The 61200-nt window shown below is 53.3% G+C and overlaps 6 protein-coding genes across 13 annotated transcripts in view; 5 read left to right on the top strand and 1 right to left on the bottom strand.

Moving 5' to 3' along the window:
- Positions 1-1705: 1705 nt before the first annotated feature.
- USP5 (ubiquitin specific peptidase 5) lies at positions 1706-14160 on the top strand (the record flags this gene model as incomplete). Of its 7 annotated transcripts, none has more annotated exons than XM_084255723.1 (20): positions 1706-1831; positions 4506-4631; positions 4894-4957; positions 5147-5280; positions 5436-5581; positions 5840-6024; positions 6386-6480; positions 7554-7747; positions 8461-8532; positions 9154-9241; positions 9371-9496; positions 9996-10149; positions 10437-10611; positions 11128-11216; positions 11721-11912; positions 12395-12538; positions 12609-12754; positions 12970-13123; positions 13394-13478; positions 14067-14160. In XM_084255723.1, 20 exons carry the CDS (start codon positions 1721-1723, stop codon positions 14158-14160), a joined length of 2574 nt encoding a protein of 857 aa, XP_084111849.1. The 7 variants fall into 7 exon arrangements, with proteins under 7 accessions (XP_084111849.1, XP_084111854.1, XP_084111851.1 ...); XM_084255728.1 differs by having other exon boundaries at positions 1721-1831; positions 5490-5581; positions 11721-11843; XM_084255725.1 differs by having other exon boundaries at positions 1721-1831; positions 5490-5581.
- Positions 14161-15562: 1402 nt separating this feature from the next.
- Positions 15563-18899, top strand: TPI1 (triosephosphate isomerase 1; the record flags this gene model as incomplete). Its single annotated transcript, XM_084255509.1, has 7 exons — positions 15563-15788; positions 16949-17072; positions 17186-17270; positions 17343-17475; positions 17770-17855; positions 18115-18202; positions 18315-18899. The coding sequence occupies 7 exons, from the start codon at positions 15563-15565 to the stop codon at positions 18431-18433; spliced, it is 861 nt and encodes a 286-aa protein (XP_084111635.1). The 3' UTR covers positions 18434-18899.
- A 379-nt stretch (positions 18900-19278) lies between these two features.
- SPSB2 (splA/ryanodine receptor domain and SOCS box containing 2) lies at positions 19279-21250 on the bottom strand (the record flags this gene model as incomplete). Its single annotated transcript, XM_084255381.1, has 2 exons — positions 20356-21250; positions 19279-19406 (listed from the first exon to the last, which is right to left on the bottom strand). Exons 1-2 carry the CDS (start codon positions 21014-21016, stop codon positions 19279-19281), a joined length of 789 nt encoding a protein of 262 aa, XP_084111507.1. The 5' UTR covers positions 21017-21250.
- A 16030-nt stretch (positions 21251-37280) lies between these two features.
- LRRC23 (leucine rich repeat containing 23) lies at positions 37281-42287 on the top strand (the record flags this gene model as incomplete). The annotated part of the gene is made up of 6 exons (XM_084256094.1): positions 37281-37403; positions 37489-37598; positions 38345-38598; positions 39559-39689; positions 40297-40433; positions 41996-42287. The coding sequence occupies 6 exons, from the start codon at positions 37281-37283 to the stop codon at positions 42285-42287; spliced, it is 1047 nt and encodes a 348-aa protein (XP_084112220.1).
- A 2016-nt stretch (positions 42288-44303) lies between these two features.
- Positions 44304-49768, top strand: ENO2 (enolase 2; the record flags this gene model as incomplete). Its single annotated transcript, XM_084255722.1, has 11 exons — positions 44304-44388; positions 44795-44890; positions 45043-45101; positions 45375-45444; positions 45882-46015; positions 46237-46459; positions 47626-47823; positions 48607-48808; positions 49063-49171; positions 49346-49404; positions 49699-49768. 11 exons carry the CDS (start codon positions 44304-44306, stop codon positions 49766-49768), a joined length of 1305 nt encoding a protein of 434 aa, XP_084111848.1.
- An 8975-nt stretch (positions 49769-58743) lies between these two features.
- Positions 58744-61200, top strand: part of ATN1 (atrophin 1) — a gene marked incomplete at its 3' end in the record, with an annotated part of 6779 nt that continues 4322 nt past the window's right edge. The window contains exons 1-4 of one of the 2 annotated variants that reach the window (XM_084254582.1): positions 58744-58932; positions 59076-59213; positions 59346-59459; positions 60492-61200. The exon at positions 60492-61200 is cut by the window's right edge and continues 1300 nt beyond it. In XM_084254582.1, coding sequence (XP_084110708.1) covers positions 58906-58932; positions 59076-59213; positions 59346-59459; positions 60492-61200 — 988 coding nt within the window. In that variant the 5' untranslated portion in view covers positions 58744-58905. Of the gene's footprint in view, positions 58933-59075; positions 59214-59345; positions 59460-60488 lie in introns of both variants that reach the window. The other variant, XM_084254581.1, reaches the window with a different exon arrangement.

The raw sequence follows: 61200 nt of genomic DNA, 5'->3' as shown, positions 1-61200 counted from the left end.
GCTGGTCTTCATAGGTGTACGCGCAATGCCAAGGGTAGGAGAGCGGGGATCAGAATCCAGGGCCTGATTTGGATTCTCCAGTTGCTCCTCTACACGGGGATTTGGCTGTGGAGAGCTCTCCACCTGTCAGGACCAAAGGCTAGAACAATTCTGAGCTCTGACTCTTCCCCCAGGTCTCTCACCTCAGGCTGATGATATTCGGGGCAGCAACCGTCACGGCCCTCAAGACTTTCAGCCTACCCCGCCCGGATTGAGAAGGTAGAAACAAGGCCTCAACTGAACGTGGGGGCTGGGGGCGGGGCGGAAGACGTGAGACCGTCTCAGAATCAAGTTAGGCAGAGGCCAGGAATTCAGCTTCTCGCCCTCTCCCCCCACCCGCTCCCGCCCCCGAGTACCTGGATGGGAGTGCGCAGGATGCCGGCGCTGGGTGAACGCGGGTCAGCTACTCGGGCCAGATGCTTGTTGCGCAGCGGAGGCCCCACTGGAGTGACTGGGACGCTCTTGGCTGAGCCCATCTCAATAAGGAAGAACAGGGCGAGGCAGAGCCCGGCCCCGGCGCGGAGGGGATGCCTGCGAGAAGCGACTCGGGTCTCAGTCCTCACCGCGACCCGGACTGCAGACCCCCCATCATCCCAGTTCCCGGCTCAGCAGCCTCCGGGCCGCTGGGCTGGAGGCCGCTGCGGGGAGAGCGACGGAGGCAGTTGACAGGGGCCTCCTTCGGGCCGCTCGGGCCCTCGAACTTCCTCGGCCAACCAACACTCTAACCACTTACCCGGCCCCAACTCCAAGCTGTGGGGGCACACAGCTCGAGCTGAGCGCCCCAAACGGCGTTTCAAACCTCCCGCCACGCCCCCTGCCTCGACCCCATTGGCCGAGTCGACCAGGCCTCCATAGGCCCGCCAGCCGAGGCCCGCCTCAGGGAGGAAGCCATTGGGCTGGGCGGACGCCCATCATGGCGGCCGTGGGGCCAATGGGCCGCGCTGGGCCTGCCAGGATGACGCCTCCTCATAGGGCGGCTTTTGCTCCGTCTCCGGCTGAGAGCCGCCCGCCTGAGAGACTCCGAAGAGGGTCCGTCTTAGCGTTTTGAGCTCTTCAGTGTCAAAACCAAATGATTTGACTTAAAAACCAGTCGTGAATTATTACGCTGACAAGCGTAGCTCCAGCCGGAGACGGAGGGGAGGCTTTCGCCCAGGCCGGGCCGTCAGTCAGCCTTATTGGTCGACGGAGTTAGCAGTCACTCGACACTAACCCTCTCCAGCTCGGCCTCATTGGATAAACCTTTTCAAATACCAGGAATACAGCTGCCCTTCTACTTTCCGATTGGACGAGTCCTCGGGAAAGTTTCTGAGACTGATTGGTTTAAGCAACCGTCAGTTTCTGCTTTTCAATGGAAGGCACGCGAAGGGCGCGGAGGGGCTCCCGCAGCCCGAGCAGCCGAAACCCCCGGGCCCGCCTCGCCGCTCTACAAGCACTCAGCCCTGGAGTTGTGGGATTGGTTCTCCCGGCCATCGATTGCCTTAGAGGCGCTTTTCATTGGCGTTGGGCGGAGCAGGGCAGAGGGCGGAGCGCTCGTCGGCAGGCTGGGTCCAACTGCCATTCTCGCGCGTCTTCCCTTTAGCGCATGCACCTAACGAGTAGCGCTCATTGGACGGCCAGAGTAGGGGGTGGGGGACTAGGAACGGTGGGAGCCGCTGTGTGTGGAGGAGCAGCTGCCGGTGTCATGGCGGAGCTGAGTGAGGAGGCGCTGCTGTCAGTATTACCGACAATCCGGGTCCCTAAAGCTGGAGACCGGGTCCATAAAGACGAGTGCGCCTTCTCCTTCGACACACCGGTAAGCCCCTTCCCCACGCCCGCAGCGAGCACGACTTGCTTCCATCGCCCTGGTCATTCTGCCGGGGCCTGCAAGGCTTGGGCTACCGCCTCCCTGCGATGCACCATGGGACTTGTAGTCTTCCACATTACTCGCTGCCGTTGCTTTTAATTAGCCGGAGCTGGCATGTGACTACCGCCCCCGGAAGCCATCGCGTCCGCCTCGCCGGCCCTGGGTCTCGTGGAGGATTGTGGGGATTGTAGTCGCTCACTTTCTTCATTGCCGTTCTAAACTAGAGGCGCAACACGACCGTCGGACTACATTCCCCAGGCGGCCCCTGCGAAACCTTGGGGGTTGGCCTTGCCTGTCGCGCGTGGCTCTCCGGGTTTTGTAGTCTTGTGTGGCAGGGATGGAGGCGACCCCCCCCACTGTTCTGGGCCGGGTTTGGGTTTGGAGGGTGGGAACTGCAGTTCCTAGGCGCCTAGTGGTCTGGAAGTGGCCGTCAAGAAGGCTGGTTCTGAGAAAGACCGAGTTGGAGAGCCTCCACCCAAGGCTCATGTGGACAGGGGGCGGGGAGGTGGGTGATAGGGAGGGGAGGAAAGAGGAGAGGAAAGCTCTAATCGTTTCTCCTTTGAGGTGAACTGTGGCCGCAGCCTCCTCTCTTTCTGCCACTTATCACAGTGAGCAGAGGAAACCCTTTTTAAAGTATTTCCAGAGAGATGGTTTCTTTCTTGGAAGATAGTAAGGCCCCTTTTCCATCCAGCTCCCACTCTTGACTAGTTAGACAAAGCCACCACCCACACCGTGCTTCACGTTTTGCAGGCGCCACCCGGTACCACCCTTCCTGCAGTTCTGCCTTCCTGGGTCACCCTCAAGCAGAGACAAGCCTCCAACCAGGCCAGAGCCTGAACTGAGAGGGCAGCAGCCTGCTTTGGGACCCGCCCCCTGCCCCCCCCCCCCACCAGCACTCCTCCCCTCCAGCCGCTACTGGGCCCTGCCCTGGGTGTTTAGCCAGACCAGCTCATGGCCTGGAAAACTGCAAGTCAGAGTGGAAAAGGCTTGGTTCATGCATCACCAGTGCTGAGGATAGCAGCATGATCTAAGGCCCAGTTCATCACTGTGATTTGTGGTTTACTCGGGGTGCTGGGCTTTGACCTGCGCCTCAGACAGTGTGCTATTTCTCTGAAGTCTGGCTTCGGCAGAGTGAAAAGAGGACTGTTCAGAGCAGGGCTCCTGGGCAAAACTAGCAGCTTTTATTTCCAACCCAGCTCCCCCATGCCTCCCAGTTCACTGCATCGCTTGGCGAAGCACCTTCTTTCTCAGGTGGTACCAACAAATATAGAAGTCAGCAGGTCTGTTTTACACTCCTCTCTCCTTAGCAACCACTTGGAATAATCCAAAAGAAATGTTTGTAATCTTACTGCACTCTCCTTCTCTCACCCCAAGGCAAGAGATCTAGTGGCTTTGCTGACCAACTTTTGGCATATCTGATTATCTTCAAATTGGATTCATGGTTGAAAGAGAGCTTATTTGACTTCCCTGTGAGAAATGCTCCACTTGTTCATGAACCTTGTAATCCACATTGTTGTGGGAATTGGTGCAGAGCAATCTATGGGACCAAGAACTGCCTCAGATGGTACCCTATTTTAAACATCACAGTGGAGAAATTTTCAAGACCTCTGGGACCTTTATTTCAGGAAGATGCCTGTTGTCGCTCATAACCATAGCGCTGAAAGGAAGCCTCTGTTATTTCCTTTTCTATCTTCTCCCTCACTGTTCACACTGGTAGATTTGCTCAGTTTGGAGGAAGTCCATCCTCCCTTTTCGGCCATGATTTAGGGTAGACTCTTGTCTTTCCCCATTTTATTTTCCTGGATTATTTGTGTTCCAGCTATTTCAGCTAGATTATTCCAGGAAATGAGTGGCTTTGAACTTGGAGGTTGATGGGTCTGCAGTGGGGATTATAGTTCCTGGTCAGAGGGGAGGCAGCAGGGTAGTGGCTGCAGAATGTGTCTCGTGTCTGTCAGACTGGGTCCAGGTTTAACTGTGAGCGCCACACAAGGCAGTGTTCCCTGAAGCCAGGCTCCAGCAGGAGAGGAGGGAGAAGACTCAGGGTGCACCAGTGTCTACTATCTCCCAGAGGATGCCAAAGGAAGGGTCTGGACTGGCTGGCAAGCGCAGGGGTTGGCTGTGCAGCTCAGGTGCTGGAGTCTCTTCTCCTCTGGTCTGGAAAGTTTTCTGAATCCTGGAGATCAGGTGGGGCTTGGCAGGGTCTCCTGGTTCAGGTCCAGTGTTTGACATGCAGATCTTTCCTTTCCCAGCAAAGGACCCTTTTCCCTTCTGCGTGCACTCTCGGGCACAGAAAGTCTATGGTACTTTGGTTCCCATTTACTTTCTGTATATCTTGGCTCTGGAAAACAGGTAAAGGGAGTTCTCTGTGACTGGTTAGAGGCCCAGCCCAAAGAAGGAACATGAATGGTGACCCATAGGTGTTGCTCAGCATCCTGGCGTCCTTGCTGATTTGGTTGTTATCAAAGTCTTATTTGGAAAGGAAGAGGCTGAGCCTCGTTTCAGGCCCTAAAAGGCTAAATAACTTGCCAGGAACCTCACAGTGACTTTCTTCTGGAAGCCAACAGTTTCTGACCCCAGGGCTTGCTTTCATCCTCTGTTTCCTCCCTTGCCTCTTGTCCTGCAGGAGTCTGAGGGTGGCCTCTACATCTGCATGAACACATTCCTGGGCTTCGGGAAACAGTATGTGGAGAGACATTTCAACAAGACGGGCCAGCGAGTCTACCTGCACCTGCGGCGGACCCGACGCCCGGTAGGGACAGGCGAGGCAAGGCCTGGGGATATGCAGATACACCCCACTGAGTGCCCCTTCAGATTCTCTGTTCCATTCTGGCCTCCTGTAAGCCTTAGTCTCCCCCTTTCACCTGTTTCTATTGGTGCCATTAAAACTCAGCACAGGTATTTTTTAGCTCCATTCTCTTTTGAAATTAACTCACTCTGTGCCCCCCCCATCCTCCCCATCTGTCATCTCCTTGGTGCTCACTGCTGATCCTGCTCTTCCTGCCTCATTGCAGAAAGAGGACACCACTACAGGCACCGGAGACCCGCCCCGGAAGAAGCCCACCCGGCTGGCTATCGGTGAGCACCAGCCCAGCCCTGTTCTCCTTATGAGCTGCACTTCCTGTTCTTGGGAGTGCTAGGAAAGCAGCTAGAGCCTGATCCTGCTCTGTGGCCCCAGCGCTCTGCAGGGAACAGGTGAAGTGTCGTGTCAGAGGAGGGACATTACCTGTGGCAGTTTCCTATTTTCCCTCTTCTCTGTTTCACCAGGTGTTGAAGGTGGTTTTGACCTCAATGAGGAGAAGTTTGAATATGATGAGGATGTGAAGATTGTCATTTTGCCAGATTACCTGGAGATTGCCCGGGATGGGTTGGGAGGACTGCCTGACCTTGTCCGAGATCGGGTATGACTACCTTTCGGCCCAACCACAGACTCCAGGGAAGACAGGGCCAGAGCAGTGACGTCCTGAGCCAGCACTGAGAGAGCTGAAAACGGAGGGGATAGAGGGCAGGTGGGGCCAGAGGTTAGATGCTGTCTCTGACCCTCTGCTTCCCCCAGGTGACCAGTGCGGTGGAGGCCCTACTGTCCGCCGACTCAGCGTCCCGCAAGCAGGAGGTGCAGGCCTGGGATGGGGAAGTACGGCAGGTGTCTAAGCATGCCTTCAACCTCAAGCAGCTGGACAACCCTGCTCGAATCCCTCCCTGGTGAGGCCTCGCCCTTCCACCTTGGGGTAGAAACCCCAGAGCAGGGGCAAAGAGGCCCTAACTGGGATATCTAGTGAGAGAGAGGGTCAGGGTCGGGAGCAAGACAAGGAGGGAGATTTGGGGGAGATGAACAAAGCATGGGGATGTCCAGAAGAAAGAAGAAAGCACTCTTGACTAACTGGGGGCCTCCAGAACCCCATCTCTACCACTCCCATCCCCTGAACCCCTCTTCCACTCATTTCCTTCCCTCTGGGATAGTGGCTGGAAGTGCTCCAAGTGTGACATGAGAGAGAACCTGTGGCTCAACCTGACAGATGGCTCCATCCTCTGTGGCCGACGCTACTTTGATGGCAGTGGGGGCAACAACCACGCCGTGGAGCACTACAGGGAGATGGGCTACCCGCTGGCCGTCAAGCTGGGCACCATCACACCTGATGGGGCTGGTACATCCCTCCCCGCCGCTGACGTGTTTGTGCTGTTACTTGCTTAGTAGGATACAAATAACGCATGAATACATCCTCTTGTTAGCAGTGAGGCTAAAACTTCAATTGATCCCCGCAATTCCAGTCCCCTTCCTAGAAGTTACCATCACTATCTGTTCAGCGAGCACCTTTCCAAATCCATCATACCTTTGTACCTTCTCTACTGGGGTAGAGTGGCAATTCCAGCCCTCAGCCTGTTTCACCATCTTCCCTGACAGCCAATCCCAGGAGGCAGCCCCACCAGGACCCCTGAGGGCAGGGGATGGGTTGGTGGCCAGGCCACTCCTAACCCCCTCTGATGCCACTCCTACCCCTGTCCTAGATGTGTACTCATATGATGAGGATGACATGGTCCTGGACCCCAACCTGGCCGAGCATCTGTCCCATTTTGGCATCGACATGCTGAAGATGCAGAAGGTGAGACCCCTCCAACTTCAGATTCTTTTCCTTCCTGTCCCTGTGAGTGAAAAGACCCCTTGTCCCTCCCCGGTGGCGCAGCGGTTGAGCGCTGGGTTGCGAAGCTGCCCGCGGCCTCTGCGGCGCCGGTTCGATCCCCGGCTGCTCCCCCGGCCACCGGAGGAGGGTCCCACATGGCGCGCAGACCTCTCCTGCCGCCCGCTGCTCCCCTCAGCAGTGTACTTCGGTCCTTCTGCCTGCTCTGCTCCCCGCTCTGGCTCTGGTGAATTCTCTCACCCTCCCGCGCTTCTGACTGTACCCAGTGCATGTATAAAAAAAAAAAAACAAAAAGCAAACAAACAAACAAATAAATAAAACATGCCTCTATAAAAAAAAAAAAAAAAAAACATTAAATAAAAAAAAAAAAAAAAAAAAAAAAAAAAAGAAAAGACCCCTTGTCCTTTTCTGAGGCTCAGGGAGCATTTTGGAGTGAGCTCCCACAACTAACCCAACCCCCAAGATAAGTGGGCTTGCTTTGGGAAGCTTTCTAAAGTCATTTATTCCTTCACTGAGTACTACAGAGTACCTACTGAGGGTCAGCCGCTCTGTGAATGAGACCGGCATGGCCCTTACTTTCACAGACTTCAATTCTAGATGGAAAGGCAGATGCTGACTTAAGAAAGTGAATAACTTTGTGATACGATGGGTGATATCAAAGAGATGAGGTTTTCCACAGGGGTTACAGCTGGGTCCCCGACCCAGTCTAGGGAGTCGGGGAAGCTTCCGTGAGGAAGTGAGGCTTGCATAGAGATGTGAGGGATGAGGCGGGGTCACTTCAGGATGGAGAAAAAAACCTGCAGGTAGAAGGAATGGCATTCATTTCCTTCTTGGTTCAGGTGGAGGCTGGTAACTAAAGGCTTCTGGGGCCATTGCTCATGTCTCCGGAACTTGGACTGGGTGCTCTCCAACACGCCTCCCATGGGAGAGCCCAGGACTCGTCAAATTCTAGGTTCCAGGAGGTGTCGTCCTAGAGAGATCCTTGTACAGAATACAACACCAAGTCTCACCCTTCTGACCTGCCCCTCCCCCTGCAGACAGACAAGACCATGACTGAGTTGGAGATAGACATGAACCAGCGGATTGGCGAATGGGAGCTGATCCAGGAGTCAAGTGTGCCCCTGAAGCCCCTGTTCGGGCCTGGCTACACCGGCATCCGGAACCTGGGTAACAGCTGCTACCTCAACTCCGTGGTCCAGGTGCTGTTCAGCATCCCTGACTTTCAGAGGAAGTGAGTGGTGCCTTCTCCCCCGCGTTGGCCCCTTGGGCCTGCACCCCTCATATCCCAGCTCCTCCAGGCTGCTAGCTCTAGCTCTTCAGCATCCTTAGTGCCTCTGCCTTCTGTCTCAGTCTTAAGAGTAGTTCCTGCTATCCTGTGGCTGGTGTGCTATGAGGGGAGCAAGTTAGAACTGTACCCCATTACCCAGTCACATACAAGCCCCACTGATTGAGCAGGACACCAAATCCCAGGGCTTTCCCTGGTGGCCTGATGACTCGGGTGAGCAGGTGGTCTTTATTTTAGGCTAATGACATCAGATGGACATCTAACTTGGACATGTAGCAGGGGTGGGGGCTTGGGGACTTTCAGCGAGAAGAAAGGTAGGTTCTCAGCATAAGGAGTTTACCGTCTCATTGGGAAGGACGTGATATGTATGTGGAAACTTAGACAAGTTCTGCTCAATAGAGTATGAACTGTATCCTTCCCCAGGCTACATTCCTCTGCCTCTGGGCTCTCAGGAAGAGGGCCAGGACAGAGTATCTGGGGACCCTGCATGCTGCCTGAATTGAGTAAGGGAGGATGGGCTGGTTTCTGGAAGGAAATAGACCCCAGGGTTCCACCACATTTAACTTCCCACTCTGGAGGGAGTGTAAGCACCGAGCTAGGAGAGAATTGCTCCCTTCCCTTTTCCCAGGCCGAAGCCCCTGCAATTACCCTTCCTTTAGGTATGTGGATAAGCTGGAGAAGATCTTCCAGAATGCCCCGACGGACCCTACCCAGGACTTCAGCACCCAAGTGTACGTAGCCAGGTCCTGTGTACAAGGACCATTGAGAGCCTCGCAGCCTATGTGCTTTCTGTTCTGCTACATTGCTGCCTGGAAGGGGCAGCTGTTGCGCCCCTGGCATTTGAAGCTTTCAGATGGTTGCCCTCTGGGCATGCTGTCTGCCTAGAGTTTGGTTCCTTTGGAACCTAAAGTTTTCGTATTTTTTTTATTTATTTATTTATTTATTTATTTGTTTGTTTGTTTGTTTTGTTTATACAAGCACTGGGTATAGTCAGAAGCACGGGAGGGTGAGAGAATTCACCAGAGCCAGAGCGGGGAGCAGAGCAGGCAGAAGGACCAAAGTACACTGCTGAGGGGAGCAGCGGGCGGCAGGAGAGGTCTGCGCGCCATGTGGGACCCTCCTCCGGTGGCCAGGGAGCAGCCGGGGATCGAACCGGCGCCGCAGAGGCCGCGGGCAGCTTCGCAACCCAGCGCTCAACCGCTGCGCCACCAGGGAGGCCCAAGTTTTCGTATTTTAGAGAGTTGTTGAGGAGGGCCATGAGCAGGGGTTGAGTCGGGAAGAACAAGTAGAGAGAGCTGGCAGACAATCATTTGTTGATTAAAGCCCAATGGGTCTCTTGGATGTTAATGCAGGGCCAAACTGGGCCATGGCCTTCTCTCAGGAGAGTATTCCAAGCCAGCCCCAGAGTCAGGCGATGGGGAGCAGGTGCCAGAACAGAAGGTGAGTCTGGGACTCTGTCCCTTGGGGCTCTGGAGTTTTTCTGGGAAACTGAGTCTGGGGGATGGCTCAGGAAGGCTACCTGGTAGCCTCTTGGACCCTAGCTGAGTTTGCTGCCCTGGCTCTGCCTAGGAAGTTCAAGATGGCATTGCCCCTCGGATGTTCAAGGCCCTCATCGGCAAGGGCCACCCCGAGTTCTCTACCAACCGGCAGCAGGATGCCCAGGAGTTCTTCCTTCACCTCATCAACATGGTGGAGGTAAGGCTGGGAAGATGGCAAGGGGTTCCCCTCTCACACTCCTTCCATCCACCTTCTTTTGAGTCCCTCCTTCCTCCTATCCATTTTTTATGATCCTTAAACGAGCCCCGCCCCTGTAAGCTGACGGTCCCCACGTACCATGTACCCAGCCATCCCTGTGTGTAGCACCTGCCTCTGAGGGGAGCAGTAAGGCCCAGTACTGATCCTTCTACTTGACGGCTTGCAGCCTCACGGAGGATGCACCCACAGAACATGACATGAGTAGCCTTACTGCTTGTAAAGAAAAATACACAACTTGCCACCATGTCCCTACAGTGTGGTGATGGGGCCAGAGCTGGGGAGGGGAAGTGATTAATTAGGGATGGCTTCTGCTCACATCCCATGCCTCTTAGTGGTAAGTCTCCTTCTACTCCCTTCTCCCTGACCCCCCAGTGACCCTTTCAGGCCCCCATTCCGTTCCCTGGCTGCCCAGATCGCCCCACCTGCCTCTGTTCCATAGAGGAATTGCCGGAGCTCTGAAAACCCCAATGAAGTGTTCCGCTTCCTGGTGGAGGAAAAGATCAAGTGCCTGGCCACAGAGAAGGTGAAGTACACCCAGCGAGTGGACTACATCATGCAGCTGCCAGTGCCCATGGATGCGGCCCTTAACAAAGGTAGCTGCTCTTGGCAAGGCCTGGTTGTGCACAGCGTCTGAAGTCTATGAGAGATTACCACGCAGCCTGCTCCCCCGCCCCAGAGCTCGGAAGTGGGGCCATCAGGGTAGGCAGGAGTAACCTAGCCCACAGCTTAGAACTGCTCTGGGAGACAGGCCAGATCCTACACGGATGTGCGTTGGGTGGGTTGGAGGCGGGTACAGGAACTGACATAGTCAGACGAAGAGCCAGGAGTGGGAGGCTAAGGCAGTTCCTCTGAAGGATCCACCCACCAATTCTGCCCCCAGAGGAGCTTCTGGAATATGAGGAGAAGAAGCGGCAGGCTGAGGAGGAGAAGCTGCCACTGCCAGAACTGGTTCGGGCCCAGGTGCCCTTCAGCTCCTGCCTGGAGGCCTATGGGGCCCCTGAGCAGGTGGATGACTTCTGGAGCACGGCCCTGCAGGCCAAATCAGTAGCTGTCAAGTAAGTCTTATTGGTAATCCCAAAGATACCTCTGCCACCTCCTCACTCCCTAGTTCCTTTGTGGCTGAATCTTAGGCTTACATCCATTGGGGCTGGTGATCTGGCCCCGAGGGAACCCGGGGCAGTAGTGGGGGTCACTTGGATGATTACTCTCCGTTACCTTGTCCTGCCCCTGCTGCTCCCTCCTCTCTCCCTGCCCAGGATTACTTTTAATGCAGCTTCTCATCACTCCCTTAGTTCCGGCAGAGCACAAGTGTCAGTGAAGGACAGATTGGGGTCTCTAGCAAATGGCCTTACTCAGTGGTCGTCACAGGCCTGAGGTCTGAAGGAGTGCTTTGGTCCCAGGGGTTTCAGCCCTCCTGCCTTCATTGTTGCTCCCTGTCTGCAGATGCTCGGAAGCCTGCCCAGGGCCAGATATAAATGTGGAGCATCTTTTGGGCTCTGAGGTCTTCTGCCCCTGAGGCTGAGCTGCAGGGCGAGGGTTTCTGGGTACCAGGATGTTCTCTCTTCCCCTAGGACCACACGATTTGCCTCATTCCCCGACTACCTGGTCATCCAGATCAAGAAGTTCACCTTCGGCTTAGACTGGGTGCCCAAGAAACTGGGTATGGTGGCTGGGATGAGCGAGGGGGGTGAAACAGAAAATGCCAGAACACAAAGGGCCTTGACACATGGAAACTAGTGTTTCTCAAAGTTGCCTCTGAAGAGGGAAAAGTTACATTAGATGTTTCAAAATGCATCTTGTTGAAAAAGCACTAGGAATATAAAAGCCCTCTTTCATGGTATAGATACGATTTACAACATTCCCCGTTTTATTTTTCTAACTGGTAAGTGCTTCCATTTTGGTGATCTCGAGACTTCTCAGGAGGCTTCAGGAATGTGAGACCTGCTGGTTTAACCCCATTCCCCACAGTTTAAGCTCATTCTGTTGCACACGCTGGAGCCATGGCTCAGTGGTGGTGGGTAGAGGATCTGTCTCCTGGCTTGCAGGCCCACAGTTACTTTTATTACACGGGATCCTGAGAGTCCCAGAGTGGGGCGGGACTGAGACATGGGGCAAGGCCTGGGGAGCTGTTGAGGTGACCCTTTGCCTGCCATTCCAATTTCAGATGTGTCCATTGAGATGCCAGAGGAGCTAGACATCTCCCAGTTGAGGGGTGCAGGGCTGCAGCCTGGAGAGGAGGAGCTGCCCGACATTGCCCCACCCCTGGTCACTCCGGATGAGCCCAAAGGTAGCCTTGGTTTCTATGGCAACGAAGACGAAGACTCCTTCTGCTCCCCTCACTTCTCCTCTCCGACATGTTAGTGACTCTTCTTCCTGCCTGTCTCTTTTCCTTGCTAGTGGGGGTCTTCCCTGCCTGCCTCCCCTGACCCTGTCCTTTGTGTTTCTCCTGTCCTCCCTTTCAAATCTCCTCTGCCCTCTCGATGGGTGGGGATCACCCAGTGCACTGAAGCCAGATTCTCTGCGTAAATGGCAGTAGCACTGGCAGTCGCCTGTCCACCCTGTTCCCTCATTGGTCGGAGTCAGTGTGTCATACTCCAGAAATGGGGCTCATTTTGTGACGGTGGGAAAGGGCGGGGATCCTGGGGGATCTTCACCTTGATTCTTTATCTTCAGGATCCTGGACCCACGTTGTGTTGTGTTGTCGTCTTAGTTCTGGGAGAAGGTGTCAGGCAGCCCAAGAGAAGTGCATGGAGGGGGAGGGGGTTTGGGTGGGGTTGACCGGTTGGCCTGTGGGCTGGAGAAAAAGCCAACCCAGGACCACCCTTCTCCCCCCCACAGCACCCATGTTGGATGAATCTGTCATCATCCAGCTAGTGGAGATGGGCTTCCCCATGGATGCCTGCCGCAAGGCCGTCTACTACACGGGCAACAGTGGCGCTGAGGCTGCCATGAACTGGGTCATGTCACACATGGACGATCCAGGTAGGCCAAGTGGAGAGCGGGGCGGGACCCCCCTCATCTCCCAAACACTTCAACTCCTCCATATCTGCAGATTTTGCCAACCCCCTCATCCTGCCCGGCTCCAGCGGGCCTGGCTCCACGAGTGCAGCGGCTGACCCACCTCCAGAAGACTGCGTGACCACCATCGTCTCCATGGGCTTCTCCCGGGACCAGGCTCTGAAAGCACTGCGAGCCACGGTAGGGGCCGACCCCTCCCAGGATGAGGGTCATTGGGAAGAAAGGGGTGGGAGTAAGGTCCATCCGTTGTGAGCAAGACCAGAGACCACCAGCGTGGTATGGCCTCGCCTGCAACTCCACCCTTTTGTGGCCATGATGAAGGAGCTGAGGCTCTCACAGGTGCTTTTCTTGCCCCTGAACCTGTTAGAAAAAATAGCTCCTTCCCCTTCTCCAAGAACAATAGTCTAGAACGGGCTGTGGACTGGATCTTCAGCCACATTGATGACCTGGATGCAGAAGCTGCTATGGACATCTCGGAGGGCCGCTCAGCTGCTGACTCCATCTCGGAGTCTGTGCCAGTGGGACCCAAAGTCCGGGATGGGCCTGGAAGTAAGTGTTCCCGGGCAACAGGAAGGACCTGGCAGAATCCAGGCAGCTACTGCAGATCCATATTCCAACACAGATTTGCTTCCCTGAGGGCTTGGAGGGTTGGGAGCTTCTAGCCACTAATGTGACTTCTGCAGTGGGATTCTGGGAAAGACTTGGCTCCAATACATGCCACCCGGAACTCCTGTCCTGAGTTTGAGCCATTTGTACCCTTGGACTGTCGCCTGGGTTTTCTCATTGTCTTCTCTGCCCTCTGTCTCCCTCCCTCCCTAGAGTATCAGCTCTTTGCCTTCATTAGTCACATGGGCACTTCCACCATGTGTGGTCACTATGTCTGCCACATCAAGAAGGAAGGCAGGTGAGGGACTGGTGGTGTGCATTCTGAATGGGGAGTGGGGATGGGAATCCATGGGGGCATTCTGGAAGCCATTGGAATATTTGTGGGAGAAGGGAAAGGACTGCCTGGTTGAGGCGCAGCCATACCATAGCCCGAGAGCCTAACAGTAGGATGGACAAACTCCAGCCCAAGGCTGAATCCAGCTGTCTGCTTTTGTAGAGTTTTCCTGAACATAGCCACACTTACTCATTGTCTGTGGCTGTTTTCACAAGTCATGCGACTGTTTTCACACATCATCGCTGTCAGAGACCAGATGGCCAGCAAACCTGAAATATGTACCACTCAGTCCTTAGAGAGCTTGCTGAGCCCTGCCTGCCAGCATGGCGGGAGGGAGTTGTAGAGATACTGGAGACCAAGAAGGGAAAACGACCTTTGTTGGGTGGGGATGCTCTCTTCAAACAGGCTTTGGGAGTTTGGGGACCCCAGCCAGGGATGTTGGGAGCTTTTGAATCAGTGGGAGGGGTGTAGGGACTGGGTGAGAGACTAAGCTGCTGTGACTTGGAATGCCCTCTTGCTTCACCCTGATCTATCCCTTCCGGGCTTCCCCAGGTGGGTGATCTACAATGACCAGAAAGTGTGTGCCTCTGAGAAGCCGCCCAAGGACCTGGGCTACATCTACTTCTACCAGAGAGTGGCCAGCTAAAAGCCTGCCCTGGCCCTTACACTGAGGGCAGGGGACGGACCACCTGGCCTGAAGGATGGACTTCAGCCCCCCTGCTCTGTACCCTTTTTCTTTTTGTCCCCAGCAGCAGGGAAGAAGCTAGAGGCCATAGGAGAATGGCCAAGCAAAGCAGAGGAGCACCAGAAAGACTTTGGGGATAGAGCAGGAAGGGGCCGGAGGGGCGGCTGCCTGTCTGTGAGGAGACTTTGTTGCTTTCCCCACCCTTGAACCCACAGTGCTCTGCTTCTCTGTCCTCCTGCCCGGCCCCTGGTGTGGAGGGGGGCTTATTTGTGTGTGCGTGTGGGTGTAGCTTTGTGCAACCTCTTCCACAGGAGGGACATTTGTGCCTCCCCTCCCCCTTTGTGTTTGCTCCCTGTGTGGTTGGGCATTGAGGGATTCGAGGGAATGGGGGACACCCCCCACCACCACCCTCCTGCCTCAGTCTTTCCCCACCTTGTCTTTTCCCTGTCTTTCTCTGGAAAATGCCAAAATACTACGATGTGAATAAAGGTACAGTGGCTAGCTGGTGTCTGGTACCTTGGGAGACACTTCTCCCTGGAACTTGCAGGAGGGGCAGGAAACGCTCAGGCCTACCCCCTCCATAGACAGTTCTCTGGGCGTCACCCCATGGGGCTCTGGGGACGTGAGTGTGAGATGAGCTGTGGTGGAAAGGAAAGCCACGGGGTGGCAGGGGGAGTGGAGGGGCTGGTGACAATGCAATGGAAAGATGGGAGTGAGGAGCCCTTGCAGCAGGCAGACGAGAGGCCCAAGTGGGTATTTCCCAGCTGTCCTTAATGGCCTGGCCTCCAGGCCTGCAGTGTAGCTGGCCTTGGTCAGCTGGAGCCAAGTGTGGGATATCCCAGGGGTGGTGGGTGCTGCAGGTTTCTGGACCGTTTTCTTAGCTGCAGTCTCCATACCATCAGAGCCCTTTCCTCCACCTCTGAACCTTGTTATTTGTCCAGTAAAGGGCTAGACTTTCCCTGGGTGGGTCAAAGGTGTCTGTTCAGCAATCAGGGACACAGTGCCTGGGCTGGGGGAAGGGTTCTCGCTTCCAGCCTTGGAAAGGTGTCCCTCAGAGTGTCCCAGCCAGCACTTGGCTGAGGCCAAGGTATTCGAGTGGTCGGTGGGCCTGTTAGCTCCCTTAGGACCCTCCCTCTGGCCCCGGGTTTGGGGGGGAGGGGAGCGGGGTGGGGGGGTGCTGTAGTCGTGAAGTGGGGGTTCTCTGAGCGCCGCCTCCCGAAGTCAGGCAACGGAGGCCGAAGTGATGGAGCCCCCGGGTGCCCCTAGAACGTTGCGGCAATAAAGGGGGTAACGTCAGAACCTTGCAACACCAGGCGGCGGGCGGGGCCCGGGGCAGGGCTTCTGGGCGGGGGCCGGGCTAACCATGGCGAAGGGCCGGGAGGAGGCGGGGTTCTGCCTGCGGGCGCTCTATATAAGCGGGCAGTGGCCGCGGCTGCGCGGTGATACTGACCTTCAGTCTGCCGGCTGCAGCGCCATGGCGCCCTCCAGGAAGTTCTTCGTTGGGGGGAATTGGAAGATGAACGGGAGGAAGAAGTGTCTGGGGGAGCTCATCTGTACCCTGAACGCGGCCAAGCTGCCGGCGGACATCGGTAAGCCCTCGCCGGGGAGGGGTCCGGGGAGACCGGGCGAGGCAGCGCCCTCTCCCGAGCTCTGAGCCAGTGGCCACGGGGACCCGTGTGCAGGGGTGTGGGGACGCCGGCTGGTGGGGGTCCGGGCATGGACCCCGCGGCCCCGGCCCCGGGGGTGTGTCGACGAGAAAGGCGGGGCCACATGAAATGGTGCCCTCGGACCGTAAGGCGGGAACGGACTCCTGGGCGAAAGGCGAGAAGGCGGCCCAGGGTGCAGGCTGGGTTGCGCCAGCCGGGAGCCCGGGCAGGAGCGGGCCTCGCCCCGGGGGCCGATCGGGAGAGGCTGGCTCGGCCGGCAGGGCGGGGGAGGAGGCCGAGCCTGCGCGCGGGCTCCCGGCTACCTGCCCCCGCGGCCGCGGCCTCCGTGCGCCGCTGCACGTAGCCGGAGACTCCTCCCCGCGCCTCGCCGGGCAGCAGAGGCCACCCGCCGGGCTGCCTTGGTCCCCCCCAGCCATCCGCGCCGATCCGCTCGGCAGCTTGGGTGACTCCTGCCTTCGCGGAAGGGACTGAGCGGGTGCCACACAGGCTGGGCCTTTGGGGATCCAGGATGAACCCTCAGCCTGGAAACGGGAAGGCGCGAGGCCTCGATGAGCTAGGCAGTTCCCTGCCACCCACAGGCAGAATCCTGTCGTCAAGGAGTCCTTCCCCTCCCGCCCACCTCATCACACAGCTGCCCACCTCATCACATGGGCCAGATCAAAAGAGGAATCCCTTTCTGCTTTATTCCCCCAAAGACCCCCAATGCAACCCCTAGGAGTTGGCCATTCTGCACTTGCTAAAACCCCTCGCCTGCCTTTCCTGGGGGAAGTGGGGATGGGCTATTTTAGAAGAGAGGCCGGGTTGGCCCCCAGAGAATGCTGAGTCTAGGAGGTGTCCAGGCCCAGAATAGCCTGGGAAATCGGAGCCACAGCTGTCAAAAGTGCAGAGGGCAGGGTGAGGACCATGGCTCCTGGACTTGGGTGCAGGCCCAGCTGGGGCTGGGAAATGGACACAGATTATCTTGCTGGGGAGAATGGGGAGGCATGCAGAACTCTGAGAGGGGATTAAAGCTAGGGGGTTCCAGAGTACAGGATGGAGTCTGAAGAATGTTCTCATTCCCTGTGCCACCATCTCCTCCTCAGAGGTGGTTTGTGCACCCCCCACTGCCTACATTGACTTCGCAAGGCAGAAGCTGGATTCCAAGATTGCTGTGGCTGCACAGAATTGCTACAAAGTGACTAACGGGGCCTTTACTGGGGAGATCAGGTGAGATGCAGGTGGGAGAGGTGTGGCAGGGAGAACCCTGCCCTCACTCCTTGCTGAGAGAAAAGCCACAGGTTGGACCCCAGGCTGAACCTTGGCTTTATCTCTTCCATTAGCCCTGGTATGATCAAAGACTGTGGAGCCACATGGGTAGTCCTGGGACACTCGGAGAGAAGGCATGTCTTTGGGGAGTCAGATGAGGTTAGTAACCAGGGAAGGGAACAAGATGCCTTTTTCCAAGAGGGGTGTCTCACCGAATCTGTTCCTTAACAGCTGATTGGGCAGAAAGTGGCCCATGCCCTGGCAGAGGGACTGGGAGTAATCGCCTGCATTGGGGAGAAGCTAGATGAGAGGGAAGCTGGCATCACTGAGAAGGTCGTTTTCGAGCAAACCAAGGTCATCGCAGGTATGTTTGGAAAAACAGACCTTTGAACCTAGCCTGGACCAGAGAGGCCCAGAGGGTGGGGTCAGATGCCCTGCAGCCTAACTTGATCCCAGGCTGATACTGGAAAGGAGAGAGGAGGGTGAGTGAGAACCCTTGCATCCTCCTCTTCACTTCTGCTCCTGCCCCTGCTGGTATAGATGCCATTTGAGATTCCTTCAACAGCCACCAGGGGGCAGAAGACCGCCGTTCTTCATTCCCCTGGGGAAGGCTGGGTTGGCCTTCCTGTTCATCCCCCCTCTGTGATCTGTCTGGCAGATAATGTGAAGGACTGGAACAAGGTTGTCCTGGCCTATGAGCCTGTGTGGGCCATTGGGACCGGCAAGACTGCAACACCGCAGCAGGTACTCAAGCCCAGCCGCCCTGATCTCCTCCTACTCTGCTTGGTAGAACTGGGTAGCCACAAACACCGCCTGGGCCAACCCTTATTTTAAAGACAGGAGTCCCCAAGCCCAGAAAAGGAGAGTGACGTGACCAAAGACATCCATTCCAGGGCCTGGTATTTGGGCTCGGATCCCAGGGCACTTGCTTTTCTCTTCTGGTGCCAAGTTTTCCCACTCAGAGTGAAGGTAGAATCTTACTTAGTCTGGCTTCTTGTTTTAGGCCCAGGAAGTACATGAAAAGCTCCGGGGGTGGCTGAAGTCCAACATTTCGGATGCAGTGGCCCAAAGCACCCGCATCATTTATGGAGGTGAGTTCATCTGGCTCCAGCCTGAGGGGAGCTGACTGAGAACTAGACTGAGCCTCAGGGATGGAGTGTACCATCCCATCCCTGACAATGCTTCTCTCACCTCCTTCCCCAGGTTCTGTGACTGGGGCAACCTGCAAGGAGCTGGCAAGCCAGCCCGATGTGGACGGCTTCCTCGTGGGTGGTGCCTCCCTCAAGCCCGAATTCGTGGATATCATCAACGCCAAACAATAAGCCCTGTCCATCTCCCCTGCCATTCCAGCAAGCCAGGGACTAGGTAGCACCGAAGCCAAACTGCCCCACCCACCCCCGTACAAGCTTCTGGTGGTGTCGCCTGCCCCCTCTTGTGGCCTAATCCAAACTGTACCTTCCTTCACCCTTTACACCTTACCCTGGAAAGGTTGGGACCAGGCCAGTTCCTTCTCCATTACGGTATTGGTTGGAACTAGAGGTCACCAACGTGGCTTCTCCTTGGCTGACAAGTGGAAGGGGTGGCGTTTACTCGCAGGTCCCTTCAGTCCCCAGTGAAGGCAGGAGAGAGAAGCCATACTCCTCTCCCATCTCACACCATGAGGCTATGGGCTGAGAGTTAACCCTGTCCTCCCCATGAGGCCAGGGTGCCACCCTCCCATGGTGCCAGCGCCTGTGTTGTATTTGTCAGCAGCCCCGCGGGTGGGGGAAATAAACACCTGGCACTGAGCCTTGTGGTCTGTCCTTCTCTGTACTTGCGCTTTAAACTCCCTTTTTCCTTTTTAAAGCAGCCACAGGACTCTTGTGCAAAAAAAAAAAAAAGTACCACAAACAGGTTTCTAGAACCACACATTCTTACTATTTTTACTTGAAAAAATGTCATTCGTATCAGACTGCCAGAGTCTTGCCAAACAGCTCCTTCCCCTCTTCCACCCCTCTGGGTGACTCTGGGGTTGTTGAGCTCCTCAGAGCTTGGGGTTGGGGGTAGGGGCCCAGCCTCGCCTCCCCCCACCTCACTGGTTTCAAGTAGCTGGTCTCTGCCAGCAGTGCCTCCTCCCCCCAGGGGAGGGGTGATGTCAGGTCCCCTGCACATCTGTGATTCACAAGGGTCACTGGTAGAGCAGGTAGCGCTTCATGGCGGGGGGCAAGGGTAGAGCAGAGACCTGGCCAAGCCGGGTGTCCCCCAGGGCGCGGCGCACACACAAGCGGCTCAGGTGCAGAAGGGAGTGTGGCTCCGCTGGGAGAGAGAAGGAGGGAAAGTAAGTCGGGGTGTAGCCACCAGCCAAGAGACCCTCAAATTACCAACTCCTACCCAGATGCCCTGCTGCTTTCCTGCTTCCGGTCTGCTCCCACCTTGACTGAGAGGGACATTGAAGGTAACTACAAGTGGTACATCTGCTCTTGGGGGAAGGGATCACAGATGTCACACATCCCCATTCCTTTTCATCCCTGAGAGTGGATGGTGAGGTTCCAGCTATAGCCCCTGAGCTACAGGCCGGGGCAGCCCTGACAGTGGGAGCGGTGGGCCTTGGAGCAGAGGCAGTGAGGTGCTAGGAAGGCTGGCCCTCCTCTGCCCACTAATTGTTCCTCATGGGTGATAGGAACCTGTGCTGGAGCCTGCAACTGCAGAGAAGAGTGAAGTTCAATCAGCTCAGGCCCTGGCCCCATCAGTTCCCGATGAAGTCCCCACCCTTAGGCCCTGCCTCCTCACTGCTCTCCTTCCTGGTGCCCAGGGCGTCAACAGCTCCTTCCTGGGAGTTGACTGAGGGAGTAGATATGTGTCAGACAGGTCAGAGCCTGGGGAAACAAGCACAACCCCCAGGAGCCTGGCACTGCTGGTCCTCTTGCTTTTAGACTTGTACACCCAGTCCAGGACCCATTTGGCCTTTTTCTCTTGCTCCAGGGGCTGACAGACCTCCTGCAGAACCCGGGTCCCTCCATTTTGAGGGCTCTTGCCCTTACTGGCAAGTTGCTCTTCCAATCCTCACTTTTACCTCTATTGCTGTTGGGAAGATTAAATTAGGGAACCCCTGTGAAGAGCCTTTACCACTGCTATGGCTGAGAAGGGGGGAGAGGCAGGTCAGAAGAAGGTTCATTCCCTCTTTTCTCGTAAGGCCTTCAGCTTCCATCCCCAACCACAGCCACCAGCGACAACACACTCTCCCCACACCTACCCCAGGCCTCACCTCTCCTTTCGCCCAGGTAGCTGATGCGGACCTGGCACTGGCCCCAGACAGCGCTTACTGCCGGATAGAGGGTCCTACCCTTCAGGCCGCGGAAGGCTGGCCCCAGGTAGGTGCCCCCAATAGCGTAGCCCAGCGTCCCCTCTTCCATGTCCAGAACCACCATCAACCTCTCTGGCACCTCAAGGTGCTCACCCTGAGGTCTGGCTGGATATTGGGGGGCCCCTGGCCCCTTGCTCTGATGGTACAGTTTCCCCCGCCCAATGTCCCAGCCCCAAGACTCGCTATTGCTGCCCAGCAGCGCCGCATAGTGGTCAGCCTGCAGCGGGGCCAGGGCCGTGGCCACGCCTACCACGGCGTGGGTGCCCCTCTGCTCCGGGGGCCAGCTGATCTCCCAGGCGTGCAGGCCCCTCGAGTAGCCTCTCTTACCCCGGGCCCCATCAGTGCTCTGGGCCACGGGCCGTCGCTCAAAGCACAACCCCCCTTCCTTGACCTCGATGTTCTCTGAGCAGTCCTTGGGGTTCCAGCCGTGACGCCGCTGTGCCCCCAGGTCAGGAGGGGGCGCAGACAACAGCTCCTCCAAGCCTTCGGGACAAGAGAGGTCAGGGTACAGGGCCTGTGGGGTGGGGGTGCTGCTGCCCCCTGCCAGGGCCGACTGGCCCATGAAGCTGAGGAGCTGGAGGACTCCCGAAAGGGTCTCGCTGGTCTGTCTCTCTCCTGGAAGTTGAGCTCCCGTTCAGGATCGACCTGGCGCGGAGGGGGGAGAGAAGGGGTGAAGTGCCGGCTCCTGCGTGGGGCTCATTCCCCGCCTCAGCCCACAGCCCCCCTCCTCCCTCTGCGCGACCCCACTGCTCCTCACCCTCACCCCATCGGTCACCGGTCTCCCGAGACCGCCCGCTTTGGGCCTCTCCCAAGGCCATCCTCCCTGCCCGCCCCGTGCCCCCGTCACCGCCCCGAACCTCGCTCGGCTCCCGGGCCGGGAGGTCGCCAGGCCGCAGCAGGAGCCGGGCCCCGAGGACCAGGCGCGCCGGTCCCGTCGCTTCCGCCTCCAGCGCCGCCCCCGGCCTCGCCCCGCCCCCGGGCCCGCCCCCACAGCGCCCTCAGGCGGTTAACCCTGTCGTCGCCGCCGGGGTCGCGCCCCACCCCGAGGCCACGCCCCTCAGGGGGCCCCTCAGGGGCGGTAACATCTGCTGGGGCCGCAGCTGAGGAGCGCTCGACAGCTGAGGACAGCCCCGAGCGCCGCCCCCGGGGAGCCGCCTGCCCAGCGGTTAGCTCTGGCCCTCCCCGCCGCGGCCATCCTGAGGCCCCGCCCCACGGGGGGCCCCGCCCGACGGTTAACCCCCCTGCGGCGGAGGGTGGGCGCCCGGGCAACACGAAGGAACCCTTTGATAGAATCATCACTTGGGGATCCCTTTGAGGCACCCGGACAACCAACTCCTGAGGCCCTGGGGATGAGCTGACGTCTGTTTCCGTTCCCCTGGGATTCTGGGTCCCTGTTTCTGGGCTGGGCTCCTTCTGTCCCAGTTGAGTCAGCCTGTTCTGTCTCAGAGGCTCTGAGCTCTTGTGTGTCCAGCTCTGAGCCTTGGGTGTCACAGGTCCCCGTGCTGCTCTGGTCTTCCATGCCCACATGCCTGCCTGCTTGGTCTCATTTGGTAGAATGTAGTGGTCAAGACCGTGGGTGTCAGGGAAACTGTGCCCTCAGGAGCTGTGTGAGGGATGTTGGGGAGGTGGCCAAACTTCTAGAAGCCTGTTTTCACTCAGGCAAAATGGAAATAACGATGGTATTTACCTCATGGGGTTAGAGGTAAAGCTCTTAGCGCACAGCTTGGTACCTAGTATGCACTCAGTAAACGTAACTATTATGATTTATTTAACCTTTGTAAGTGCATACTATACTATAGAGAGGCAAGATAATACAACAGCAAAGTATGCTGGCCAGGGAGCCAAACTGACTGGGTGACTACTTGAAGGCCAGGATGCAGCCGACCTTGGGAAATTACTTAACCTCCTGGTCCCTGTAAAACAGATGCTGTTAGTATCTGCTGCATAGGGTGTAGTGCAGATTCGATGAAGCTGTCAGTGCTGTGTATGTAAAGCTCTTAGGAAAGTTTCTGACTTGGGCCTCCCTGGTGGCGCAAGGGGTTAAGCGCCGCACTATGAAACAATCCACAGCCTCTGCAGCATGAGTTCTATCCCCAACCAGCCAGGGAGCAACCCACATGCAGCAGGCCTCTGCACAGCAGACCTCTCCTGACTCATCCACTGCACCCCTCAGCAGTGTATTTCAGTCGGTCTGCCTGTTCTGCTCCCCACTCTGTCTCTGGTGAATTCTCTCACCCCCCTACACCTCTGGCCTGTACCCTAGCTCTTGTATTCATAAATAAATAAATCTTTAAAAAAAAAAAGGAAAGTTTCTGACTCAAATGAAATTATTTGTGCTAAGCACTGAAGATTAGTGAATCCTCAAAGTTACGAGGACATTTATAAAACTGGTTATCATAGTCTAACACTGGGCTGAATCTAAGACTTAAGAGTTGGCCTGAGGTATGGTTCTAATAGGACTGGATTGAGGCTTCTGTGTGTAGAAGGCATTCTAAACAGAGGTATGTGACAAGCTGACGTAAGTGGAGCCATTTTAACATAGAGCCTGGGCAGTCGCTACAGAGAACTGCATTACTGATCTTGCTTGACTGGGCCAAAGACCTCTGGATTGGGTCAAAGATCTTTGGACTGGGCCAAAAGCAGTTGTTTTTAAAAATTGTCAAAAACACAATTTCTTGAGCAGTCATCAGGATCTGGAGGACTGAAGATCATTAACTTTTTTGTTAAAGACGAAAATCAGTAACCAATTATGTGTAGCCAAGAATTTCAGTTTATTAGCACCAATGAATTCTTTAAAAAAATAATAAAAGAAGACACCTCATCTTCCTCTTTACTTCCCTTAGAAATGCCCTTTTTTGCCCCTCCTTGAAACGCTATTTGGTGTCTGTTCAAATCTATGTCCCTGTATTGCAATTCTTTGATCCCCAAATAAACATACTTTACCTTTTTAATTACCTCCTGAATTTGAGGTTGGCAGAGGAGTCACCAAGAGGCAGTAGGTGGGCTTAAGGAAGTTCAAAGATTTCAAGGTTGCAAAACTGCAGCAAGAAGGGAAGCAGGGCCTCCCTGGTGGTGCAAGGGGTTAAGTCTCAGCACTATGAAGCTATCTTCAGCCACTGCAGCAGCAGTTCATCCCCGGCCAGGGAGCTAACCCACATGGCACAGCAGACCTCTCCTGTTTCACCTGCTGCTCCCCTCTGCAGTGTACTTCAGTCAATCTGCCTATTCTGTTTCCCACTCCATCTCTGGTGAATCCCCTCACCCCCTACCCCACACCTCTGGCCTGTATCCCAGCTCTTGTATGCATAAATAAATCTTTAAAACAAAAAGGGAAGAAGACACACAACAGGGAAGTTTGTGTCAGATCACAGAGGTCTTGGGGGTCAAATTAAGGAATGCAAAATGTATCCTGTAGGGCAGACTGGCAATGGGGTACCCATCTAAGAGGAGCATGGTCACTCATTTTAGTATAAACCACCCTGGCAGCAGTGTAGAGGTAGCTTAAAGGGAAGCAGGACTAGAGCAAGGAGTCTGGTTCCAGGAGCCCACGTAACAAGTGCTGTGAGGCTGAACTAGAGCAGTAGAAGTAAGAATGAAATGCAGTCACGAAACACTCGTGAAATTGCAAGATTGGATGGCTGATTAAATGATGAGGCAAGGGAAGTCTTTCCAGCCTAAAAGATTTTGTTGGAAGGTAGGTCTGTGAGCCCGTAGTTAGTGAGAGTTAAGAAATTTTCCTGTTGGACCTCCCTGGTGGCCAAGGGGTTAAGTCTCAGCATTGTGAAGCAATCTGCAGTTGCTGCAGCATGAGTTCGATCCCTGGCCTGTGATATAACCCACCTAGTGCAGCAGACCTCTCCTGTCTTGCCCGCTGCTCTCCTTAGCAGAATATTTCAATCGGTCCTCCTGTTCTGCTCCCTAATTGTCTTTGATGAATCGTCTCACCCCCCTACACCTCTGGCCTACACCCCAGCTCTTGAATGCATAAATAATAAAATTCTTTTTTTAAATAATAAAAAAGCAATGTAAACTATCTTTTCATGTTGGGGAAAGTATGTTTAGGATTTTAAGGGTTTTTTATGGGCAAGGAAGTCAAAGTAATTGTTCAAGTGTCCTAGCAAATGGATTGTGGAGACCTTGTAGAAGAAATTGAATAACCTTTTCTTTTTTTTAGAGGACAGTGCTGATGCAGTCCCCCATTACTATAAATTATGTAATGGAGTTTCTTATATTTGGGGAGTAGGGGTCAGCACACCCAGAGTGCAATGAAAACCACCTTTCTAATCATGGCATCTCCCCTGCCAGTAAGTATTGAAGAATTTCTGGAGAGTCACAGAGAAACACTAATAAAAAGTTGGAGGAACTGACACAGTTATCCCCAGAAGAGAAAGGTATGATGAAAAGCATGGGAAGACCAGCTCAGATTTCTTCATACATTTGAAATGTTCCAGGCTACACAACACCTACTGATCTATTTTCTGAATACAATCCCTGTGTGGCAGAAACCTGCATTTTGCTTGTGGTTGATTAAATCTATAGTATATTGTAATTCCTTACAACCCAGCAATTCTGGTCTTCAGTATGCACCCAGCAATAATGAGGCCTCAGAGAGATTCAATAGTGTACAGAGTAGCATTCCCTATAATAGATAAAAAGTAGCTTTCTCTATAATAACAGCTTAAAAACTGGAAACAAATGTCCATTAACAGTAGAATAAATTGTTGCATTTCCATGCAATAGAATACTATAAAACAATGAAAAGAATGAGCTGTTTCATGCAACAACATGAGTGACTTTCTCTTATATAATGCTGAAAAAAAAAGTAAGTCAGACATGAAAGAATATAGGTTATATGGTTTCATTGATATGAAATGGAAGAGGCAAAGAGAATCTATATTAATAGAGGCCAAATAGTTATACCTTTAGGGGTGTAATGTCAGGGCAAAGAGCCTTATGTGTTGCTGGAAATGTACTTGATCTTTCTGGTGGTGGTCACACAGCATTAAATATGTAAAAATTCATTGCGTGGTTTGAGATGAGTGCACTAACTGGCAGTACTGAAGAGCTTCCAACTCATTGCCACATTCAGAACAGAGTCACATCCATGGCTCTAGAAGCCAAGGAGGAATTTCAGCTTCATATATGTGGTTTTGAAATAGCAAATCATGCTTACATCAGGAAAGAAAAGGACAGGGGTGTTGTCAGCAGACTGAGGTTTCTTGCTAGCACGCTCATAGTGTGTGGTACCTCAGAGTGGTGCTGTTCTCTGTGATCAGCAACCCTGAGGTCTTACTTAACTTTCAGAACTGCAAAACCAAATCAGGAATCCTGTTGCAGTTACCCAGAACTTGGCCAGATGTTTTTTCTTTTGGGGAAGTGGGATCTATAACCTTGTAGAACATGTCTTGCTTTATTAAATACAGAGTTAATTCAGTTACTCCGCTACCACAAGAAGGAGGACAGGTAATCTTGGGTCATTAATTGCTTTCAAACTAGGGCCTTGTGCTTCTAAATTGAAGATACAAAAGCAGGGACCTCCCTGGTGGTGCAAGGGATTAAGTCGCAGCACTATGAAGCAATCCGCAGCCACTGCAGCACAAGTTTGATCCCTGACCAGGGAGGGACAGGCGCGTGGTGCAGCAGACCTCTCTTGTCTCGACTGCTGCTCCCCTCAGCAGTGTATTTCAGTCAATCTGCCTATTCTGTTCCTCACTCTGTCTCTGGTGAATCCTCTCACCCTACACACCTCTGGCCTGTATCCCAGTTCTTGTATGCATAAATAAATAAATCTTAAAAGAAAATATAAAAAGCAGGTGGGCCTCCCTTTCTCCCATGAGAAGACCCCAGCCTTATTATATTCTGGAAGATAGCCCTTTAGGCCGATAATTCTTTTTAGTACCTCTGGGTGGGTTTGGTTGCCTGTTCCTCCACAGATACAGCCTCAGAACAGTTTGTACATTTCTGAGGTTGAAGTGGTTTCTAAAACTTACGTCATTCTAGGCTGGGTTTGAAATCTTTCTATTTGAATGCTGTTTTCTCTTACAGAGGGGGTTTGAGAGCAAGAGCTTTTCTTTTTTCCTCCTGTCAGGTTTTGCCATAGTAGGCACATATTTCTGGTTCATTTCTACCAGGCATAAATGTAGTGCTTTTCAGTCTTCATTAAAGACATATACTTGGTTGTCATCATAGTGGATAGAGAACTCCATGACCTGGCTTCACAAAATTGTTGAATCCTGACTGCACATGTGGATTTCTTTTTTTTTTTTTTTTTTTAAGATTTATTTTTATACAAGCACTGGGTACAGTCAGAAGCACAGGAGGGTGAGAGAATTCACCAGAGCCAGAGCAGGGAGCAGAGCAGGCAGAAGGACCAAAGCACACTGCTGAGGGGAGCAGAGGGCGGCAGGAGAGGTCTGTGCGCCTTGTGGGACCCTCCTCCAGGGCCGGGAGCAGCCGGGGATCGAACTGGTGCTGCAGAGGCTGCGGGCAACTTCACAACCCAGCGCTCAACTGCTGCGCCACCGGGGAGGCCCACATGTGGATTTCTTGAGATCGTACTTACATGGCATGCTAGATACAGACAAACCACACCAGAGCGAGTACGCTAGTTTTTCTTTGATCATGGAAAGGGATTGTTATTCCTTTGGTTGGGTTCCAAAGGAACTGGTCAAACTGCCTCCACATGGGCCATGTTGTAAGACTAAGGGGCATCTTAAAATACGACTCTGGCTTAAGGCAACTGGTCTCACAAAATACACACACCGAGAGGCCCAGAACTGGAGCCAAGAGAACAGTCCCCCATATTACAGGCTGCACTCTTGTGGAATAGTGGCCGGTGACTTTCTGCCCCATTTAACCTGAATAAAAGGTTCATGTTAAGAGTGGCCATGATGATGCTCAGCAAAATAAGCCAGAAAGAAAAATACCGGATGGTCTCACTCATAGCAGGAATTTAGAAAACCTAAATAAGGGACCAGGAAAAAGACTAATTATAAAAAAGAAAAAAATCAAAATCAACAAGCAACTATAAACCAGAGACACACTGGTTTATAGTGTTTCTATAAACAGGGAGGAGGGATTAGGGAGAAGGGACTAGGGTCAAAATAAGGGGAGTGGGAATTTTATGGGTAATATAACCAAAATGAAAATGCACACATTGTGCAAAAATGAACAATGATGTGATTATAGAAAAGAAAATATTAAAAAGTGTGGCCATGATGAAACGCTACCCTATCTCATTTAATCCTCGCAACAAAAATGTCCTAATTTTTACAGATTCTTAAAATGAGGCTTGAGCCGTTAGACGACTTGCCCAAGACTACGTAGGGCTCAAGGGCAGTGCCAACACGCAACACCAGGATCGCACTCATCAAAAGTCAACCACCAAGCGCGGCGGCAAAATGGCGACGGCGAAAATTTATAGGCCTGAGCAGCGCGCGCGCGTCCCGTGCCCCCGCGGGTTACGTAACCACGCTAAGGCCGGCGGGCGGGGCCGCTGACTCCCGGCGAGCAGTCGGTCACGTAGGCCGCACGTCAGCGGGCGCGCGCGCAGCGGGGCGGACGGACTGACTAGTGCGACGCGCGCCCCCCAGCGGCTGTCCCCTTTGCTCGGGGCTCCTCCCCGCCTGCTCCCCGCTCCCCGCTTCCCCGGGAAGAAGCCCTCTCTACCTAGCGCCCTTCCCGTGGCTGCGGCTCCTGCCTCCCAAACCCTGTCTGACTCTTGCGTTTACGTCTGGAACGTTCTGCGCAGACACAAAGGGTGAAGGGCTGAAACGAGGGCCAGGAGCTGACCGGCCACGCTGGAGGGCGAGGGCCTCTAAGCCGACTGCTGAGGGCTGCGCTAGGCCCTTGCTGCTGCAAATCTCCTAATCGAAGTTTACACTCCGATTTTCTTTACTTCCCTTAGTGAAGGCATCCCTCAAAAAATGTTCCTTGCGTTCCCATCTCTCTCTTTCATCCTACTCATTATCAGAGTGTTATGTCCAGGGACCTTCCACAGGAGAGATGAATTTTGTTCACCTTGGAGGAAGACCAGGAGGAGACACCCAAGTCAGAAACTGCAGGATAAAGGAGCACACCTATTCCAAGAACCACTCCCTCTTAAGTTCTGCCAACCACACCTTGATTAGTCAGTCAGTCAGTCATCAAAAGTCTTACTTGCCAAAGCTAATACACCTTTGTTAATCATTGTGTTAAATAAAAATCCAAGTGAGTTCATTTAAAAGCTCTAATTGACTTTATTAAGCGATTCGTGAATCAGACAGCATCCCATCTAGCATGTAGGAACAAAAGGAAAGACTTTTTTAAAAGGCAGAAAGAGAGTGAGGTTAAGAGGGAATTATTTCAAACTTAGGCAATTTGCCTGTGGGGAATGGATAAAGATTTTGTGACAGATTAGGTTGTTACATCTCTGTGAGTGTAGCCCAAGTGCCTCCATTTTAGGACTAGCTTTTTTGCTTTCAAAACTTAATTTTGAAATAACAAAATATTTGAAAATACTGACAACTTCCACCTTTAAATCCTCCAGGGCCTTTACTTCCTTCCAGTGAATTCCCTGGCATGGTCTTTGTTCAGTCCTTATCAGTGATTCTCAAAAGTGGAGGGAAGAGGGTCTCCCTCGTTGCGCAGGGGTTAAAGTCTCAGAGCTTTCAAGCTATGGGCAGCCACTACAGCAAGAGCTCCATCACCAGCCAGGGAGCTACCCACATGGCACAGCAGACCTCTCCTGTCTTGCCCGCTGCTCCGCTCAGCAGTGTATTTCAGTCAGTCTGCCTGTTCTGCTCATTCTGTCTCTGGTGAATCCTCTCACTCTCCTGCACTTCTGGCCTACACCCCAGTTCTTGTATGCATTCATAAATAAAATAAAATAAATATTTTTTAAAAACCACCATATTTGGAGTTAGAACTTATGGTACTTGGTGGGGTCATTGGGGAAAGGTATCAATGACAAGAATGACCCCAGGCTTCTGGAATGTATGTCTGTCTGAATGGTGGCATGGGGAGCACTGAAGAAAAGCAGAGTTAGGGGAAAAGATACAGAATTTGGTTTGGACATGTGGAGTTTGAGAGGCCTGTGAGTCATATACATGAAGCAGGAGGTTACCTATATAAGCCTGGGTCTGAGAAAACAGTTCTTGGTTGGAAATAGACATTTGGAACTCACTGGAATACACAATGATGTGCTAGAGTGGGCTTGTACAGGCTTGTGAGAGATGACTGTTAATCTTTCATGAATTCTGTAAGCTGGTTGTTAAACAGAGCCATTAATAAAAACATGTTCACATAAACATAATTTAAATCATATTAAAAACAAAGATTTATTTATTTATACAAGAGCTGGGATACAGGCCAGAGGCACGGGAGGGTGAGTGGATTCACCAGAGATAGAGTGGGGAACAGAACAGGCAGATGACCGAAATACACTGCTGAGGGGAGCAGCAGGCATGACAGGAGAGGTCTGCTGCGCCATGGGGGAATCTCCCTGGCAGGCTGGGAATCGAACCTGTGCTGCAGAGACTGTGGACAGCTCCACAGCAGGGCGCTCAACCCGCGAAACCACCCAGGAGCCCCACGTGGTCTTTTTCTATGTACATGTGCACCCTGTGTCCAAATTTCCTCCTGCATATAAGGACTGAGGTACCCTCCCCCCAAGCTCAGATTGGATTTGAGCCCACCCTAATGGCCTCATTTTAACTTGATAATCTCTTTAAAAGTCCTGTTTCCAAGTCACATTCTGAGGTACTAGGGGTTAGGGCTTCAACATGTGAATTTCAGGGACCCACAGTTCAGCTTGCAACAGTTTTACTATTATCTATACTCTTGAAACTATTTAGCTCTATTGTATCTGTATGGTGGAAACATTGTATCATATAATCAACCCTAGTGAGAATATTTATACCAGAAAAATCAGCAAATGGTAAAAATGAGTCTGTTCTTAAACATTCTCCTTGGAGTCTATTGTTAAACATTTACCAGCATGTCATAGCTACAGATATTATTTAATCTTTGGAGTATAATTTGAATGTGAAAAAATGGGAAATACATACATACTCACTCACACACCACTTGTTAAAGTGCTACAAACTATGACTGGTAGAGATACAAAGAAAGTCTTCTGAGTATTAGGGATTTGCAAAAAGTATATCAAAATGCTTTCCTTAAAAAAAAAAAAAAAGATTTATTTATTTATTTATACAAGAACCAGGGTATAGGCCAGATGCAGGAGAGGGTGAGAGAATTCGCCAGAGACAGAGTGGCAAATAGAACAGGCAAAATGACGAAATACACTGCTGAGGGGAGCAGCGGGCACAACAAGAGAGGTCTGCCATGCCATGTGGGACCCAAACCGGCCTGGATGGAACCGGCACTGCAGAGGCCTTGGAGAGCTTCACAGCGTGGTGCTCAACCACCTGAGCCACCAAGGGCTTCCCCTGCTGGCATAAGGGGTTAGGGCACAGCACTATGAAGCTATCTGCAACTAATGCTGCACAAGTTTGATCCCCTGCCAGGGAGCTGACCCACATGGTGCTGCAGACCTCTCCTATCTTGCCTGCTGCTCCCCTCAGCAGTGTATTTCCATAGATCTGCCTGTTCTACTCTCTACTCTGTCTCTGGTTAATCTTCTCTCCCACCCCCAAACCTGCACTTCTGGCTTGTGCCCCAGTTCTTGTATGCATAAATAAAATAAATCTTAAAAAAAAAGAATTAAGAGGTAGGGATGAACAAGAAAGTTCAACAGGGCTCAGGAACTTAAAATAGCATCATAAACCTTATTGAATTTCTCCACTTCCTTCTATCCAATAGACACCTTATTGTTTCTAATAATTAATAGTGATTTGTGTATATACACATATACATATATGCTGCACCTCCCCCTGCAGTGACCTTTAGGGCTAACTGTCCCTAGGTCCGGCTGGGCAACCAGCGCGTGGGGGGAGAACAGCCTGAAGCAGAGGAAGTGCAGCGGAAGCTCCCTGAAAAGACAGAAGCTTATCAATAGATAACGACCACCGAGAACCACTACAAGAATGCTAAAAATCCTATCCCGTCTTCCTAGAACTACAAACTTTAATCCCTTATCTGTCTTTCTAAACTTCCTCCTTTCTTCTATAATGGTCATTGCTTGTTATGTAGATCACCTCCCTGATAGTGATAGACTGAGCCAGCGAGCAAGCTAATTTCTTTGATATTCATTCCTGTGCTTTTAGAAAACATATATATACTAGTCACAAACTTAAGAAAAATTACACTCAGATTTTCACTCTTGAAGTGTGTCTGTGTGTCATTTCTTTCGCCGACGCCCTGACCACCCTGCACGCTTCTCTCAACCCTGAGGTGGCCTCATCGTCTACTGCTGTGCTGGTCCGCGGCACATATATAAACCAATAGTTATGAAAGTGTGGTACTAGAGCAGAAATAGTCAGAAATATAGATCAACGGACAATAATAATCCAGAAATTATATATATATTTATAGTTTTCTATATATCTATGATATATAGATAAATGATAAAGATGGCTTTTCAAATCAGTAGGGAAGGATGGGATTAATCAATAAATGATATTGGGAAAATCACCTTCCCATTTGGCAAAATATTAATTCTACCTTACACTATACACAAAATTTCCAAATGATTTAAAGACTAAAAAATCTATTTAAGAATGTACAAGAAAAAAAAAAAAGGATGTGCAAGAGACTATTTCCATAATCTTTGTATGCCAGACACAATTCAGAAGCGTTTTGGAATAGACTGACAGTTTGGATTACATACAAATATCAAATTCCTGTAAGGTGGCATTCAGTAAATAAGGTGAAAAGGCAAACTAGGAATATATTTGCTACATGTATAAAAGACAAAAAATGATGTATCTGTGTTGTGGATTTAAAATATGTCCACAAATTCTATGATCCTCCTCTCTTCAAAAGGTAGAACCAATTCCCCTCCACTTGAAGGGGGCCGGCCTTAGTGACTGGCTCCTAAAGAACAGAATGGAGTGGAAGCAATAGTGTTTCACTTTGGACACTAAGTCACTTCCATCTTGGCCTCTTTCTCTCTTAGATCACTTGCTCTGGGGAAGTCAGCTGCCTTACTGTGAGGATACCCAGGCAGCCTATGGAGAAACCCATATGGCCAGAACTGTCTTGCCAACAACCATGCCAGTGAGTCATCTTGGAGGCAAATCCTCCAGCCCCAGTTGTCACTTTGCCTGCAACCCAGCTAAGCCAAACTGGTACTCCTAACTCACAGAAACTGAGATAATATGTTTGTTGTTTTAAGTTACGCTTTGAGATAATTTGTTATGATCAGTTAAGAATCACATTTGGCTGCAACACAGGTCACCAAAACTCAGTGGCTTAACCAATTTTTTCTCTCTTATAAATTAAGTCTGGAGATAGGCAACTCAGGGTTGGGATGGCAGCTTCATGACATTTTCATTATGCCAGGCCGCTCTTCTTTTTGTTCTAGCATCTTGGCATGTGGCTTAGATTCTTGGGGCATCTCATAGACCCATGTGATTGTTGATTCTGTTTTTTTTTTTTTTAAGATTTATTTATTTATGCATACAAGAGCTGGGATGTTAGGTCAGAGGTGCTGGGGCAGGGTAAGGGTTGGAGGTGGGAAGGTGGGAGGGTAGTGGGGGGGGAGGGGCCTGTGTGTGAAAGGTTTCACCAGAGACAGTGGGGAGCCAAACAGTCAGACTGACAGAAATACACTGTTGAGGGGAGCAGCTGGCAAGCCAGGAGAGGTCTGCTGCACCATGTGGGTTAGCTTCCTGGCCAGGGATTGAACTCTTGTTTCAGTAGCTGCCAATAGCTTCATAATGCTGAGACTTAACCCCTTGCACCACCAGGGAGGCCCTAATTCTGTTTGAGACAAGGTATGAGGAGGGGGGAAGAAGGGAAGAATAAATATTAGATAGGCAATAGGCAGTTTCTCCCACAGATAATCTGTAAACCATAAAGAGTTCCTATAAAACAAGTAATAAATTTAAATGATTTGGGCCTCCCTGGTAGTGCAGGAGTTAAAGTCTCAGTGCTATTTAGGATTACCAGCCACTGCTATAAGAGTTCAACCCCTCTTCTCCCTAGGGAGCTAACCCACGTGGCACAGCAGACCTCTCCTCTCTCACCCACTGCTCCCCTCAGCAGTGTATTTCTGTCAGTCTGCCTGCTCTGCTCCCCACTCTGTCTCTGGTGGATCCCCTTACCCCCTACACCTCTGGCTTGTATCCCAGTTCTCATATGCATAAATAAATCTTTAAAAAAATATTTATCAGGGGCCTCCCCGGTGGCGCAGCAGTTGAGCGCTGGGTTGTGAAGCTGCCCGGGGCCTCTGCGGCGCCGGTTCGATCCCCGGCTGCTCCCCGGCCACCAGACGAGGGTCCCACATGGCCACATGGCGCGCAGACCTCTCCTGCCGCCCGCTGCTCCCCTCAGCAGTGTACTTCGGTCCTTCTGCCTGCTCTGCTCCCCGCTCTGGCTCTGGTGAATTCTCTCACCCTCCCACGCTTCTGACTGTACCCAGTGCATGTATAAACAAAAACAAACAAAACAAATAAATATATAAATAAACAAAAACATGCCTCTATAAAAAAAAATTCTAAAAAAAAAATATTTATCAGTAGAAGACAGTTAAGAAATTACCATATATCCAGTGCATGCGGTGGCCCTTCAGGACACCCATACATTTTTATTGGTCATCGTGCAAAGGCCACGTGATAAAATCCTTCTAGGATTTTCTGTGGAGACAAACATGTGCCTCTTCTGAATCTTTTACCCAAAGTGAAACTATCTTAACCCCTGAGTGTCAGCAGCTCTTTCATCACGTTCTGGGGTTTTCCTTCCTTCTTTGTTCCTCTCAAAACAATGAGGAGCCACACCACTGAGGCACAGAGCAAGGGCTGGGGGGGTCAGACCCCTCCCCCCAGACAGATGGGACACAGGGTGAGAGAGAAGCTGGGAAGGCATGTAGGAATCAGACTCCTGTGGGGCTTGGGACTCTCCTCCCAGAAAGTCCCCTCACCTTCTGCCTCTTCTTCCTCCTCCAGGCAGCCTCTTTATGCCCTGATTGTCCTGTGATAGACACATTCTAGATGTTCACCAACTTTCTTGAATAAATGACTTCACAAAATGAAAATCTTACTTCCAACAACAAAAAAAAAAAGAAATTACCATATATCCATATAACGAAGCATAGGCAACTATGAAAAAGAAAGAGATTTTTATGAAAAATATCCAAGACATAGACATATTACTATATGAAAACCCAGTTGATGAACCTGTGTATATGATTAATACCATTTTAATTTTTTAAATACATAATAAATGAGAACAATGCTACAGGCAATCATGGTCTTCTTTGTTCCTCTAGACCTACTTCTCTGAATTATTTGTATTTTTATATTAACTAATTATAAAAAGTAACATTTGTATTACCTTTATAATATTACTTACATAATATACTTTTATAATAGGAGATGCCCTCTAGACCAGCTACCAGGAGAAGGACATTATTGAGGAGAACATGGGATATCTAGCTCTCATTACACTGTGAAGATTCAGTCCTTGTCAGGAAAACATAAGAAAATTTTCCATTGGCTCCACACAGCTTTAAGGATAAAGTCCAGATTCCTCAGCGTGATCCAGCTCTATTTGCTGCTCCCACCTTGTCACCCCAAATGTACCTACTGTTCCAGCAGGCAGAACCACCTGCTTTCCTTGTGGAGATATTGAATGCTTTCTCCTCCAAGCTTCACCACAGGTGCTTCCTCTGAAATCTCTGCCCTGAATATATGATGTTATGTGTCAGGTATATACATGTATTATAAAATTATCTTCCAGCACTTAGTAGAAGTTCTATAAATGCTGGATATCATTATTATAATCTCTATCTCATTATATTGAATTGTTTATTTACCTAACCCTGTCACTGGCCTGGAAGTCTCCTCATGGATAGGGATTGTGCTTACTGCCCCTGAGTGCCCAGGGCATACAGCCTGGCACAGAACAAGTGTTTAATGAAAGAATGCTAAATGACACCTCCCTAATCTTTATGTCACATCTTTTTGCTTGAAGTTTCTTCCTCTTCTAGATCAAGGAAAATCACCTCCTTTCTCTCGAATTGTAACTGCATAGCACTTCTAATCCTTCCTAGTGCTTTATTTATTTATTTACTTACTTACTTACTTATGATTTATTCATTGGGCCGCCCTGGTGGTGCAAGGGGATAAGTTGCAGCACTATGAAGCTATCCACAACCACTGCAACACAAGTTCTATCCCTAGCCAGGGAGGTGACCCACATGGCAAAGCATGTGGTACATACAAGAGCTGGGGTACAGGCCAGAGGTGCGGGGTGGGGAGGGGGTGAGAGGATTCACCAGAGACAGAGTGAGGAGCACAACAGGCAGATCTGATCTACTGAAATACACTGCTGAGGGGAGCAGCAATGGAGACAGGAGAGGTTAGCTGGGAGCAGTGGCTGGCATAGCAATAGCTTGATAGCACTGAGGCTTTAACCCCTGAGTCACCAGGGAGGCCCCTGGTGAAGAGAATTTTAAGTGAGCACATGGTGGATTTCCCCCCATACTGTTACCCAAAAGGTTTATGTCAAACCAGTGCAGGATATGAAGAGTGAATTGCTCCCAAACTGGGTTTAGCAATCTGCAGAGCGCTTTATCATAGATTACACCCATTCCCCATCCGTGTCAGGGGTATAGTTAAGCCTATTTTACAGATGAGAAAGTGGAGTCTTAAATAAATTGCCAGAAAAATACAGATATGCCAAGACTTTAACCCGGTGTATCTACAAACCGCCTGAAAATAACTAATGGCGGGGGATGGGGGCAACCAAACCAGTGACCTTGGTTATTTCTTGCTCTACCTTCCCTCTTTCGCTTCAGGAGATGTTTCTTTGGAATTTTGCCCTGAGGATGTCGGGTCCCTTTAAGGTTTCAGGTGACGTAATGGCTAATCCCAGGATCCTCCCACCCCTCTCCGCCCTGTTCTAAGCCCCGCCCACCCTGCTGCCCTCAGCCAATTAGCGCGCTTCGTCCGGCTTCCGGGGACTGGGAAAGTGGCCTCGTAACCAGGCAACAGCAGATCCGCCCAAGGTGGTGTGGCTTTTCCGTTGAGTTTGGGGTGGCTCGGCTTTCAACAACGGTCACTGAGTTGCGGTGGCCAAGTGCCCGCCCCCCGCCCCCCCCACGTTGCCATCACAGCAGAACACAACGCTTGTCCCTCTTCCAAAACAGTCCTTCCCTGTTAGGACCCAGACCCTCTTCAGAACCGCTTCTGGTTGAGCAGAATCAGGGGCTGCTCCCCTTCGCTGAAGAAGGGTGGGTGGGATGTTGGTCAGGCTGGTGTCCCAGGGGAGACAGAGAAATGGTGCTAAGCGGGGTAGAAGAGTTAGAAGGCATGAGTGGAACAGGAGTTGGGGAATGCAAGGCAGCAGAGGTGAGGGATCAGGAGAGGAGGGTGGAGGAAGACGTGGCTGGAGTAGGAGGTGGGAAAAACTGGGGAGAGGGGAGCCCCGAAAGCAGGGAGACCCAGCTGCTAGAGGAGAGCTGGTGGTCACTGTGAAGGGCACCCCTGGAGGGAGAGACATCCTGGGCAGCAGGTATAAAGTGGGCTGGGAATCACCATGAGGCAGCTGTCACAGGGGTGAGAAAAGAAGTGCATAGTTGAGAAGAGGGCAAAGGTGATGGTGCAATTGGAGGGATACACAGGAACTGACATTGCTGAGAGCTGGCCGATGCTGAGCAGATCTTCTTTCTCAGGAAAAGGACCAAGCGTGATCTACTCCAGAGCCTTCAGCGGAGAAGAAAGATGTCAGATGATGAGGATCTGGAAGACTTTGATGAAGAAGAGGAGGATCTTGAAAAAGAAGATGATAGGGATACGGAGGAGTGGGAGGACTTCAGGAAAGACACGGAAGAAGCCTCTGAGGAAGTGAGCACCTGGAAAGGGAGGGGGTGCTAGGGTTAAGGGATAGGGGTGGACTGGACAGGGGTGCTGACTTCACTTCCTTCTGCAGTGGATGCCCAACCCCCTCAAGGAGGACATGATGAAGGAAGGACTTTCTTTGCTCTGTAAGACGGGCAATGGACTGGCTCATGCTTTTGTCAAGCTGGAAGTTAAAGACAGGTGCGTTCCTGGGGAGCCAGAAGAGGAGTGTGAGATTGTAGGGCCCAGTCTCTTTTCTTATCCTCATTTCTGGGTGTTTGAGCTGAGAGTTTGCATAACTCTCACCCTAGGTTAGTGGGGCAAGGAAGGATAGACTTTACTTTTTTAAGAGCTTTATGATGCCCTGTGTTGGAGCTGATCTGGGAAATTGGAGACTGTGAGGGAAAGTAGGGGATTCCTGCAAAGCACCCTTCTCATCTCTCAGAGTGTTGGTTCCCAGCTCTTCACTGACAAAAGGCCCCTGCCCACTGTTCTGAACCCACCTGCCTTTTCTTCCCCTCTCCACCCCTCCCCTCTGTTACCCACTCTTCTCCCCATTATAAGCTGCCTCCACATTGCCCTCTGCTTGAGCCCCTCTGCCAGCCCTTGCTGGAGTTTTGTTTTTTTAAGATTTATTTTTATTTATGCAGACAAGAACAGGGGTATAGGCCAGTTGTGCAGGGGATGAGAGGATTCACCAGAGTGAAGAGTAGAAGAGTAGAAGAGTGGGGAGTAGAAGAGGCGGATCTATTGCCCTCTTTGAGGGCAGCAGCCCTGGAGACAGGAGAGGTCTGCTGCCATGTGGGTCAGCTCCCTGGCTGGGGAGTGGACTCATGCTGCAGGATTGGCCATAACTTGATAGCACTGAGAATTAAACCCCTGTGCCACCAGAGAGGCCCCCCTTGCTGGAGTTTTAAACTTGAACCCTGGCTGCTGCCATCTCCTAGGGACCTGACGGACATCTCCTTGCTATGTACCTACATCCATCTGCGCTATGTAGACGTTTCTGAGAACCACCTGACAGACTTGTCCCCTCTCAATCACCTCACCCACCTACTCTGGCTCAAAGCTGACAACAACCGGCTCCGGAGCGCACGGCTAAATGAGCTGCCCTACCTGCAGATTGCCAGCTTTGCCTTCAACCACATCACTGACACTGAGGGCATCTCTCATCCTCATCTGTGCACCTTGGATCTCAGAGGTGGGTCCTTAGGCGGGGTGACACAAGCTTCTGTCCTTCCTAGCCTGGGGCTAACAGAAGTGGACAGTGTGGTCCTTGGCTGTACCACACAGCAATCCTCATGCATTCATTTATTCATTCAGACTCCTTATGACAGTTCTATGTGCTGGCAATACAGCAGTGAACAAAAGAGAACAAAACAGAAAATCCCTGTTCTCATGTAGCTTCCATTCTAGGTAAGGAAGACAGGTAACTAACAATGAACACAATCAATAAGTAAATGTATGTAGTATGTTACAAGGAGATACACAATGGGAAAAAAACATATCAGGGTGAAGGGACTGAGGCGGGCACAAGTGGTAATTTCAAACAGGTTGGTGAGGACAAGTACTGAGAAGGTGATATTTGAGCAAAGACTTGAAGGAGAAGGAGTCAGCTGTGTAGATTGCTGGGCACGCTTCATGTACTCCTCAAAGGCTTAGCTAGACATCAGCCTGCAGGCCCTCTGGCCCTGGGGTGTTAAGTCTGGTGCTGTCCTTCCTCAGGCCTACCTGGCATTACAGGGGGAGGATGATGCAGAGGCTCCCAACATTTAATCTTTTTTTTTTTTATTTTATGGAGGCATGTTTATTTATTTATTTGTTTGTTTGTTTGTTTTGTTTATACATGCACTGGGTACAGTCAGAAGCGCGGGAGGGTGAGAGAATTCACCAGAGCCAGAGCGGGGAGCAGAGCAGGTAGAAGGACCGAAGTACACTGCTGAGGGAGCAGCGGGCGGCAGGAGAGGTCTGCGCACCATGTGGGACCCTCCTCCAGTGGCTGGGGAGCAGCCGGGGATCGAACCAGCGCCGCAGAGGCTGCGGGCAGGTTCGCAACCCAGCGCTCAACCGCTGCGCCACCGGGGAGGCCCCCAACATTTAATCTTTAATTCTGAACATCCAGAATCATCTTTTGCATTCTCGACACCTTTCTCCTCCTCAGGAAACCGTATCCGCCAAGTGACAGGTTTGGATCCCCAAAAGCTGAGGAGCCTGCACACACTGGAGCTTCGGGGGAATCAGCTGAGCAGCACCCTGGGAATCAACCTACCTAAGCTGAAGAACCTCTTCCTGGTAACTCATTGGGTCAGAGGTGGGGCAGGAAAGAGGGCATGGCCCTGGGGTGGGGGGTGGGGGGGCTTGTTTTAGACTCAACAGGGACTAACTTCATCATTGTCATGATAATTGGTATCATTTATTGAGCCCTTATTTGGTGCCACATACTGTAGGGAGGCAAACTTAAAACAGACAGGGTGCTTATAACCTGGCAGGGCTGGTGAGATAATGTGTGGGTGAGACAGAGGCAACTGCTTTGCTACAGGGAGCACGATGAAATGCCATGTGGCTGAGGTGGTCACGAGAGTGGTTAGTTAGCCTTTCAGATGCTTGAGCTTCTTCATTCCAGGATGGTGCGCCTCAGTGGGGCAGTGGGCGCTCCTCGACCTGGGCTAAAGCATCACCTCCTCAATCAGAGGTGGCCTTGGTGGGGTTGCTGGGACCCTTTCTCTAGGATGGCAGCTTCCCCTAATTTCCTTACTCTACACCCATCTCTAGTCACCTCTACTCCCCTCCACATCCCCTCCTACCTCTGAGGTTTCCTCTCTCCCTGAATCTCTGACTTTTCTTCTTTGCCTGTCCCCACTCTCATCTTCCAATCTATCTACTCTACCCTGGGGTTTAGGCCCAGAATCAGCTGAAGAAAGTGGAAGGCTTGGAGAACCTAAGCAATCTCACAACCCTGCATCTTCGAAACAACCAGATTGACACTCTGAGTGGCTTCTCCAAGGAAATGAAATCACTGCAGTACCTCAACCTGAGGTACATACTCTCTAAGCCCTATTTTGCCCCTCCCCTGACCAGGAGCAGCTTTGACCCTGTGTTCTGGCCCAAATCTCCCAATCCTAGTTCATTCCTGATTTTTCACCTCATCCTCCATCTTGATCCTCACCCCTCCTTCCCTGACTTTTCCTCGCTTTCAGTCCTAACCACCACACTAAACACCTTTATACCCAAGCCCCTGAACCCTTAGTCACTCACCCCACTGTTATATGAGGAATGTGCTACGTGCCAGGCCTTGTGCTGTGTTTTGGGAATATCAAAAGGAAGCAGAGGTGGCCCCTATGCTCGCCACTAAACCACCAAGGCCTCTGGGGTCCAAGGGACTCACAGTCTGGATTCAACACTCTTTTCTTGGCCCTATTCTGTGTAGTTCATGCCCTTCTCCATCTCCTGGGCCCCCTATCCCCTTCCCGTTTCCTGCCTCTCTTCTCCTACCTATAAGGGATGCTCCCTTCCGGCACAAGATGGGCTCAGTTTTCAGAAGAGAAGGATATTTGAAAGAAAAGTCTCTAGATGGCAAGGCACTGGATCAGGGTGGGATTTTCTTTTAGCAACTCTGATCTGAGGGTTTTAGGTGTGTTGCTATAAGCCGAGATGGAAGGAAACTGCCTCCTTAGTCAAGACTGATAATGGAAAGAGAATCCCCAAGTAGGGAGAGGTAATTGCACCTCAAAGTCTCAACTCCTGCCCCTGACTCCTAGGGCAATCTTCTGCCAAGTTGGTCTGGTAAAGAGGGAATGATATCTTCCTGTTAATGGTCTAGAGGGGAACAATGGATCCTCCTCAGTGACTGTTAACTGGGGGTGACTGGAAGTAAGGGGAGGGGTTCTCAGTGCTTGCGAGATGCTTCTGGGATCACAGATGCCAACATCTGCAGTGCACAGGACAGTCTAGCATGAAGTTCATGTGGTTTCTGGTGAGAAATACCACGTGTGGTTCAGCACCTCCACTGAGAGAAGTCTGAAATGTTTAAACCCGACTTCATAAAGGACTGAGGCAAAAACTTGAAAATAAACACAGTATTGTACCACAAGGCACATTAGGAGACAAAGCTTGCTTTTCAGGCGGGAAGCCCAAGCCGTCCCTAGCTGTTGGTTCCCTCCTGTGGGGAGCACCCACCTGCACCTATCTCCTGGAGCTTAGATCCCAGTTCCTGCTCACTGGCCTGGGTCCTAAGTTCTAACTTCTGATGAGGTGTGGTTGACACACAGTCTCTCCCTGCAAGGGTGATCTTTCCTCCACCTCCTACAAGACAGGGTTGTGATGTAGCTTTGCTTCTCCGAAAGAATAAAGGCCACACCCCCCAGCCTAGCATGTGGGACTTAGGGATTTCTTGAAGGGCAGGGGCTGGACCAGAGTGGGGTTGGACAGCACCTCTGCAGCCAATCTGACAATGTTTGGCAGGCCAATCCACTGCCAAACTCAGGAAGTGTTTCCAGGGAAATCTGAGCCCAGGAGGACATTCCCCCAAGGTGCCATTCTTGGCAGCTGGTTTCCAAAGCTCAGTATTCCCTGATGACCCCTCCTGACCTCACTGGCAGAAACAACATGGTGGCTGACCTGGGGGAGCTGGCCAAGCTTCAGGACCTGCCCAAGCTGCGAGCCTTGGTGCTGATGGACAACCCCTGTGCAGATGAAAATGACTATCGCCAGGAGGCCCTGGTGCAGATAGCACAACTTGAACGTCTGGACAAGGACTTCTTCGAGGAGGAGGATAGGGCGGAGGCTGAGGACATCCGCCACAGGATGAAGGAGGAGTTGGAGGCTGAAGCTTTCCAGGAGTTGGAAAACGAGCAGCCATCCGACCAGCCATTGGACCAGCCATCAATCTAGCAGCAGTTCTTCTTGTCTCCAAAGATGGTAAGGAAGTCTGCAGGAAGGCAGGAAGAGGAGACCAAGGGCCTGGCAGATAGGGGAAGAGCAGTCACTCTAGGAGGAGGGTGGCGAGAAAGGGATAAGGCAAGGAGAACACTTGGAGAGACCAGGGTTATGAGTCAGAGGGTATTGCAAGGTGCAGAGAAAGAACCAGAAGGATTTGGAAGGAGCTGCGAAACAGCTTAGGAGATACTACAGGAGGCTAGAAGAGTAAGTGAGAAGAGAAGAGCTGGGGTGACAGAGAAGGTGGTGTGGGGTGGGCACCACAGAGCCACAGCTGAGTGAACATTGGCTGGAGAGAACCCAGGCTTCACTTCTGTATTCTTCCTCCAGGAGGTCCAAGACATTGGCCCCCAAACATGAGAATGCCAGCTGGGGGGCACCTCTTGCACACCTCTCCTGCAGAGACAGAGCAGGCCTTCTCCGGCCCCAGACCTGGGAACTCACCACAAGCTGCGACAAGGCTCAGTCTGCAGGTGGGCCTTGGCCTCCCTGGGAGCCCCGAGGGGAAAGGCCAGCGGGGATGGGCCGATGGCTGGCAGAGTTGGGGGACAGGAGCTGTGGAGGCGGCTGGGATGTCGAGAACTCCTGGGTTTTTCAATAAAGGGACATTTTGATACTCTGGTGTCTGGCTGGATTTGTGAGTGGGTCCAGGCAGGGTAGGTGCGCGTGGGGGTGCGGTCCTGAGTCGCCCCCCATGGCGCTCCCCGAGCCCCCCCAACGTCCCCACCCCATCGGTGCCCCCTCCGCGCTCCTACGTGCACCTCCGCGGGCTGCTCCTGACTCATCGGGGGCTCCGGGTCACATGCGCCCGCCCGGCCCTATCGGCGCCTCCCCCCGCCCGCCCCCCGCCCGCCGCCGGGAGCCGCAGCCGCCGCTCGGGCTCTCTCCGCGCCGCCGCAGCCGCCACCGCCGCCGGCCGAGTCTGCAGCCCGAGGTGAAGCCCCGGCGGGCCCCCGCGCCCCCCGCCCCCCGCCCCCGCCGCGCCCCCGGGCCGCCCTCGCGGGGGGAGCTGCGCACCTGCCCCGTCACCTGCGCGGCCCGCGGCCCGCCCGCCCTCGCCCCGCTCCTCCCGGCCCCCTCCCCGCGCTCGGGTCCCTCTCCCCCGGCCCCTCTGCGCCCCGCTCCCCCGACGCGCGCCGGGGTCTCCCGGGCGGTGCGTTTTCTAATCCCACGTCCCCTCAGCTGTGCATCTGGGGACCCGTCTTCTCTCCCCTCCGCGGCAGCCCAGACTTCCCCTGGACTCCCCCCGCGCCCACCCTCCCCGCAGCGCCCTCCGGCTCCCGCGGCCCCCGCCCGGCTGCTGGGGGGTGGGGAGGGAGGGGGAGGAAAGGATTTGGGTGCCGGAGGAGGGGACCCTCCCGGCCTGCGCTCTCCACGGGTCTCCGCGCCCCTGCCCAGCCCCTCTCCCCACCGCCCCCAGGGAGTGAGGGCCTTCCGGGGCCCCTAGCCTTCCCCACTGCACCCCTCTCTAGAAGGGGGGGTCCTACGTTTGGGAGATTGGGACCTCAGAGTGTGGGGGCTGAGGCGTCAAGTTGGGGTGGGATGGGGCCTCTGGAGGAGAGGCTCCAGCTGCCAAGACAACCCAGCTTCTTGGCTCCGAGAAGAAATTCGAGCTTGGCAGCCATTCCGCTCTGAGGGGAGCTGGGGGAACCCCACCAGCCAGCTGCCCAAGCTGCGGAGGGGGTGAGGGAACCACTGCCCTGCCGCTCCCCCCCTCACTGCGGAGTGCTCGCCCCCGCCCCCGACTGCAGTGACCTCCCCTTCCTCACTGCATTGCCCTTCTGTCCCCCGGAGGGGGGGTCCCTTCTTCTGCCGACACTGCAGCCAGCTCCTCCCCACCCCCCACTCACTGCGGTAACCTCTTTCCCATCCCTCCCAGCATCTAGCCCCGCCCACTGGCAGCAGGCTCCGCCCCCCAACCTCTTCTCTTTCCCCTTCCTTCCCTTCCACCCAAGGAGAATCCCAGTCATCATGTCCATAGAGAAGATCTGGGCCCGGGAGATCCTGGACTCCCGTGGCAACCCCACTGTCGAGGTGGATCTCACCACGGCCAAAGGTAATGGGCGGAGGCTGGGCCAGGCTCTTCAGCCTGGGTTGTGGGGGTTGGGGCTCGGGATAGGCAGGTCTTGCATTCCAGTTAGTGCCCCTGCCTGCGTGTGTGTGTGTGTGTGTGTGTGTGAGAGAGTGTGTGTGTGTGAGAGTGTGTGTGTGTGAGTGTGTGTGCGCAGACGTTTGCTGTGTGCACAGCTGCCTTTCTGTGAGCTCCCACTTACGCATGTGGGACTACTACTGCGTGTCTCCATCTCTGTGTGTGTGTGTGTGTGTGTGTGTGCGTGTGTGTGTGTTGGGGAGCAGTGAGGGACCAGGACTGGATGTGGCAGGCAGGAGTTTGGAGCTGGAAGGCTGAAGGATCCCTGTCCCTGTAGTCTTCTCTCCCTCCTCACTCCATGTTCCTCTTCCAGGTCTTTTCCGGGCTGCAGTGCCCAGTGGAGCCTCCACTGGTATCTATGAGGCCCTGGAGCTGAGAGATGGAGACAAACAGCGTTACTTAGGCAAAGGTGAGGCCCTTCATCTTTTCCAGGCTCTCCCACCCCTCAGCCTTGGCCTCTTAGCTCGCCTCGGTGCCCGACCCCCGGCTAGCGTGTCTTCCCTCCCTTTTCCTTTCTGGCCCCTCCTGGCCTGACCCAACCTGGCCTCTGCCTCTCCCCAGGTGTGCTGAAGGCAGTGGACCACATCAACACCATCATCGCGCCAGCCCTCATCAGCTCAGTGAGGCCTGCTCTTTGCTGGGGGTGGTAGGACCAGGGTCTTGGAAGGAATCCTGGATTAGGGGAGAAGAAGAGGAGAGAGACTTGGGAATCCCTACCAAGGGAAGGGTGGGGAGAAGACTCCTTACTGTCCCTCCCTGAGTCCCCAAATCCAGATAGGCCATTGTCCTAGAAACCTGGTGGGACCTTGGTGGGATGTGTGTGTGAGAAGGGAGCCCCTGTCTCAGGGCCCAGCCTCCACCTTGGCCCTAGGTGATGGATGCTCTGCCCACAGGGTATCTCCGTGGTGGAGCAGGAGAAGCTGGACAACCTGATGTTGGAGTTGGATGGGACTGAGAACAAATGTAAGCTGGGGTTGGGGGAGAGTGGGAGGTGTGAGGGTGGCCACACGTGGAGCAGGCAGATCTTAAGGGCTGGCGCTATGGTGGCTCCCTTAGGAAGGACTGTAAGAGGACTAGGCCTTCTCCATCCTCCTCTGAAGTCAGAGCAAGAGAAGGTGGGTTTGGCTGCAGTGGGAGGGAGTGCCATGAGACACTTCTTTGCAGCATAAAGGTGGGGGAGAGTTGGCATGAGATAGTGCGGTCTGGAGATATGTAGAAATAGGTACAGCTCGCTGCCATTTGCATCATCTCCTCCCCTCTGTTCGTCTCTTGTATTTTCATGAGGGAATAGATAAGTGGTAGTAGTGGGGAGCGGGTCTCCGTTTTGGGGTGTATGGGCAAAGGCAAAGGTAGAACGGCCTTCCTCTGTAATCTCAGTGCCTTCCTCTGTAATCTTCCAGCCAAATTTGGGGCCAACGCCATCTTGGGTGTGTCCCTGGCCGTGTGTAAGGCAGGGGCAGCTGAGCGGGATTTGCCCCTGTATCGCCACATTGCTCAGCTGGCTGGGAACTCAGACCTCATCCTGCCCGTGCCGGTGAGCAGGAGCCAAACACCCCAGGCCTCTCCCTGGGGTGGAGTGGGGAAGCAAGGAGCCCTGGGGGGGACGCGCTGGAGAAAAGGGGGTTGGGCAGAGAAAGGAGGAGACCTGAAACCTTAGGTCTGGGAGGCTGGGGGACTTTTGGGATCTTGAGTTAACATTCTCAGGAATGGGGAGGAAAGTGCTCCGTGACTTTGTTGTCCTCCTGTGGCCCCCAGGCCTTCAACGTGATCAATGGTGGCTCTCATGCTGGGAACAAGCTGGCCATGCAGGAGTTTATGATTCTGCCAGTGGGTGCAGAGAGCTTTCGGGACGCCATGAGACTTGGGGCAGAGGTCTACCACACACTCAAGGGAGTCATCAAGGACAAGTATGGCAAGGATGCCACCAATGTGGGAGATGAAGGTGGTTTTGCCCCCAATATCCTGGAGAACAGTGAAGGTGAGGCTGGGAGGCTTCCCTCACCCCCGCCCTTAGTCTCCCTCCATCCTGGGACATCAGGAAGGGCCATAAGCTTCAACAAGTTCCCAGGAGTCTGTGTGGAGGAGGGTCTTTGAACTCCTTCTAACTCCTGGAGGTCCCAGTCCTTGGGGTGGGGTCCAGAGGGCCTGTCAGATGCGTGTGCAGGCTCCGAGGACAGTCTTCACCTGCTCAGCTGGGTATGTTAGTGTGTGCAAGTTCTCACTGAGCCCCTGAGAATGCTGGGAATGGTCTACATGGTCAAAGTGTGGGATCTATCCCACCCTTTAATGCTGCAGGATTCTCAGTATGACGAGATGGACCAGACTCCAGGAATCCATTCCAATCCATCCCATTCCCACCACAACCTCTTAGGCCTCTGGGATCCCTTTTTCTCTGCTCTGGGAGAAACTGAATAGTAAATAGGAACAATGCAGGCAGTGCTGAAAGGTCCAGTACTGAGGGAGCCAAATTGCTGGATTTGAACCTTAACTTGGACATGTTATTGGCTGGTGATCTTTCTTACCTAACTTCTCTGTGCCTCATTTTTCTTACCTGTAAAGTGGGAATAACAACAATATCTACCTCATGGCATCATTCTGAGGATTCAGTGAGGTTATCTATACAAAGAGCTCAGGTGACATAGCCCTCAACAAGTGATAGCTATGTTAAAGAAGTTTTTTTTATATAAAGATTTATTTATTTATGCATACAAGAGCTGGGGTACAGGCCAGAGGTGCAGGGGGTGAGAGGATTTACCAGAGACAGAGTGGGGAACAGAACAGGCAGACTGACTAAAATACACTGCTGAGGGGAGCAGCGGGCGAGACAGGAGAGGTCTGCTGCGCCATGTGGGTATCTCCCTGGCTGGGGATCGAACTCATGCTGCAGTGGCTGTGGCTAGCTTCATAGGTTGTGCCTTAACCCCTTGCGCCACCTGGGAGGCCCTAAAGAAGTATTATTGACAGAATTACATCCCTCTGCCTTCCCAGAAGGTGGTCTGCTCTTACCAGACCTGGGAATAAACAAACAAGAACCTTAGCCAGACTTCTCCCCCCAGCAACAGCCCTCCACCTCTGCTCTGTCTCTTTCTTTCCTTCATTCTTGCCCTCCTTCTGGCCAATAACGTCTCTGTGTTCCATCCCCAGCACTGGAGCTGGTGAAGGAAGCTATTGACAAGGCTGGCTACACAGAAAAGATCGTCATTGGCATGGATGTCGCTGCCTCAGAGTTTTATCGTGATGGCAAATATGACTTGGACTTCAAGTCCCCTGCTGATCCTTCTCGATACATCACTGGCGACCAGCTGGGGGCCCTTTACCAGGACTTTGTGAGGGACTACCCTGGTGAGAACAGGGATGTGGGGGGGAGGGCCAGGGGAAGGTCGGGGCAACTCTGGACTTTTATGTGGTTCTGAGTCAGGGACCATGTGGAGGTATCCCAAGAAATACCTGCAATACAGGCGTGAGGTGGTAGTTTTTGCAGAGACTAGGTTTGGTATGTAGTGTAAATGGGCACCTGCAATGAGTCTGTCCATTTGCTTTGTGTTCTGATGAAAGTCATGGGCTCTGAAGCTCCTGGGGCCACGGGGAGGGCGCTAGAAGGAGCCAGGGATGGGAAGAAGATGATTGGACCCAGTGGGAACTAGCCCTTACAGTATTTGGGATTAAAAAAGTTGTAGATGCTGAATGAAGCTCGAAGTAACATGTGGCTAGAAAAGAAGGCTGAGAAGGATCAGAATCACCCTCTCCAAGTCTCCTGTGGGCTTTTACTTCTGAATGGAGGAAGCTGGTGTCATTTTCCTGAGGACTGAACAAGAGAAAGTGGACATCAATTGTAGAATGAAGGACTTTAGTTGAACGAGGGAGGGCTTTCTGATAGAGAAAGTAGGAAAGCACACAGATAAGTTGCGAGAAAGTTTGTGCACCTTTGTTTTTGAAAGATTTTATGAAAGAGTCAAGATAAGGACCAGTTGGGGCAGACTTATTTGGGGTGGGGGGAAAGGAAGGATGAGCAGACCCCTGCAGATCCAGGGGATCTGTCCATTTCAGGAAATCGAAGGGTGTGTTCCTGCTTGATGCAGAGAGACCCAGGAGAGATCACCAGATCCCTCTCTACTCTCCCTGTAGTGGTCTCCATCGAGGACCCATTTGACCAGGATGATTGGGCTGCATGGTCAAAGTTCACAGCCAATGTAGGGATCCAGATTGTGGGTGATGACCTGACAGTGACCAACCCAAAACGGATTGAGCGGGCAGTGGAAGAAAAGGCCTGCAATTGTCTGCTGCTCAAGGTCAACCAGATTGGTTCGGTGACTGAAGCCATCCAAGCGTGAGTGCCTCCTGGCCCTCCCCCTCAGCCCCCATTTCTCCCTGACCCCTCTTGCAATGCTCCCAGCCTGCCCGGGAGTGGAGAGAGCAGACACCTGGACTCCCCTTCATAGCTCTCAATTCTGCGCTTCCGCTCACTCCATGCTCCTCTCCCAGATACCTCCTCTCCAGGGATTTCTTGATAGAGACCAGCGTTGAGGGTGGGAAGAGAGTGCCCAGTGTGAGGGGCGTGGGTGAGTGCTGATGTATGTGCAGGTGCAAGCTGGCCCAGGAGAATGGCTGGGGGGTCATGGTGAGTCATCGCTCAGGAGAGACTGAGGACACATTCATTGCCGACCTGGTGGTGGGGCTCTGCACAGGCCAGGTGAGTGTGGGTGGGGGGGTTGAAGGAAGTGGGGGGATCTTTGTGGCATGGATGGGTTCTGGCCTCAGGTGGATTCCCCTTTCCAGGTGTTTGAGGGTGTAGGGAATTTTCAGGGAGTAGAAGTTATTTTTTTAGGGGCAGCCATGGAACTGCTTCTCTTTTGGGATGTTTCAGATCAAGACTGGTGCCCCATGCCGTTCTGAGCGTCTGGCTAAGTACAACCAGCTCATGAGGTGAGGAAACCTAGGGCTAGTATCCCAGGGCACAGAGGGTAAAAGCTCTATTTACTCATGGTCCACCTCTAGGGCCAGGAGTCTGGAGAACAGCAGATATCCAGAAAATATCTTGTTTGGGTGGAGGGGTTTACTAATGGCCTTGTTGATGGGAAGCCAGGAAATGGCCACCCTTGGGCAGCCACAGAAGCAGGTGGTATGAGAAGCTTGGAGGCTGGGGTGGGGGGGGGCTCCTGGAAAGAGAAGTGGGATCCTCCTGCTTCTCTGACCTTCCTTTTCTGGCTCATCTCTCAGAATTGAAGAAGAGCTGGGGGACGAAGCTCGCTTCGCAGGACATAATTTCCGCAACCCCAGCGTGCTGTGACCCCTCTGCTGACCTGGAGACTTGGAACCTCTCTCCTATCCTCCTGGAAAATTCCTTCCCATTCTGCTCTGTGACATCTGCCCCAGACCCCCTGGCTGCCCTGCTGCGCTGCTCCTTGGCTTGTCTGGCCCCTGCTGTCTCTGCTCCTCCCTCTGGGTTCCACTCTCCATGTTTCCTTCCTTTCTATTCTCCTCCTCAAAACTTGACCATGGGACTGAGCATTCTAAGGGGGTGCATGGAAGAAGGATCAGGGTCTGTGACAGGAGCACCAGGGTTGGCTGGTGACGTGTTTAGAAAGGGGCCATGTCTTGCTAGTTCCATGTGGTTTCAATGCTGAATCTCAGCCAGGAGCCTCACAGGCTGAGGTGGGGGGGGGGGTGCTGGTGGCATGGTCCTGCCTGGCCCAAGATGTCAGCATATTATTTATTTATTTAATTTATTTATTCATTCATTTTTCATTCATCCTGTTAATTTAATCACGTTCCCCATAACTCAGGCCCAAAAATCTGGCTAATTTGAGGGAACTATGTGTCTGCGTTTCCTGTGGCGGTAGGTCTTGCTGGAATGGGAAGGGGAACAGAAAGGGGCCTTGATGTCAGCTCCTTGGTGCAGAGCAGCCCTTAACTAAAGCCTGGCTCTGGCTAGAGGTGGGGCTGTGCGCCTGGGGGCTTCTACTCCCCAATTTCTCCTCCGCCCTAGCTTCCCTGTCCTTCCTCCAGCTGCACCAGAGCCATGTCTCACTCCCCTGTGCCATGTTCCACAGCTGCCACCACCTCTGTGGCGCTGAAATGAGCACCGCCATTAAAGTCTGAATCACAGTGCGTTGTTGTGTCTGAGCGGCCTCACTCTAGTCCAAATGAGGTGGCACCCCAACTGGGTGCCAGATCACAGAGCTGGGAGGACACACAGAGCAAGACACACTGAACAGAATGGTCTACCCTGAGTAGCATGGCCTGACCCACGCTGGCTGGGGCAGGGGATTTGCCCCTGCCTTCTCAGTCACAAGCCTGACCTGGGACAGGTGAATTAGGGCTTCTTCACCTGGGGTTCAAGAACCTCTGAAAGTATCTAAAATTGTGTGTGTACACTTTTGGGGGAATGGGTTCCAAGTGTTCTCAGATTCTCAAAGAGTTTTCACCGAAGAAGGGATAAAGCTGTGGACAGGAGCAGCTCCCTACGGGGCCTCCCCCCCAAAAAAAAAAAAACAAACAAAACCCTGGCTGCTTCTGGGCTGGCACAACACTGCATGGCCATCACCCTGCAAGATTTGGGAGGGAAAATGGGGGATGGGGGGTGCACAAAGAGGGCCTAAGGAAACTGGAGGCCTTCAGTAAACTGGAGATTCAGGATCTGAAGTGCCCAAGATGCCTCGAGGCCAGTCAGCTTCCCAGTAGGATGCCCCTGTGTGGCTGGAGACCCCCTTTTACACTTCAGCTCCTGAGGGAGCCTCAGCTCTGAGATGCCGTAGACACCAGAGCACAGACCAGCAGGGAGTAACTATGACCACTAGAGGGAGACAGAGTTCTGCAGGACACCATGCTGGCCCCCAGCTCAGGGTGGGCTGGGAGGAATTTCCAGGATCCCTCTGTGGCCTCCTCCTCTCAGTTCTGTCCTAGGCTCCCCCTGCCATCCTACCCACCTCCAGAACTCTAAGAGGATTCCAGCTTTGTAGGGCAGGCCCCATTTCTTTGCTCTCCTCCTTCCTGGGTCCCTGAGACCTCAGTCATTTCAGCTGAAAGAGCTTCCTGCCCCCTTCTCTTTTAGTGTGGGCATCTCATCTTTCCTTTCCATGTCTTTAGCGCCCTTTTCTGTTTCCCTTGGGGCACACCTTGCTTTTTTCTGTGTCTCTGTTTTCTCTAGCATTCATTTTATCTTAGCTCAGTAACTCTTGGACTGACCAGGACTATTCTGGTTCCAGCCACACTTGCTAACCTCTGCCCTTTCTTCCCTCCCTCCTTCTGGCCAGGTCTCCTCTGGCAGCCATCCCCCTTCCCTCCTCCCCTCAGGTACTGGGTTGGATTGGGTTACAGCTAGCTCTGCCTGGGCCTCCTAGGCCCCTCTCTCCACTTTTCCTTTGTGCCGTTGCCTGGAGACCAGTGGGATATGGGGGGCTGGGGCCAGAAAGGGAGCTGGGGTGAGGCATGGGGTGTCTGTGATGCTCCCTGATTTGTGAGCCTGGCCTTCAGATGGGGGAGGAATTGTAGGGGGTAGGCCTGGGCTGCTCTTTTGACTCCCCATTCCTTGTTCCTGCCTATGCTGATATTTTTCTTTTCAGCTCAGATCTGCACCTTAGATGATATAAGCCCATTCCTTAGTGGTTAAAAATAAGGGAGAAGAGCTCAGTCTGGGAGGGAGTTGAGAAGGCCCAGGACCCAGGGGGAGACTGAACTGAGAAGTGCTGCTAGAGAGGAAATGCAATAGGGAGGGGGAAAGAAGTGGGGGGAGGAGTCTTGGAACAAAGTTGGGGGGGTGGGGAGAAGGCCGCAGTTTTCCTGAACCTTTGTCAGGGGAGAGTCAGGGTAGCTTGGGGGAAGTAGGGAACTGGCCCCCAGGGATGAGGAAGGTGGGCATGGGGGAATGTGAATGCCAGTCAATTTAACCTACTGGAGTGGTGAGTCTTTCTTTGGCTAAGGAAGCCTTCTTTGCTCAGGTTCCCAGTGCTTGAGAATCCATTTAGAGCTTTTGGGGTTGCTAGAACTTGGTGGAGCCTGGCTCAAGGACATGAGAGACAAATTTTACCCAGTTGCCACAGAGTCAACCTCCTTCCTCCCCCAGAGTCTGGTGGGACTTTGCCATTCAGGTCCCCCCCCCACCCCCACCCCGCCTTGGCTACTGGCAGGTATGGCCTCACAAATACCTTCTCCCCACCCACAACTAGAGAGCTCTTGAGAGCTCCCAATCCAGATTCCAGCTCCGGCTCTTCCTGTTTCCCAGCCTGCCTCCTTCCCCATTCTCTGGTCTTCCCAATCTCTGCTGCCAAAAAGCACCCAGTGTCTTGGTGTCCTTTGTCCTGGGAGATGTTGCTGCTTGGTGTGGGGCCCGGGAGAGAACCCAGAAGACTGGGGGTGGTGATGGTGTTGCTTCATGGTTGAAGACTGAAAATGGCTGGCAGACTCAGAGCCTGCAGTGGAAAGAGCAGGCAGAGCCTGTGGTCTGTGCTGAGGACTGTCTCATTCACATTAGAACGATTGGGAACAGGGAACCAGGGCACCTAGGAATTTGGCTCCATCTTGAGTGTAATCCCCACCAGAGCCCCTTCCCTGTGGCCCAAAGGTACCATGAGTGATGACTTCAGATTTGAGAAGGAAAATGGAGACACCACCATACAGGAGGGTCTGAGGATGGAGTCCCAGTCCTAGAAATTCATCTCCTACCTACTGGGAACAGCCTTCCCCATCCAGTTCCACTCTCATCTTCCACACCACTGGCCTTCCCGCTTCCAGACTGTCACCAAAGGCCTTGTTTATTATCCATTTCCATCCCATCTTCTATACCATAACCTCAGGAAACCTCCACCCTCCAGAAACCAGCCATCCCTGGTTGGCTGTCTCCTGCCCTCTTTTCCTCCCCTTCTAGAAGCTGGTTGCCCCCCAGAATATGCATCTGGCCCCACCTGCTTCACCCCTCATCTCTGGACTTGTCTGCAGTTTTCCTCATCATCTCTAAATTCCTTTAGTTCCTATCCTTTCCCCGAAACCAATCACGCCAAACTCTTAATTCTTTCCCAAACCTCATCCTCCTATATGTCCCCATCTTTTCAGTTTGTCCCCCAATGATGACCCCAAACCTCTATCCCATTTTCTCTGATAACTGTCCCCAAACCTCTCCCCCTTCACCTCTGCCACAGACGGGTGTCACCCCAAGCTTCCTTCACCCCTCCTAGTCTCACACCTCGCTGCCTCCGAGCACCTCGTCCCTCCAGCCTACCCCCTACCCCAATCTCTGCCACCTACCCACAGCCTCCCCCTCACCTCCGACGCCGACCCGCGGCCCCCAAACTTCTCCAGCCTCCCGCTCGCCTGCCCTCACAGCCCACAACCCCTCCTACCCAGCCCTCTCCGGCGCCAGCCCGCGGGCGCCCCACATTCCGCCTCAGCGAAGCCCTCCCCGGCCCCGGCCCCCTCGGCCTCGGCCGCGGCCAACTCGCGCGGCGCCTCCCCCTCTCCGGGTCCCCCTCCCCCTCAGCTGCCGCGCGCTCCCTCCCTCGCGTCTCCCTCCCGGCCCCTCGCGCCTCGGCTCCCCCGCGCTCCCTCCTCTCCTCTTCCTCCCGCCCATCCCCCGCGCCGCGCGCCTCCCCCCGCCCGGCTTTCCTGCGCGAGTCGCCGGACGCGCCGCCCAGCCCGCCCGCAGCCCCGCGTCGGGCCGGGGCCTCGGGCCGGGACCCATTTCGGGGGACCGCGGGCCTCGGGGAGGGGCGAGGAGGGGCGCGGGCGACGCGGGCCCGGCGCGGGCGGGGGCGGCGGGCGGAGGCCGCCCAGGGGCCGGGACCGCGCGGGGCGGGCGGCGCGGGGCGGGCGCGGCGGTCGGAGCGGCGCGGAGGCCGGCCGGGCCGCGGGGGCGAGCGGCGCGGCGGGGGCGGGCGGCGCGGCCCCGGCGTTCCGGCGGCCGCGGGAGGCGCGGGCCCGAGGAGGGCGAGCGGGAGCGGGCGGCGGGGCTTGCTCGGGGCCAGGTGGGGCGAGGGGGGATGGGGGCCGCCCTCCGGGGGGGTCGGGGCCGCCGCCGCCGCCGTCGCGGCGGCGACTGAAGCCGAGAAGAGAAGAGGGGGGTGGGGGGCGGCCCCCGCCGCCCCCCGGAGGCGCCGGAGCCCCGGATCCCGCTCGGAGCCAGCCAGCCGTCCCGAGCTGCGCCCAGGTAAGGTCCGCCGCGGCCCGGGCCTCGGGCCCGCCCGGGTTCTGGCCCGCGGCTCCCCACCCCACCCCCACCCCTCCCAGCTCCCCCGCCCGCCGCCGCCTCCATTTGTTATTTTCCCGGTCGGGTCCCCCCGCTGCGGCCACCGCGGGGCTGGGAAGCCGGGGACTAGGGGGTGGGGCCGGCCTCCGCGGAGGGATGGGGCGCCCGGAGGGTCGGGAAGGTGGGGGAAGGTGGGAGAGACTTAGGAGGCGGCTGATGGGGCCAAGAGGGGAGCCGGGACCCTCGGTGCGAACGAGGAACACTGAGGTGGGAGGGTTGACGGAGGAAAAATGGGGGTGCCTGTGAGGGGGCTTCAGGGCGAAGGTTAAAAGGATTGGAGAGACGGCAGCGAGGTGGGGCTAGAGCGCTCCAGGAAAAGCCCCAAAGGCCCAAACCCGGTTTTCAGCGTCTGGGGCGCGGGGGTGCTAGGCGAAGAGGAGCGATGGGGAAGGGGTGTGGTAGCTGGAGAGCGGGGCTGTGGCTGGTGAGGGAGAGGACGAAACCTCGGGAAAGGGAGGCTCGGAAGGGCCGAGGAGAGGGCCACCTTGGGGAGGAACCCGCGGTGTTCCTGGGGGGAAGTGGGGAGGCGATGCCTTTGTGACTCAGTTTTCTCTTCCCTGCACCCGTTCGCCGGTGCCTGTTTTTCCAGTCCCAGAATAGTTACTTCTTGAAGAGGGGTGCGCTGGGGCCCGATGGTGTGGGTCTTCCTAAAACTAATGAGGAGGAAGCCCTGAACGCTAAAGCTAGAGTTAGGGAAGAAGGGGTTTCTGGGAGGGTGGAAGCAGGAGAGAATTGCGTGATCTTCTAGGCACTCTAAGCAAGTTGTGACCTCCACCCACAAGTCCCCACAGCACCCACTGCCCCTCTAGCTGTGGTTTCTGTTGGCTGTGGTTCTTCATGACTGTTCTGCGGGCAAAGATTTCCTTTTGTGTGCTTTTGGGGGGCTTATTTCTACCTGGGTAGGTACTCTTTTAAACTCCTTTCGCCGAGGGTGCTAGGGGAGGGTAGGAGTTGCTTTGGCAACTGGAGGGGGAGTGGCTGGCGGATGGACCCCTGGGATGGACTCTTGAGGGGCAGGTACTGCCATTTCGTTGTCATGGCAATGATCCGGTGGGATGTCCGGTAGGTGGGGGTTCAGATTCTTGATTGGACTGCCATCTTTGGCTATGTCCTTGGGACTCTTGGCCGGGTCCAGGAGGTACTGCTGGCAGATACGAGGTTCCCAGGGGGTCCACCCCCTTCTGTCCAGCTGCTGCTGTCTGTTGGAACTGGTAGACATGTTGCTTGCAGGTCTTAGGTGTTTCTTCAAGCTCCACCCACTTAGGCATGGTGGGAGGGTGGAAATACTCCTGTTCAAATTATACCATCTTTTGATAATTCTTTCTGGTCTCTCTACTTCCTTATTATTAGGTATATTTTGCATACCATAGTCTTTTTGCTTCTTTACACGAATATGCTTCCATTTTCTTAAATACGAGTATCCCTTTTTCTCATTCCCACACTCTCCCCACAGTGATTCCTTCCCTCAGCTAACCTTTGATTGTCTGTTTCCTTGACCTTGTAGGAATCACTGGCTTCTCCATGTCCATCCCCGGAGAGGGTGGCCCAAGGGAGAGGGCTGTGGAACTGCCTGGTGCAGTGGAAATACTCTGGAACAGGAGCCAGCAGACCCAGGCTAGTCCTGGCTGTGCCACTAGCTAACCGTGACCTTGGGCAAGTCACTTCTCCTTCTTTGAGCCTCAGCTTCATTGTTCAAGGTTATAGATTAGAGATGATCTCCGAGGCCCCTCTGACCACACTGGACTCTACGAGGGCTTAGACCAGCGCTTTGTATCTGCTGCTCTGGTCTTTGTTATCTAGGATTCACTTTGGACTGGTTAGTTTGTTGGGCCAGAATGATGATGGGGCTGGGCCACAGTTCCTGAAGTTGGCCATGCATACCCTTCCCAGAAAGCCCCTAAGCCTCCTGTATATTCCTTCTGCCATCCCGTTGAAGATTTCACCCTGAATTTTTTGTCCTGTTTTTACTTAGAGACTCTTTCCCTGTTTCTCACTTTCTGCATTGCCAACCTGCTCTTTATCATTTTCCTTGTGGTAAGGCAGTGAAGGTGCTTAGTGTGCTGCCCCAAACATAGTAGGTGCTCTATAAATAGTAATTACAGTGACTGGATGGGGGGAGGGACTGGAGTGTGGCACAGCTTGTGGGTGCTGAAACAGGCCCCAGGTTCAGAAACACATACAACCCCTCCTAATTCCTTCTCTCCAGTTACTTACTCTTTTACACGGCTCTTCCAAGTCAGTGCTAATTTTAGCAGGATTCAACTGATTAAAAAAGTTGAGGTGAGGAAGGGGTGTTTAATGTCTAAGTTCTCCACATACTTGTCTCTTGTTTCTCTGGCCCCCTGGATCCCTTTGCTTTAACTGGCTTGGTGAGCTGGTTCTGTGATGGGGAGAGAGGTGGGCTTCTCTGCTGGGTTGGCAAGGACACACCTATCACAAGTCATCTTTGTTGTGTGTGTGTGAAGATTATTTTCGCCTTGTATGTTGGGTTTTGTTCTTTGAATTTTTTGCGGGGTTGACAACATTTAAAAACCAATCTGCACAACAACTCAAAAATAGCTGTTGAGAGAAATGGCCATTTACTGGGCAACCAGTCAGTCAGTTGAAAGTTTCGAAGATCTGGAGCTCTGTCCCAGCTGTCTTGTGACTCCAGGTCAATTGTTATTAAGTTTCCTGGAAAGGTTAGGCTCCCCCGGCAAGGCCTGCCTCAGCAGGGTTCAGTGGAGGTGAGTGAGAAGTAATTACTCTGTATTCCTAGGGGAACATATGCTGGAGAATTCTGACCTGAACTCAGTATAGGTGGGTAAGCTTATTCTGTTCCCACCAAGGCCTCCAGCACTTCATTCAAAACCTACTGTAGTTAGTGGGTTTAAAGGTCAAGAAAGAGAGAAGAACAGAACACCCATATAAACACGTCAGTGGCAGAGTTAGAAAGGAAGAGCAGTATTTTTTTGCTTTCAAAAGATCTTATGGTCAGTAACATGGAAAGACGTGACACTTAGCAAGAAAAGTAACAAGTGCAAATGAAAATAGCTGGCTATATATAGATATATCAAGATAAATATATAAATATTTATATGGGCTGCGAGGAGGTGTGTGTCCCTGTCTACGTCAAGTGGGAGGCTAGCTTTCATATTTGTCGGTTTGTGTTGTGTGCTCACTGATAATCTGAGTGGTTGGTAAAGTGAAAGCCGTGCCTTTTCCTTGAACCCCAAGGAACTCAGGCACTACAGAAGGGGGCTTTATGAGCTCTCACAAACCCACTTCTGCACTTTGGGGATCGTCGGCTACACAGGGCTGTGTGCTCTGCATTGCAGAACGGGGCATTCTTCTCCCACCTACTCTGATGTGAAAAAAAGATTCTTCTCATATCTCTGAGCTGATCTAGGCTTTCTGAGAATTCTCCCCAGCAACCTCTGATGAGAGCACAGCCAAGTTTAGAAGAGTGAGCATGAGCTTTGAAGTTGGGAGACGTGGGTTTGATTCTGATTCCTTCACTGTGTATTTATCACATGAAGGTGGGCAAGTCACAGTCTGTGAGCCTAAGTTTTTTCACCTATGTAACGGGAGTAATAGGAGTATCTTCTTTTGGGGGTTGGTTGTAAATATTAGATGAAATTGTGTTACATGTAAGGGCTCGACACAAAGAAGGCACTCAAGAAATTAGCCACTACTTCAGCTACATTTCTTTATGCTTCTTTTAAGGCTCTGTGGAATTCGTGTGTACACAAATACTCCCAAGGGATCCCTTGGGTAAAATAGTGTGATCTCCCGAATTGGGGCTCATGGGTGCATCAGATTTTCCTGGTGTCCCCAGAGATGATGGAGATGATATTGTGAGCAGAGTCTCTTTCACTGGTAGCAGAGGTGGCCCCTAGGGCCAGCCAGTAGTGTCCTAAGGGCCTGCACCTCTTGGCCACAGACCTGGGGCTGGGCCGCGTCCTGTCTTTTGCATGCACAGCAGTGTCCCCTCCAGGTTGCCACCCCAGTGTAGCGTGTCTGATGGTCTTTTCCTCACAGGCTTCACTGGAAACAGATCCTGCCAGTTCCAGGTGCCTATACTGGACACTTGGAGATCCTGCTTCCTGCTTCCCAGGCCACAGCTGTGGGGGACTTGGGGTGAAGCAGAGACGTTTCTGTATTCAGCTGCCCAGGCAGAGGAGAATGGGGTCTCCACAGCCTGAAGAATGAAGACACGACAGAATAAAGACTCAGTGAGTAACAGTGAAGATGAGACCTGAAAGATGAGGGACAGGGAAGTTAGGGGGAAGAGCCCAAAAAGAATAGAGATAAGGACATTAGAAAGTTAGATGTGAAAAATAACGTTATCTGCCTCCTTCCTTCTCTTCTCCCTCAGATGTCAATGAGGAGTGGACGGAAGAAAGAGGCCCCTGGGCCCCGGGAAGAGCTGAGATCGAGGGGCCGGGCCTCCCCTGGAGGGGTCAGCACGTCCAGCAGTGATGGCAAAGCCGAGAAGTCTAGGCAGACAGCCAAGGTATTCTGTCCTCAGGTCCTCCCACAGGATGCCGGGGCGCTGGGCTGAGGGTGCTGTGGGGAAACTTCCTGTCTGGCAGAGGGTAATGGTAGAGGCTCAGGAGGTGTAAGGCAGGAATTCTCTTTCTAACAGAAGGCCCGAGTGGAGGAAGCCTCCACCCCCAAGGTCAGCAAGCAGGGCCGGAGTGAGGAGATCTCAGAGAGTGAAAGCGAGGAGACCAGCGCACCAAAAAAGACGAAAACCGAGGTGGGAGACCCTACAGCCACCCTGACCTGTTTCCCGACCATTCTTTTCCCCAGACCTCCTTTCGCTCACCTTTTCTTTCATTCCCTTCACCTTGCCTGGGGTATGAGAGACAAGTCAATTCTAGTGCTCGCTGAACAAAAGCCTTCTCTCATCTGTCAGATAGATTTAGGGCTTTGGCCAGGCCAATAAGGTGACCGGGCAGGGCCAGCAGGGGCTGGAAAAGTGTGGGGAAAAAAGCCTTTCCTTTTCTAGATCCCAATTTTCACGAAGGGACTCTGGGGGTGGGGGGAGGTTTAGGGGTGAGAAGTCTTAGTGGAAGGAACAAAAAAATCATGAACATGCAGAAGTCTTTTTAAGAATAAGGGTTTGGGGATGATTTAGTTACAGGGTAAAGGAGGTGAGAGGAGGGCGGATATGACTGGCAGATGACAGGGACATGGGTTCAGCTGTGGATGGGGAGGAGATGCTGGAGATGGATGCTTGAGGAATGAGTAGGGTTTTGTTTTTTTTTTTAAGATTTATTCTTTTTATTTATTAATTTATACAAGCACTGGGTACAGTCAGAAGTGCGGGAGGGTGAGAGAATTCACCAGAGCCAGAGTGGGGAGCAGAGCAGGCAGAAGGACCTAAGTACACTGCTGAGGGGAGCAGCGGGCGGCAGGAGAGGTCTGCGCGCCATGTGGGACCCTCCTCCGGTGGCCGGGGAGCAGCTGGGGATCGAACCGGCACCGCAGAGGCCACGGGCAGCTTCGCAACCCAGCGCTCAACCGCTGCGCCACCGGGGAGGCCCATGAGTAGGGTTTTATAAGGAAGGAAACTGCTATGAATCAGCTGAAGATGTGGGGAGAGTGGAGGGTGCCCACATGCAAGGTGAGCTTGGGCAAGGGCACTTGTATTCATCAAGCCGTGTGGTACAGTGGCATAGTGTGGCGGGGAAATAAATGACTTTGTGCAAAGGAGGCACCTAGATTTTCTAGGGGAAGAAAGGAAGGAGAAGCAAAGGGGAAAAATGCCCTCTCTTTCCCACAGCAGGAGCTCCCTCGGCCACAGTCTCCCTCAGATCTGGACAGTTTAGATGGGCGGAGCCTCAATGATGATGGCAGCAGCGACCCTAGGGACATTGACCAGGATAACCGAAGCACGTCCCCCAGCATCTACAGCCCTGGAAGTGTGGAGAATGACTCCGACTCATCCTCTGGCCTGTCCCAGGGCCCAGCCCGCCCCTACCACCCACCTCCACTCTTTCCTCCCTCCCCCCCTCCACCAGACAACACCCCCCGACAGCCAGAGCCTGGCTTTGAACCCCATTCTTCTGTGACACCCACTGGATATCATGCTCCCATGGAGCACCCCCCATCTCGAATGTTTCAGGCTCCTCCTGGAGCCCCTCCCCCTCACCCACAGCTCTACCCTGGGGGGTCTGGTGGAGGTGTTTTATCTGGACCTCCCATGGGTCCCAAGGGGGGAGGGGCTGCCTCTTCAGTGGGGACCCCTAGTGGGGGTAAGCAGCACCCACCACCCACCACCCCCATTTCAATATCAAACTCTGGATCTGGTGGTGCTCCCCCAACAAAGCCACCTAACACTCCAGTGGGTGGTGGGAACCTACCCTCTGCACCACCACCAGCCACCTTCCCCCATGTGACACCAAACCTGCCTCCCCCGCCTGCTCTGAGACCCCTTAACAATGCATCTGCCTCTCCTCCTGGCCTGGGGGCCCAGCCACTACCTGGGCATCTGC

Source organism: Talpa europaea (genome assembly GCF_964194135.1).
Source record: "Talpa europaea genome assembly, chromosome: 15".
Taxonomy (NCBI): Eukaryota; Metazoa; Chordata; class Mammalia; order Eulipotyphla; family Talpidae; genus Talpa; species Talpa europaea.
This window is presented reverse-complemented; position numbering and strand designations above follow the sequence as displayed.